Genomic DNA, 72,089 nt, shown 5'->3' with positions numbered 1-72,089 from the left:
TTTGGCTAATTTTATTCAGAAATTATATTTTTTGAAACAATTGTATATGAGACATTTTAAAAATCTCTGACAGCTGTTTTTTTAAATTAATATAAAGCAATGCCAACATACTTCAATACATTAATTTTCTGTCCTGTGTCTTTACAGAATTTATTTATTCTAACAGTTTTCAGGTAGAATATTTAGGGTTTACTACATATAATGTCATCTGCAAATAATTATAGTCTTACTTCTTCATTTCCAGTTTGAATGCTTTTTAATTTTTTTCTTTCTTTCCTGTTTACTTAAGCTAATAGTTCCAATAATATTTTGAATATGCGACAAGAGTGTACATCTTTGTCCTATTCCTGATCTTAGAGGAAAAGCTTTAAGCTTTTCATTACTGAGTATGAGATTATCTGTAGGTTTGTCATATATGGTCTTTATTATCTCGGGGTACAAAGTCTGTATACATTTAAGACTAAAATTTCCTTGTTGATATTCTGTCTAGATAATATATCCAGTATTGTAAGTGAGATGTTAAAGTTCCTTACTATTATTGTGTTGCTGTCAATTTCCCATTTCTATCTTTTAATATGTGTTTATGCATTTGGGTGCTCCTATGTATGGCAACCCACTCTGGTACTCTTGCCTGGAAAATCCCATGAATGGAGAAGCCTATAGGCTACAGTCAATGGTAAGCTACAGTCTATGGTAGGCTACAGTCTGTGGGGTCACAAAGAGTTGGACACAACTGAGTGACTTCACTCACTCATGTTAGGCACATAAATATTTACAAAAGTTGTATCCTCTTGTTGACTTGACCCCTTAATTATTTTGTAATGATCTTTGTTATCTTTTGTTACAGTCTTTGCTTTAAAGCATATTTTGTCTGATGTACGTACTTTCGGCTTATCATTCTTTCTTTTTATTTCTAGCTTTCTCTTCATTTCCAATAACAGGAAATATCATTTTTAAGCTTTCACTTTCAGTCTGTTTCTGAAGTGAGTCTTGTAGACACTATTTAAATGAGTTCTTGTATTTTTATTCAATTAGCCACCCTATGTCTTTTCATTAGAGAATTTAGTCTATTTATATTTAAAATAATTACTGATAGGTAGGTACTTTTTGCCATCTTATTGCTTTCTGTGAGGTATTTTGCTGCTCTTTTTCATTCCTTTCTTCTTTTTTAGTCTCTTCCCTTGTGTTTTTATTGCTGTCTTTAATGTTGTTTAGATCACTTTCTCATTATATATATATATATATATATATATATATATATATATGACAGGATTTTGATGTGTAGTAGCCATGAGGTTCATAATAACAACCTATGTAGTAACAGTCTATTCTAAGTTAAAAGTTACTTAAGTTCATGGGGAACACATGTAAATCCATGGCTGATTCATGTCAATGTAAGGCAAAAACCACTACAATATTGTAAAGTAATTAGCCTCCAACTAATAAAAATAAATGAAAAAAAAAAGTTACTTAAGTTCAATAGCATTCACCCCCTTCGCCTGTATTTCATGCTTTTTTTTTACTTCTACATCTTTTATTTTATGTAAGTTTGAAATAATATTGTAGTTATAGTTGATTTTTACTACTTTTGTCTTTCAACCTTTACACTATTAACCTTTATACTAAGCTTTTACCTTTATACTCATTTACTAATCTTGCTGGATAGAGTATTCTTGATTGGGAGGTTTTCTTGTCTGTCTGTCTATTTTTCTTTTAGCACTTTGAACACATCATGGCACTGCTTTCTTGACTGCAAAGTTTCTGCTGAAAAGTCAGCCAGTATTCTTATGGGGGCTCCCTTGTATGAAATCAGTTTACTTTTGTTGCTGTAAGCTTTCTTTATTTTGTAATATTTTAATTGCAATATGTTTCATTTTAGATCTCTTTGGGGTCATCCTGGACCTGGATGTCACTTTTCTCCCACAGATTAGGGAAATTTTTATCCATCCTTTCTTCAAGAGTTTTACACTTCTTTTGTTTTGTTTGTGTTTGTCTCCTTCTGGGACCCCGATAGTATGGAGAGAAGTGTACTTGATGTTGCCTCATATGTCCCCTAAGTTACCCTCATTTTTTTAAGTTTCTTTTTGGTGTTATTTTATGTGATTTCCATTACTCTGTCCTTTAGGTCACTGGTCTGTTCTTCCATGTCATCTAAACTGCTATTCTTCCTGCTAGTAAAATTTTCAATTAAGTTATTCTATTTTAAGATCTGTGAGTTGTTTTTTGGTACTTTCTCATATTTTCCATCTGTTCTTTAAAGTTATTACTGTGTTCGTTGTTTCTTCTTGTGAGTTCACTGAACATCTTTAGGACCATTTGTCTGAACTCTTTATCAGGTAAGCTACTATATCCATTTCTTTAATAGTTTTTTCTGTTTCTTTATTTTGAAAATTATTCACTCTTTCATCATTTTAGTTGACTCTCAGTATTTGTGTGTATGTATTATGTGAAACAGTTTATCTCTCCCTTTCTGAAATGAATGGGTTTGTGTAGGAGTTGAAACTTATGATTTAATCTTACCCGAGTTCTTCTTGTTCGTCTCTATGATTGTTTAAGATTAGTGGGGTCTGGAAATGCAACCCTCCCTAGGAACTTGAGCCTACTGCTCTCTGGACATCCCCTGTGTAGGCTGCATAAGCCTGTTGTCTCTGGAAGAGGGGGGTTGAGAGAGTGACATGGAGATGATGAGGCTGCTTGCGTAGCAGGGAGGGATGGTGCTGCTTGCTTGCTGCTGTTAGCAGGTTATATTGAGATGTGCAGAAATAGTAACTTCCAGCTCTGTCACCAGCAATGTAGAGGCAGCCTGTGAGAACAGCATCCACCAGTGCTTCATCCCCAGAGAAAGACCCAGCAGACTTCTGCCCCTCTTGTAGATGTTTAGGATTGGCAGTGAATCTTTTTCACATATTGTTCCAGTTCTTTTCAAATGGCTGCTAGGTCCTGGAGCAAGTGTCTCTGTGTGTGAGCATTTAAGAGTCAAATCTTTGTTCCCTGTAACCCTATGTTTCTCCTGAACATAAACCTTGTTAATTTTCAAAGCCAGGCGTTTTGGATGCTCTTTTCTCTGATGCACGCCCCCAGATTTGGTGTACTTAGTATGGGGTATAAGCATCTTGCTTCTCAAGGGGAAGCTCCAATTATGTATGAAATTGATAGATATATCATACATATATATACTCCTCTTCTCCTTTTTGGGTTACTATGCTGCATGGGGGTTTCTTGCCAAAAGCATGTCTCTGACTTCCCTACCCATCTCGTTGTGACCCTTTCAACTTTTGTTGTGGTCAGCCAGGTCTTCAGCTATTTTCTCAGGTTTGTTTCAGAGGAAATTGTTCCCTACTGGGCTGTATATTTTTGGTATCTTTGTGAGAAGGTGAAATCAGGATCTTTCTACACCATCATCTTATGTGGTTAGATATTTTAATGATTATCTCAACTGCCATCTCCATAAAGTTATACTGAGAGAGAGGAATTTGGGTAAGGAGCAGGAGTTTAGGCCAGAATCTGAGATTATCAATGGGACATTTGGTGGAGAATCCCTTCACTCCTCAGAGTGGCACAAGGGAAGAGAGTAAAAAAAGAAGAAAGGAATGAAAAGTTTGGAATAGGCCTCTTAAAGTTCTTTCCTGCTAAAGGACTGCTAGTATAATGGTCAGTGTAACGTCTTATGGTGACTGGAAGGAATTTCTATAGGTTCTAAAGTTTTCCCATGCAAACTCTAGGCTAAAATGAATTTGCCTAAGGTTTCCAGTCTTATTTGGGAACCTTATGTATATATTTAAACACAAATTTAATTACACTAATAATTCTGTTCTACATGATGTGTGTTAATGTCTGTAAAGCAACTGTAAAGCAACTTACCAGACACTGGTAAGCACTCAATAAATGTTGGACATCAGTATTGGTATATTTGAATTTTACTGAACTCCCTGTAAGTAAAATTGAGGAAATGATGACTTATAGTGATTAAAAGGACTTGTCTGGATCACACATTTAGAATATGGCAGTACTAGATTGCCAGCCTAGGGTTTTTTCCACTCTGATACCAAACTTTTTCACACTCATAAATGTTTATAAGTTGAGGGAGAAGTTAATGAATGGAGAAATTCATTAATGTGTAATTGAATTTAAGCATTTCCTTTATTTATGAGGGTGGACAGCAAATCATTAGTGTTAGCTATTCCTATAAATTTATCTCCAGTAGAAATAAAAATAATACCATATTAAAGATTTAATATACCTTGAGGTATCATTTATGATCACAAGCATTTTCAAATTAGCCAGTTAACAGACTTGCTGATTGAATTCCTTATTCAGTTCAGTTCAGATCAGTCGCTCAGTCGTGTCTGACTCTTTGCGACCCCATGGACCACAGGATGCCAGGCCTCCCTGTCCATCAGGGAGGAATTTATGAACGAAAGGCAAATTTATAAAAACATTAACACATAAATAAAACTCTACTTTTCCATTTTTAACCTAATTTCCAGGGGGAGAAATCAGAAATATCAGACCAGAGGGCTTCATAAAAATACAAAGGCCTAGGATTTGCATTGATCTTAATATGCATTGATCCTGTATCAAGGACTTTACATATATTAATTCATTTAATTCTCACAAGAACCAAGAGATTGGTGTAATTTTCATTCCCATCTTCAGTTCAGTAGAGTCGCTCAATTGTGTCCAGCTCTCTGTGACCCCATGAACCACAGCACACCAGGCCTCCCTGACCATCACCAACTCCCAGAGTCCACCCAAACCCATGTCCATCGAGTTGGTAATGCCATCCAACCATCTCATGCTCTGTCGTCCCCTTCTCCTCCTGCCCCCAATCTTTCCCAGCATCAGGGTCTTTTCAGATGAGTCAGTTCTTCACGTCAGGTGGCCAAATTATAGGAGTTTCACTTTCAACATCAGTCCTTCCAATGAACACCCAGGACTGATCTCCTTTAGGATGGACTGGTTCGATCTCCTTGCAGTCCAAGGGACTCTCATGAGTCTTCTCTAACACCATAGTTCAAAAGCATCAATTCTTTGGTGCTCAGCTTTCTTTATGGTCCAACTCTCACATCCATACATGACCACTGGAAAAACCATAGCCTTGACTAGAAGGACCTTTGTTGGCAAAGTAATGTCTCTGCTTTTTAATATGCTGTCTAGGTTGGTCATAACTTTCCTTCCAAGGAGTAAGTGTCTTTTAATTTCATGGCTGCAATCACCATCTGCAGGGATTTTGGAGCCGAAAAAAAATAATGTCAGCCATTGTTTCCACTGTTTCCTCATCTATTTGCCATGAAGTGATGGGACCGGATACCATGATCTTAGTTTTCTGAATGTTGAGCTTTAAGCAAAAACTTTCACTCTCCTGTTTCACTTTCATCAAGAGGCTCTTTAGTTCTTCTTCACTTTCTGCCATAAGGGTGGTGTCATCTACATATCTGAGGTTACTGATATTTCTCCCGGCAATCTTGATCCCAGCTTGTGCTTCCTCCAGCCCACTGTTTCTTATGATGTACCCTGCATATAAGTTAAATAAGCAGGGTGACAATATACAGCCTTGACGTACTCCTTTTCCTATTTGGAACCAGTCTGTTGTTCCATGACCAGTTCTAACTGTTGCTTCCTGACCTGCATACAGGTTTCTCAAGAGGCAGGTCAGGTGGTCTGGTATTCCCTTCTCTTTCAGAATTTTCCACAGTTTATTGTGATCCACACAGTCAAAGGCTTTGGCATAGTCAATAAAGCAGAAATAGATGTTTTTCTGGAACTCTCTTGCTTTTTTGATGATCCACAGGATGTTGGCAATTTGATCTCTGGTTCCTCTGCCTTTTCTAAAACCAGCTTGAACATCTGGAAGTTCACAATTCACATATTAGTGAAGCTTGGCTGGAGAATTTTGAGCATTACTTTACTAGCATGTGAGATGAGTTCAATTGTTTGGTCGTTTGAGCATTCTTTGGCATTGCCTTTCTTTGGGATTGTATTGAAAACTGACCTTTTCCAGTCCTGTGGCCACTGCTGAGTTTTCCAAATTTGCTGACATATTGAGTGCAGCACTTCACAGCATCATCTTTTAGGATTTGAAATAGCTCAACTGGAATTCCATCACCTCCACTAGTTTTGTTCATAGTGATACTTCCTAAGGCCCTCTTGTCTTCACATTCCAGGATGTCTGGCTCTAGGTGAGTGATCACACCATCGTGATTATCTGGGTTGTGAAGATCTTTTTTTTATAGTTCTTCTGTGTATTGTTGCCACCTCTTCTTAATATCTTCTGCTTTTGTTAGGTCCCTACCATTTCTGTCCTTTATTGAGCCCATCTTTGCATGAAATGTTCCCTTGGTATCTCTAATTTTCTTGAAGAGATCTCTAGTCTTTCCCTTCTATTGTTGTCCTCTATTTCTTTGCATTGATTGCTGAGGAAGGCTTTCTTATCTCTCCTTGCTATTCTTTGGAACTCTGCATTCAAATGGGACTATCTTTCTTTTTCTCGTTTGCTTTTCACTTCTTTTCACAGCTATTTGTAAGGCCTCCTCAGACAGCCATTTTGCTTTTTTGCATTTCTTTTTCTTGGGGATGGCCCTGATCCCTGTCTCCTGTACAATGTCACAAACCTCTGTCCATAGTTCATCAGTCACTCTGTCTATCAGATCTAGTCCCTTAAATCTATTTCTCACTTCCACTGTATAGTCATAAGGGATTTGATTAGGTCATACCTGAATGGTCTAGTGGTTTTCCCTACTTTCTTCAATTTAAGTCTGAATTTGGCAATAAGGAGTTCATGATCTGAGCCATAGTCGGCTCCTGGTCTTGTTTTTGCTGACTGTATAGAGCTTCTCCATCTTTGGCTGCAAATGAATGAATGAAATGAATGAAAGAAAACTCAGTGAAACTTAAGCCATGCTGTGTGGGGCCACCCAAGATGGAGGGGTCACGGTGGAGAGGTCTGACAATGTGGTCCACTGGAGAAGGGAATGCAAACCACTTCAGTATTCTTGCCTTGAGAACTTCATGAACAGTATGAAAAGGCAGAAAGATAGGACACTGAAAGATGAACTCCCCAGGTCGATAGATGCCCAATATGCTACTGGAGATCAGTGGAGAAGTAACTCCAGAAAGAATGAAGGAATGGAGCCAAAGCAAAATCAACACCCAGTTGTTGATGTGACTGGTAGTAGAAGCAAGATCCAATGCTGTAAAGAGCAATATTGCATAGGGACCTGAAATGTTAGGTCCATGAATCAGGGAAAGTTGGAAGTGGTGAAACAGGAGATGGCAAGAGTGAAAGTTGATATTCTAGGAATCAGCGAACTAAGATGGACTAGAATGGGTGAATTTAACTCAGATGACCATTTTATCTAGTACTGTGGGCAGGAATCCATGAGAAGAAATGGAGTAGCCATCATAGTCAACAAAAAAGTCCAGAATGCAGTACTTGGATGCAATCTCAAAAATGAGAGAATGACTCTGTTCATTTCCAAGGCAAGCCATTCAATATCACAGTAATCCAAGTCTATGCCCTGAACAGTAATGCTGAAGAAGCTGAAGTTGAATGGTTCTGTGAAGACCTACAAGACCTTTTAGAACTAACACCCAAAAAAAAGATGTCTTTTTCATTATAGGGGACTGGAATGCAAAAGTAGGAAGTCAAGAAACACCTGGAGTAACAAGCAAATTTGGCCTTGGAGTACAGAATGAAGCAGGGCAAAGGCTAATAGAGTTTTGCCAAGAGAACGCACTGGTCATGGCAAACATCCTCTTCCAGCAACACAAGAGAAGACTCTACACATGAACTTATTATTAAAACATTAATAAACATTTATAAATTTATTCCAATATAATTTGTTCTCTGCATTCCTGTGTATTTATCTTATGCACTTAAAATTTTATTTTGAGAAAGGAGACCATGGACTTTACCAGACAGTCAGAGAGGCTAATAGTACACAAACAGTAAATGACACCTAATAAATTGGTCTGTGATTATATGACCCTCTCATCCTATTCTGTATTTTTAACTTCATTTCACAAGGGACGTATTCTGGGATGAATGTTCCCAACATCTCATTCAAAGGAAATTTGAGGCATCCACACCTGATAGTAACTGGCACTGAATTCAGCGGATTCTTCAGCTGGCAGAATAACCAGATGGATTTTAATTGCCCGGTGAAGGCATAATTTTCCCCAAGAAATCCCATACATGCCAGTGTAGTCCTGTGAGCTAGTCACAAGGCCTCTTCCTTTGCCAACCTTTTCAGCCTCCTGCAAATAGTGCTTTTTAAAGGGATCCTGTGACAGCAGCAAGAGAAATTTAGTAAATGTCTGCTGGATTGGGGTAGAAGTGAAATGAATAGCCAGCACTCTAGGGAAAAGTCACAGACAATGCTCTCCTGCTGCTCTCTGTGCTTATCAGGACACAAACAGCCCTTCTGCAGAATGCATTGTGCTAAATCTCTTCTGACGCCTCCCCCTGGGGGATGGGGAAAATGGCCAGATATCAGAGGGCTGATGGATTGGGATACAGTCCATCTTCCTTTAGAATGCCCACATTTCCCTTCAATATAGCCCTGGTATTCCTTACGTTCCTTGCACTTGGGATGGCTTTTGATATCCCGACAATAAAATCCTTGCTTTTCACCTTCTTCAAACTTTAGGATATGTGAAGAGTACTGGTACATAGAAAACATTTCTAAACATTGAATCACATCATATCAAACGGAAAGAGACCAATCTTTTTCATCATCCAAGTTTAATCTTCTTGACCACTCATTATTTCCCATGTTGTCTCTTAAGAAACTGAGTCTCAGAATGGTTAAATATCTTGATCAAGGCCGCACAGATATTGAGAAATAGAGATAGACCTTCAACTCAGTTACTCATTTCTAAATTTTCAGCTTTCCATTATCTGCCTCTAAAGATTCTACCCACAGGAGATTTTCAGCAAGAGGAAACATATATTTTAGGTGAAATCTTGGGATGTTTCTTGAAGTAGACTTTAAGAAGAGTAGTCAGAGTAACATTAGTAATTGGACATGGAACAACACACTGGTTCCAAATAGGAAAAGGAGTATGTCAAGGCTGTATATTGTCACCCTGCTTATTTAACTTATATGCAGGGTACATCATAAGAAATGGTGGGCTGGAGGAAGCACAAGCTGGGATCAAGATTGCCGGGAGAAATATCAATAACCTCAGATATGCAGATGACACCACCCATATGGCGGAAAGTGAAGAAGAACTAAAGAGCCTCTTGATGAAAGTGAAACAGGAGAGTGAAAAAGTTGGCTTAAAGCTCAACATTCAGAAAACTAAGATCATGGTATCCAGTCCCATCACTTCATGGCAAATAAATGGGGAAAGAGTGGAAACAGTGGCTGACTATTTTTCTGGGCTCCAAAATCCCTGCAGATGGTGACTGCAGCCATGAAATTAAAAGACACTTACTCCTTGGAAGGAAAGTTATGACCAACCTAGATAGCATATTAAAAAGCAGAGACATTACTTTGCCAACAAAGGTCCTTCTAGTCAAGGCTATGGTTTTTCCAGTGGTCATGTATGGATGTGAGAGTTGGACCATAAAGAAAGCTGAGCGCCGAAAAATTGATGCTTTTGAACTGTGGTGTTAGAGAAGACTCTTGAGAGTCCCTTGGACTGCAAGGAGATCCAACCAGTCCATCCTAAAGGAGATCAGTCCTGGGTGTTCATTGGAAGGACTGATGTTGAAACTGAAACTCCTATGTTTTGGCCACCTGATGTGAAGATCTGACTCATTGGAAAAAACCCTGATGCTGGGAAAGATTGGGGGCAGGAGGAGAAGGGGACGACAGAGGATGAGATGGTTGGATGGCATCACCGACTCAATGGACATGCGTTTGGGTAGACTCCGGGAGCTGGTGATGGTCAGGGAGGCCTGGCGTGCTGCAGTTCATGGGGTCACAAAGAGTTGGACATGACTGAGTGACTGAACTGAACTAAGTATTAAGTAAAGAAGGTAGGTTTTTAAAAAGAGAATATTCCTAGAAGCATTTCTCAGTAATCACAACACAAAGTTTCCCATTTCAAAGTATTCTACTTTGCTTTTAAGTTTCTGTTCATACCTCAATCAAATTAAATTGGTTTTTCCACAGAGCAGTTTGGAGAAATATCGGGCCCATTGGGGTCAAGTGAAAAACAGATATGATATAATATGCATTTTTCATGTGCCCCCAAGGGTTGTGACATCTCCAATTTTTGACCCTCTAGGGTAAAGAAAATATATCTCTTAGCATGAAACTGAAGCTCTCAGTCCTCCAGTTTGGTTGCTAGAGTGAGCTTACTTAGGTAGATGGAGAACTTCAGTGAATATCTTGTGTGAAAATTTGCAAAGCTTGGACCTTTTTATATAATTGATCATTTACGACAGCCAAGTTACTTTCCTGCTTGGGGAACAGCTGGGCTTTTCAAAATGCTGCAACATTAACTCACTTACTTACCCATACCTACCAGTATAAATAATGTTATGCTGTCAGAGAGTCTGGCGTAACAAATACTATTTCAGCTTTTCCTCAGATATAGGTATTGATAAAATATAATGGCACTAAGATATCCAGATCACCTCTCCCACGGGCCTGGTGTAAGTTTAATTGAGTCGTTCATTTAAAATAAAATTACTAAGTGACCCCTGAATATGGTACCTAGATATTTTGAAGGGCAGAGAGAGATTTTGATAAAGCTTTTAATGAAAACTACTTATCATTCAGTTTTGTTTTTGCTGTGTTGTATGTGTTTTGTTTGCTTGTTTGTTAGCTTATTTTAGCCAAGTAGTAAACAATAAACATACTCACCCTATACTGACATCTTGTCCTTTGGTGACCTGTCTGTAGTTTAGATACTAATTAACATGGAGATGCAGCTCTAAGTAAGGCATGAAGAACAGGGTATTTAAAACAATTATATATATTCTTTCACTACTCACATTGATGACAATGGAAGTCATAATTGCTTTTTTATAATTAATATTGTCCTTGGTTCCTGTTAGGAAGTATATTTTTCTACCCCAGCCAAATACCAGAATAGCCATATCATCTATTCTCCACTCATGAGAAACTATCTGAGTGGCACAGTGATTGATCCAAGAGGAGTTTAAGGAAATATCATTCAGGTTCACCTTTAGGCTGGAGAAGAAAATGGCAAACCACTCCAGTATTCTTGCCTGGAGAATTCCATGCACAGAGGAGCCTGGAAGGCCACAGTCCTGCCGTTGTGGTCTCACATGGGGTCGCAAAGAGTCGGACACGACTGAGTGAGTATCACTCATTATCTCACTCACCTTTAGGCAGATAATTCTATGCCTCAGTGACAGAACTGAGTGTACACTTGTGTAATTATTTGAAGGTGACCTTGGGAAGGAGCCAAGCTGTCAGGCGGGAAATGAAGGATTCATATATATATTTTTTTTCCCTAGAAAAGAAATGTGGACAGAGATTGCCCTTTTACTGCATCTGAGCCTACCTTGAGAGAAATCTAACTGCCCCATGTATTCAGTACATTGTAATAGCGCAGCCATTGCTTCTCAACTATCTTATTGAACTCTCTGATAATTGTCAAAATTGACCATTTTATTTTAAAAAGTCACACAAAAAATTAAATGTCTAAAATTGAATCCTTTCTACTTATCATTTTATCTGTGCCAGGTAAGGTGAAAGGTTGGTACTTAATATAAATTACCTAATTTAATTCTCATAATAGTGCCATCAAAGAGCTATCAATTTGATTTCCGTATTATGAATGAAGAAACTAATGTTTTTTGAAGTCATGTGACTTGTTCAAACATATTAACTTTAACTCCAGTTTTGGTGGTCCTATATTAATATTAGGGTTTCACAGGCAGAGTTAATATTCTTGCCTGGTGAATCCCATGGACCGAGGAGCCCGGGGGGCAATAATCCATAGGGTTGCAAAGAGTCAGACACAGCTGAAGCAACTTGGCATGCATGCACATGCTAATATTAACAGAACCTTAATATGACCCTTTAATTGAGGAAATGTCTCCTAAACTTAGGAAACATTTCATGCTGAATTTTCTTTGCTTAGCCTGTAAGCCTCTCTGACAGTCACAAGGTCCCTTTAATCTCTGCATTCCAGTCTCCTAGCAGCTCTAACCACTCCTGATTGTCTCATTTCAGATATAGTTACAGGTTGACTCCTCAAGTCCCAACTCCTCCATCTGGCAAATGTCCCATCTCTCTTTCAAAGGATAACTTAAAATCCAAATACTTAGAAGAATTTAAAAGGGTCTTCTTTGCCCTTCATTTAGAATAAGAATTAGGAAACAAGTTCTTTAAAGGGCCAGATAGTAAATATTTTAAGATTTGCCTGTAAGTCTTTCCTTGTTTGTTGTTGTTCTTTTTGTCTTTACAATCCTTGTAAAACTGTACAAATCTTTTCTAAGATCATAGGTCATATAAAATTGAGTCATAGTTTGACAAATGCTGGTCTAGAACTTAATAATCTCAAATGCGTCTACATGTATTTGTGTAAGTACTTTTAGTTGTTTATCTACTTTAGCCCAAAATAAAGCCACAGGTGTTATTGCAAGGTCAAATTTATTGAAGCAGTTCTAACAGGTTTAACAATCATAATGACAATAACAAAATTTCACTTGTAGTAATCATCATCTCTTGGTAGATTAAAAAGGAGACTTAAGCCATAACCTCATATGTCTTCTCGTCTTTAAATCTCTTGCATTCAGTAAGCACCCTTTGATGGCTCACCTGAAATCTCCCTATCCTCACCCTCCACCACCAAAAGTCTCTCTGCCAAAAGACATCTCATAGCCTCTGCTATCTCTCTCTCTCTCTCTAGATTCTTACAGAATAGCATAGTTATGTTTTCTTTTTTTCTTTTTTTATTTTTTCTTAATACTTATTTTCACCTCTGTTTCTATGTCTGTCCTTCCAAACCTATTATGTAAATGCATATCACAAAGTTCCCCAAGAACCTGGCAGATAGAGAAAAGTTCTTCTTAGGCTAGTAGGAAAGGCTCAAGGAGAGATCACCGTGTGCCAGGTAAGGCTAAAGGGAATGAGGTAGGGGGCATGGGAAATGTGGTAAAAACGTGATTTGGGATCTTATTTTGCCACAAAAGCAGTTGGAAAATATTTATCTGTATCTATCTATCTTTATATACCTATATATAGGTATGTGGGCTTCCCACGTAGCACTACTGGTAAAGACCCTGCTTGCCAATGCAGGAGACACAGGAAACCTAAGAGGTGTGGGTTCGATCCCAGGGTTGGGAAGATCACCTGGAGGAGGGCATGACAACCCACTTCAGTATTCTTGTGTGGAGAATCCCATGGATGGGGGAGTCTGGCGGGCTACAGGCCACAGAGTTTCAAAGAGTTGAACATGACTGAAATGACCTTGTATGCATACATACATATACTTCTTTAACATGGACACCATACAATATAAAAGAAACAAAAACCTAGATGAAATTTTGCCCAGATAAAGCTCTTAGAGGAGATGGTACAGTGGGGTGAGCCAAGAGATGGAAGGGATCTAGATTCAAGTTTTGGCTCACCCACTTAACAGCCAGTTCAGCTTGAGTGAGTTATTTTCTTCCCTGACCTAACTTCACTTGCCCCATCTGTGAAACAATGATGTTGGATTAGATTAATTTTTAGTTCCTCCACAGTCTTGTTATTGTATCAAAAGCAAAAAGAAATGCCTTATTTCCTTGTCATTTAGAATATGGGAGTCCTACTTCAAAAGGTCTTAACTTTATCAGCAAGAGTACCACAGCAAGTTGTTGCTGCAATTCTATATACACATGCATTGTTTTGTTTCAGTTGCTAAAAAAAATTTACAATTGTTAATGGAACAACTTGTGATAGGAAATGAAGGGTTTTCTATTACTGAAACTATCCAAGGCAAGTCTAGACATGGCTATAATAGAGTCTGTAGAATGATGTGAATTCACCTCTGAGAGCTCCATGTGGGATGATTCAGACATTCCAAGGCATGTCCGCCTGTCTGTCTCATATCTAAGAGCACCCTGCAGTCTTCAGATGCTGATAATCTTCTTAGGTAGTTTAACCTGGAGATGGAATTGAATTCCTTTGCTGTCTGGCTTTTGAAATACTGGTCTAAAAAAACAAAGCCAATTAGATTGGTTTTTTAAAAAATGAGACTGAATTCTCTTTATGGTGGATACCGTATCCATTTATTTAGTGGGATTATTTACCTGTTTGTTCATTTAACAAACATATCTTGGTACTTTCTCTGTCTTACAGTAACTAAGATGAGTAAAACAGTCACTACCCTATCATGCCAAGAAAGGTAGGGCTTTTACCTGTCTAGTTATTGTACCTCCCTATTTCAATAACTGGTATATAGCAGTTCTCAGAACAATCTTTCAATTTTGTTTGCCTTGAAGAATTATAATATTGAAAAATTAGACTAATAATTACAAATAATTCTAATGCCATGAGTTATTGGGAGATATGTGTAAGTAGACGATTGCATTCAAGAAATATAAGTAGTTCAGAGAAAGAGATGGCTAATTCAGTCTGAAAAAAGAGAAGTAAGGAAAACTTAAAAGATGAAGGAATGTTTAACAAAGTGAAGTGAAGTTGCTCGGTCGTGTCCGACTCTTGGTGACCCCGTGGACTGTAGTCCCCCAGGCTCCTCCATCCATGGAATTTTCTAGGCTAGAGTACTGGAGTGGGTTGCCATTTTCTTCGGCAGGGGATCTTCCCAACCCAAGGATCAATCCCGGGTCCCCGGCATTGCAGGCAGACACTTTATCCTCTGAGCCACTAGGGAGTCCCTGATAGCAAAGGTTAGCAAAGGACTTTGAAAAATCAATAGATGTTTTTTATGATGAACAAGCAGAGATTATTCTACACATCTGAAGGAGCAGTAAGGATGGTTATCAGGTTGACTGATGAGAGGATTTGGCAGAGCAGGAGCTTGGGAGCGAAGGAGAAATGGTGTAAGAGGCAGGAGGTACAAAGAGGTAAGTGTTCTAGTTTCATTCTTTTACAAGTGGTTGACCAGTTTTCCCAGCACCACTTGTTAAAGAGGTTGTCTTTTTTCCATTGTATATCCTTGCCTCCTTTGTCAAAGATAAGGTGTCCATAGGTTCGTGGATTTATCTCTGGGCTTTCTATTCTGTTCCATTGATCTATATTTCTGTCTTTGTGCCAGTACCATACTGTCTTGATGACTGTGGCTTTGTAGTAGAGTCTGAAGTCAGGCAGGTTGATTCCTCCAGTTCCATTCTTCTTTCTCAAGATTACTTTGGCTGTTCGAGGTTTTTTGTATTTCCATACAAATTGTGAAATTCTTTGGTCTAGTTCTGTGAAAAATACCGTTGGTAGCTTGATAGGGATTGCATTGAATCTATAGACTGCTTTGGGTAGAATAGCCATTTTGACAATATTAATTCTTCCAATCCATGAACACGGTATGTTTCTCCATCTGTTTGTGTCCTCTTTGATTTCTTTCATCAGTGTTTTATAGTTTTCTATGTATAGGTCTTTTGTTTCTTTAGGTAGATATACTCCTAAGTATTTTATTCTTTTTGTTGCAATGGTGAATGGTATTGTTTCCTTAATTTCTCTTTCTGTTTTTTCATTGTTAGTATATAGGAATGCAAGGGATTTCTGTGTGTTAATTTTATATCCTGCAACTTTACTATATTCATTGATTAGCTCTAGTAATTTTCTGGTAGAGTCTTTAGAATGAAACTAGAACACTTTCTGACACCATACACAAAAATAAACTCAAAATGGATTAAAGATCTAAATGTAAGACCAGAAACTATAAAACTCCTAGAGGAGAACATAGGCAAAACACTCTCCGACATAAATCACAGCAAGATCCTCTATGACCCACCTCCCAGAATATTGGAAATAAAAGCAAAACTAAACAAATGGGACCTAATGAAACTTAAAAGCTTTTGCACTACAAAGGAAACTATAAGTAAGGTGAAAAGACAGCCCTCAGATTGGGAGAAAATAATAGCAAATGAAGAAACAGACAAAGGATTAATCTCAAAAATATACAAGCAACTCCTGCAGCTCAATTCCAGAAAAATAAATGACCCAATCAAAAAATGGGCCAAAGAACTAAACAGACATTTCTCCAAAGAAGACATACAGATGGCTAACAAACACATGAAAAGATGCTCAACATCACTCATTATTAGAGAAATGCAAATCAAAACCACAATGAGGTACCATTACACGCCAGTCAGGATGGCTGCTATCCAAAAGTCTACAAGCAATAAATGCTGGAGAGGGTGTGGAGAAAAGGGAACCCTCTTACACTGTTGGTGGGAATGCAAACTAGTACAGCCGCTATGGAAAACAGTGTGGAGATTTCTTAAAAAACTGGAAATAGAACTGCCATATGACCCAGCAATCCCACTTCTGGGCATACACACTGAGGAAACCAGATCTGAAAGAGACACGTGCACCCCAATGTTCATCGCAGCACTGTTTATAATAGCCAGGACATGGAAGCAACCTAGATGCCCATCAGCAGACGAATGGATAAGGAAGCTGTGGTACATATACACCATGGAATATTACTCAGCCATTAAAAAGAATTCATTTGAACCAGTCCTAATGAGATGGATGAAGCTGGAGCCCATTATACAGAGTGAAGTAAGCCAGAAAGATAAAGAACATTACAGCATACTGACACATGTATATGGAATTTAGAAAGGTGATAACGATAACCCTATATGCAGAACAGAAAAAGAGACACAGAAATACAGAACAGACTTTTGAACTTTGTGGGAGAATGTGAGGGTGGGATATTTCAAAAGAACAGCATGTATACTATCTATGGTGAAACAGATCACCAGCCCAGGTGGGATGCACGAGACAAGTGCTCGGGCCTGGTGCACTGGGAAGACCCAGAGGAATCGGGTGGAGAGGGAGGTGGGAGGGGGGATCGGGATTGGGAATACATGTAAATCCATGGCTGATTCATATCAATGTATGACAAAACCCACTGGGAAAAAAAAATAATAATAATAAAAATTAAAAAACAAAAACAAAGAGGTAAGTGCCAGGTCTTAGGCTAATAGGCAGAATAGGAGGGGAAGGTCATGATCAGATTTTCTGCTAAAAGGATCCTGTTGGCTATACAGTGAGAGGTGGGCTGGTGCTAGAGCAGTAAGATCCAGGTGAGTGAGTTAGGATGGTACTGAAATAGCCCAAATGAGATAGGATTAGGTCGTGAATTAAGACAGCGGAAGGGGTAATAGAGACAGAAGAGAGAAGTAAAATACTTAGAAATACACAATTTCTGTATTTCTAGAATTATTTGATAGATTATATACAGATGTGAAGAAAAATGCATACTCCTATCTTGATGAATTAATAAAAAAGTTTCACCCTTAAATTTCCTGTATGGGATTTTGGTGACCACTTGGTGGGGGGTTTGGGGATCGTGGAATGTGCTGTAAGCATCTGGTTCTCTTAGTACTATGGGGCCATGAGAAGTTTGAGAGCACATTAGTATTGGGATCCGAACTGTATTTTCAAAAGAGAAGTTACTAGTAGCATTAGGTTCAGGTGGGGGAATGGGATTCGAGTTATTCTCATCAAGTCCATCTCCATTAAGTTAGACCAGGTTAATGGAAATCCATAAATATTTAACGCAAGGTAAAATTCAAGTGTATGCTGTCTAATCACTTATTCAGTCATGACATATTTAAAGAATCTTTAGCCTAAAAATAGGAAGCCCCAGGGCTCACTCTGCAGGAAAATTTCCTTCTCTTCCATAGATACACTAAAATTCCAGGAACGCTAGTATGGGGAGGATTGCTTTCTGCAGATTCATACAGGATTGATGGAAGAAGAGAGGAAGTTAATTTAAAACTTAAGGTAAAGGATATATTATTGTGTAAATAAGGAAAAAAGGAACAAAAAGAGGCAGAAACAGATTTGAAGCTGTCTGCTAAATGTAGAGGGGGTTAATGATAGTTCCTTCTCTGGAGTGATAAACAAGAAAAAGCAAATGAGGAGAACTTATGCCAATTACGATTGTGTTCATTCAGCTCAGTGATATGCATTTAAACATAGAGGAGGTAAAAGATAATTTTCTAACATATAAAGTATTGCACTCAGAAAGTAGTAAAGTTTAAAATCTTTCAGAAAATTTAAGGAAAACTTTGAGGGGATGATTGCTAATACTGTCTGTAAAACATTGACATCTATTCTAGGATCCTATATTCTTTATCAATTACACAGTTGCACCATTCAGTCCAGAGAAGTTTATTTATAATAAAAATATATTGCAATTCCTTTGATACTGAACTAATTGTTCACCATCTGTGAGTTTCATAGGTTTACACTTGGTGAATTTGTTATCAGAAGTAGAAGGGTTGCAAAATGAAACATAACTGAAATTCAAATGATGAGTCTTTGGACTGCCTACATACTTTGGAATCAAAAAGTCTTATTAAACATTAAAAAGAAAAGAAAGTTAATAGAAATGTATACTTTGGAGTTTTTTTTTTTTTTTAAATAAAATAATACCTGGGAGAGTTACCTAGATAAAGAATAAATGTTGCAAGGATGATGGTCACAATGCTTTTAAAATATTAATTCAATTCAGTGAACAAAAGAAATGCAATAATAAATTGACAACTACACTACAAATATTGAACCCCAAACAAATTTGAACATATGGCATTAGAATTATTATTCATAATTGAAAATAGGAGTATTTGTAAATATATCCCAAATATTTAACTATTATTAAGATCAGTTCAGTTCAGTTGTTTAGTCATGGCTGACTCTTTGAGACCCCATGGACTGCAGCACACCAGGCTTCCCTGTTCATCACCAGCTCCCAGAGCTTGCTCAAATTCATGTCCACTGGGTCAGTGATGCTGTCCAAACATCTCATCCTCTGTCGTCCCCTTCTCCTCCTGCCTTCAATCTTTCCCAGCGTCAGGGTCTTTGCCAATGAGTCAGCTCTTCGCATCAAATAGTCAAAGTTCTGGAACTTCAGCATCAGTGCTTCCAATAAATATTCAGGACTGATTTCCTTTAGCATTGACTGGTTGGATCTCCATTCAGTACAAGGGCCTCTCAAGAGTCTTCTCCAGCACTGGAGCTCAAAAGCATTAATCTTTCAGGGCTCAGCTTTCTCTATGGTCCAACTCTCACATCCATACATGACTACTGGAAAAAACCATAGCTTTGACTAGATGGACCTTTGTTGGTAAAGTAATGTCTTTGCTTTTCAGTATGCTGTCTAGGTTGGTCATAGCTTTTCTTCCAAGAAGCAAGCATCTTTTGATTTCATGGCTGCAGTCACCATTTGCAGTGATTTTGGAGCCCAAGAAAATAAAGTCTGTCACTATTTCCATTGTTTCCCCATCTATATGCCATGAAGTGATGAGACTGGATGCCATGAGCTTCATTTTTGAATGTTAAGTTTTAAGTGAGCTTTTTCACTCTCCTCTTTTACTTTCATCAAGAGTTTCTTTAGTTGCTCTTCTCTTTTTGCCATAAGGGTGGCGTCATCTACATATCTGAGGTTATTGATATTTCTCCTGGTAATCTTGATTCCAGCTTGTGCTTCATCCAGCCCAGCATTTTGTATGATGTACTCTGCATATAAGTTAAATAAGCAGGGTGACAATATACAGCCTTGACGTACTTCTTTCCCAATTTGGAACCAGTCCATTGTTCCATGTCCGGTTCTAACTGTTGCTTCTTGACTTGCGTACAGCTTTCTCAGGATGCAGGGAAGGTGGACTGATATTCCCATCTCTTGAAGAATTTTCCACCATTTGTTGTGATCTATACAGTCAAAGGGGCATCCCTGGTGGCCCAGCTGGTAAAGAATCCACCTACAATGCAGGAGGCCTAGGTTCGATCCCTGGGTTGGGAAAATCCCCTGGAGAAGAAAATGGTCACCCACTCCAGTATTCTGGCCTGGAGAATTCCATGGACTGTATAGTCCATGGGGTCACAAAGAGTCAGACATAACCAAGTGATTTTCACTACTACACAGTCAAAGGCTTTGGTGTAGCCAATAAAGAAGAAATTTTTGGAACTGTCTTGCTTTTTCTAGTATTAAGATAGTCTATCATTTTTAAAGGTAAGTTTGTGATTGATGAGAAGGGAGTTATGGAGAATATTTAACACTGCTAAATTTAAAGCATTTCTTCTAAAAATTCTTTTCTTATTAAGTTAAAAGAAGATTCTAATTCCTATAGGTCAAAAATTTGTTAACCCTCGACACTCTTTTAATACAAGTCTCTTCAATTCATGGGTCTTATCATCTCAGATGTAATCATCTCCCTTATATCTTCTAGTAAATTATAAAACACAGTGTGATATGGCAAATACTAATCCACTGTCCTCCAGAAGCACAAAAATATAATTTTATTTTCATCTTGGTATATGGAAAGAGTGGGTTATCCAAGAGCAATTTTTTAACACACACACACACAAATCCCAATTCCTCATCTAATGTAATGTAACCGTTACATTAAGACATTCAGAATATTTTAAATTTATATATTTATTTTCTATTTGTTTCAACAAAAAATTGCTATCAAATATATGTCAGATTTTCTTTAACTTTCATTTTCCCAACAGTCATATATTGTAGAAGTAGATAGGTATCTGTTAAATCAGCAAAATGAAAATAAAAGAAACATTTTGTGTATGTCTTAGCATGAGTTCTAGATGAAACAAAAAAATTACCTCCCATGAGAAACTGACCTAATTCAGATTTAGGGTTCAAATTTACACTACTTCTGAAACCCCCAAATTATAATCTGGCTAAATCAAATAAGAGTTGTCCATACTGGAAGCATATGGGGGCAATTGACAAATCAAAAGTAAAATTTACCCAGAGGGCAATAATTTTCTTATTATTTCTACAGATTTTTTTTTTTTTTTTACAAATGAAACACAGATGTCAATAGAAACTTATGATATGAATCACAGAACACACATGGAAATTAAAAAAAGCAAAAGTCAGCATAAACAATAAACAGAAGAAAAGATCACCATATTTAATGAATGGGTAAAATAACAGAATACAAAATGCTAACATGACAATTAGAAAATATAGAAAGTGAAAGTGGCTCCATTGTGTCTGACCCTTTGACAGCCCATGGACTATACAGTCCATGGAATTCTCCAGGCCAGAACACTGGAGTGGGTAGCCTTTTCCCTGCACTGGAAGCGGATTCTTTACCAGCTGAGCTATAAGGGAAGCCCAGAAAAGACAGGAGATAGGTTGAAACGAATTACACAGAGTGCAACACAATGGGCACATGTATAGAAACTAAGAAAGACGGGTTAAGAGACAAGACAAAGGGCTAAGTTGTATTTTGCTGTAGTTCCAGAAGTCAAGAATAGAGAGAATGGGGAGAGGCAATAACTAAGGTGATAATGGTGGATTAATTGTCATTATAAATTAAAGACATGAATTCTGACTTCTCAGAAATCCAACATGTCACAAGCAGAATAAAAAGAAATGTACAATAGGCAGATCATAGGAAAACTACAATAAACATAAATGGGATATCTGGCAAGGATTCAAGAGAAAAGTCAGACGACTTGGGATAAAATAATAGTGTTAAATTTGACCTCTCACTTCTTGCTAAAACAAAAAAATGATATCCCTAAAGTGCTCCAAGAAAATGTGTTCACAAACTAAATTATTATTCAACAATAAGTAAAATCAAAATAATTTTTGACAAGCAAAACAGAATATTTCTTACCTATAGCACTTCAACACATGTGTTTTTTAAGGAGGTATTATAAAATGTGATTTAATGAATGAATTATAGGTAAATAATCCCAGGAAATGATACAAAATGCAGGTAGAAAATATAAGCGAAGAAACTAGACAAGCAAGTTAATAGGAATTAACTGATAATATAAAGCTAATACAAATATTTCACTGGATGGCAACTAAAAGTTAGAACAAACAGTCAGGAAATGAAGAATATCTGAAGTGGGTGATGTAGTAATAATTAGACTGATGTATTGTAACATCCTTCAGTGTTTCCAGGGGATGGCAGCTATGTAGTTTTAAGCTCAAAAATGCATATTAAAACGTATATCAGTTAACCTCAAAGAGAATAGGAATAAAATGTCTTGTTTCCCAACTAAAAGAGAGAAATGACATTTTATAAACAGAATCGTTTCAAAGAAAGCAACAAAAAAAGGAAACACAGAGAAAGAAGAATTAATGAAAAGCAAAATACAGTGTGGGAAACACAATTCTGTATATGCCAATAAAGAAAAGCGAGAACAGAAAGCATCTTGTGTGCTTAGCTCAAGAGTTATGAAAGTTTTCCACGGAAAGTAAGGAGGTAGTGAACCCTGTAATTTTACCTCTGTCTCCCTATGTGACCATAAGTTATTTTCTAGACCGTTCTTGCCCATGCCTCTGTGGATGAACATGGACAGCCTGTGGGGATGTGCCTCAGTCTGCCTGTGTGCAAAGTTCAGTTGTGTTCAGCTATCCGTGACTCCATGGACTAGCCTGCCAGGCTCCTCTGTCCATGGGATTCTCCAGGCAAGAATATTGAAGTATTCTTGTATTGCGGGTTGCCATGTCCTCCTCCAGAGGCTCTTTCCTACCCAGAGATTGAACTTGCACCTCTTAGCTGTCCTGCATTGGCAGGTGGGTTCTTTACCACCAGTGTCACCTGCATCAGTCATTCTAGAGAATGAAAATTAAATGGGCCTTTGCATGATCAAGATGATTAAATCACACCTGCAGCTTCTTGAAGGCAAATGCAATCTTTTTGTCCTTAATTTTGGAAACTGCCATGTGACTAGTCAGTTCAGTTCAATTCAGTCGCTCAGTCGTGTCCAACTCCTTGCGGCCCCATGAATCACAGCACACCAGGCCTCCCTGTCCATCACCAACTCCTGGAGTTTACTCAAACTCATGCCCATCGAGTCGGTGATGCCATCCAGCCATCTTATCCTCTGTCGTCCCCTTCTCCTCCTGCCCCTAATCCCTCCCAGCATCAGGGTCTTTTCCAGTGAGTCAACTCTTTGCATGATGTGGCCAAAGTATTGGAGTTTCAGCTTCCGCATCAGTCCTTCCAATGAACACCCAGGACTTATCTCCTAGGTGTTAGCAAAAGTGTGATCTCATCTCTTTTCTAAAATTGTTTATATTTTATCTTAGTGAGTTAATAAGAGTTTCTAATGAACTTATACCAAGATTTTATGACCAACAATTATAGATGTCATACTAAAAATGAGAGTAATACAATATGAATACATAAATTTAACCTTTATTGAATGTTTGCTATATCTAAGGCACTATATTAGACATACAGCATCTTTGTGAATCCCCACATCTGTTTCATTTGTAACATATACTTATTAATTCCATTTTATGGCTGAGGGGCTACAGACCTTGGGAGGCTGACTGCCTTTTTACAGTTATACCTAAGCAGTGGCTAAGTAGAAATGGAAACTCGAGCATTTTGACTTCAGAGTTTATCCATCATGCCATCCTATTTCTCAGTCCTATCCTTCAAGTTCAGTAAAAGTCCATTTGGCTGTTTTTATGTTGATGAATAAAAGAACGTTCAGACAATCAAAGAGAAATGACATTTTATTTGCATAGTCGATAAGAACAGCACCAACAAAAATCTAAGATCTATTTGTTTAAAATGCACATATTCTGTTGTTTACTTTAGATAGATTCTTGATTGTCATTAAGACTGCTCCCTTTTTTTTTTCAGTCCTCAGTCCTCTTTGAATCTGACTTTTCCTAGGAGATAAAAATGACTTTAAAAAGAAGCTCACTATGAAAGATCAAAAGTGACATTTAATCATTTAATCAGTAGTTATTTATTAGCAGCCTCTTTTGTATGTATAATTATATAGGCTCTGGAGAAAGGAATGATAAAGTTTCTCTCCTGAAGGGTTGTATTGATTAGCAGAGGAGTTAGAAGAAAGCAAGCAAGTATACTTCCTGGCATATAGTCAGCATTTAGTAAAATTTGCTGGATGAATGAGGAAGAAAGTGTCAGAGGGTGTTATTGGTTTCTTAGGGCTGTCTAATCAAAGTACCATGAACTGGGTAACCTAAAACAATAGGCATTTATTTTCTCCAGTCCTGGAGTCTAGAATCTTGAAATCAAGGTATAAGCAAGGCCATGCTCCTTCTGAAGACTCTAGTGGTGTATCATTTCTTGCCTCCTTCTATCTTCCTATAGTTGCCAGTAGTCCTTGGTGTTCACTGGAGTTTAGATGTGGTAATTCTACCTCTTCTGTTATCACAGAGCCAGCTTTCTGCGTGTCTGTCAGGGTCCAATTTCTCTCATTCTATGTGGATGCTAGTCATTGGATTAGGGCCCTTTCTAATCGTTATAACTTCATCTTAACTTCATTACATCTGCAAAGATGCTATTTCCAAATGAGGTCACATTCACAGATGCCAGGCATTAAGAATTGTACATATTTTTTGAGGTGGGGTGGGGGGCATGATTCAACCTATAACAGGGAGTGATGACAAAGTGGGATAGAAGACAAGAGCTCACAGTATGTGTGTGTGTGTGTGTGTGTGTGTGTGTGTGTGTATGTGTAGGGGATGGTGAGGGGTGACTTTCTAGAAAAGGTGAAGCTTAGATGACATTGGAAAAATAAAGTTTTCCTAGGGCTTGGTGAGAGATGAGGCAGGCATTGCCGGTAGAGAGAAGCACCTAAGAAGCTGTAAGTATCTAATAACATAATTGTGGATCCTGAGTCTCAGGCCAAGAAGTCAGCACTGTGTGAAAAGGAGTAAACCATATTTTGTTTTTATTCTTTATTATTTCAGCTGACCCCTTTATCATGCACATATTAACAATATCAAGGATATATGTATCAGGACTAGCAATCTGTATGTAAGATATATGGTAATGCTTTGGTTTCAACTTTGAAAAGTCTTCTGTCCCAGTGAGAAGCCCTTTGTACTATCTCAAGTTCTGATTCTCATAAATGGGGATGCTTGCATCATGTTAATAAGGAAGAAGCTTTCCTTGTTGAAAGTATCAACATCATTTTCACATCCACTATTGTTGATAACTGTGCCAACGTAAAACGATTTGTCTCTTGTTGGTTTTAATTGAGAAAACCCTAAAAATGAGTCAAAAGTATGAAAATTACAGATAAAGTTCAAAGTACTGCAGCATCACCAAAGCAGTTAAGCTCTTAATATAGCTCATCGTTCTTGTGAATTATTGTGATTTTCCCTCATTGCTCAGTTGGTAAAGAATCCGCCTGCAATGCAGGAGATCCCAGTTCAATTCCTGGGTCGGGAAGATCCGCTGGAGAAGGGACAGACTACCCACTCCAGTATTCTTGGGCTTCCCTTGTGGCTCAGCTGGCAAAGAATCTGCCTGCAACACAGGAGACCTGGGTTTGATCCCTGGGTTGGGAAAATCCCCTGGAGAAGGGGAAGGCTACCCACTCCAGTATTCTGGCCTGGAGAACTCCATGGACTGTAAAGTCCATGAGGTCACAAAGAGTCAACACAACTGAGCGACCTTCACTCACTCACTTCACTGTGAATGAGCCTCAGTATATAACTTTCAAACATCTTTGATGTGAATGGTCATGTCATTGATTAATAAAAGAGATTATAATTATTGCCATAAAATTTACAGTTTAAAATTTATGTTATCTGTCCAACAACATGGATTTGAAATTGGTCAAAATAAATTAAGAGTAAAACTATATTATGGTCCTCTATTAAATCATGTTTTAAACGTATATTTTATAACACAGGGAACCTCCCATGATACATTATTGAAATTCAAAATCCTATTCACAGTTCATTTTAATTTTAAGGTAATTTGTATGTAAAAGGAAAAACCCCAAATAATGGTCTCTTACAAATAATTTTTATTGTATTTGCACTGTTTTATATTTTTCAAATTCACTGCAAGAATGAGTATGGAAAAATGAAATAACACCTCTGTGGGAACCTCATTCATTTATTAATAACAGTGGGGAACTTCTCTGTAATTTAATAACATTTCAAATAATGGAAGAATATTTCCTCCATTTACTAGTGTTATCCATGATGTAAAGGCTACAGACATGACACAGTTTTAAATTTAATCTGCTTCATTAACATTTTCTTCAGCATTTTCTTAAATTTATACAATTAGCAAAATAATAAACCACACCCCAAGTCGTAGGCTTCTTTGATGGTTTAGATGGTAAATAATCTGCCTGTGATACCGGAGACCTGGTTTTGATCCCTAGGTCAGGAAGATCTCCTGGAGAAGGGAATGGCCTTCACCAGTATTCTTGTCTGGAGAACTGCGTGAACAGAGGGTAGAGTCCCTGAAGTTGCAAAGAGTCTGACAGGTCTGAGCCACTCACACTTTCACTTTCACTTTGGTGAAAACACCCCCATTGGTTTTTAAGCTATTACCACAATAGTACCAAACTTGTAATTAGGAAAAGATGCTCATGTAGAGATACAATAAATATAAATAACCACTACAATATTGTAAAGTAATTAGCCTCCAACTAATAAAAATAAATGGAAAAAAAAATATATATATATAAATAAACTCCAGGATACAGAGAATAGTGAATTGCACTCAAATTCTTTATAAAGTGATGAGTTAGGAGTACTTACCATCATATTTTGGAGAAGGAAATGGCAACCCACGCCAATATTCTTGCCTGGAGAATCCCATTGATGGAGGAGCCTGGAGGGCTATAGTCCATGGGGTCGCAAGAGTCAGACACGACTGAGCAACTAAACCGCCACCACCACCATTGTATTTAATTAAGTGTATATAACTAATGTTAAAAATAGCTCATCATTTAAGAAAACTGTCACATGTTAGTACTAGCTAGCTCCAGCACCCTATTATTGAGTTAAAAAATATATGTATATTAATATATGTGCACATATATGCATGTGTATGTAAGAGAATTAGTATATATATTTACTGTATATAAATGTATTATATAATATATAAACACAATATATATCCTTATATTATATAAATAGTATATTTATAAACATATAGTATATGCTTATTTATAAATATACAATATTTATATTTTATATCAATATATTTATATTAATATAAATCCCTGGGTCTGGAAGATCCCCTGGAGAAGGAAATGGCAACCCACTCCAGTTTTCTTGCCTGGAAAATCCCATGAACAGAGGGTCCTGGTAGGTTACAGTCCATGGGGTCACAAAAGAGGTGGACACAACTTAGCAACTAAACAACAGGAAGGAACAAAAGATTAAGGAACCTAGAATATACATGTATTCATATATACATATATATGTGTGTGTGTGTATATATATATATATATATATATATATATATATATATGTTGTATTAAAATTCCCTAGTCTTTCTTATAGGGTTTTATATAAACTCTATAAAAACTCCAGAAACTCTAAAATCACTAAATAAAGTTTGATTATACTACCCTCCGTTACCATTCACACATGTAAATAAGTTGAGGAGGGAATGGAGGAAACCATTTTATTTTAACTTATCTGCCCTGATTTTTTACTCTGCCCAACTTCACCTCACACTAAGATGGGAAATCTGATGGGGTGCCACATCTGGAGCAGAATTTCATTCTGGTAACTGATTCAGTTTTCATCTGAATGATTATTGATGGCATAGAAGTACTCTTGAAGTCAAAAGAACTTGATGTAGTGAATCAGTCATTTCACAGGATCAGAATAGTGTAAGGTTTTAAAGTTGTGCTACTGATAAAATTTATACATATATACATACATACACAGAACACATGTGCAACACATTATAAGATGAAAAGGAACATTTTCAAAATTGAAACAGGAAAATGCATTTATTATTGTTACAAGTTATATATATAATAAATTATTAAAAAATAAATCAAAAATAAAATTTTAAAATATGATTACTATCACTGATTAACTGAGGATATTATTTTTGTCTCATTTGTTCTGCTGTAAATTAAGAAGGAAAATATCTTCTACATAAAATGATTATAGGAGTTGAATGAAACAACATGTATAAAACTCTAGCCATGGGTTTTGGCACAGAAGAATGGTGTTTCTTACTTTATTCTTGCAACTTTTTTTTACAGAACATTTCAAAGGTACGTAAAAGAGACCTAAAAGGATAATGACCCCCATGTGACACTCAACAAGTGTCGTCATTTTGTCCCCTGTTCATTTAGCATTATTTTGAAGCAAATCCCAAAAGTCATAACAATTTATCTGTAAATCTTTAAATATATCTCTGAACAATAAGTCTTCTTTATATGTAAACAACCCAAATAATATCATCACACCCAGTTAGTAGCAATTTATTAACAATTGATTCAGTCAGATGCAAACCCAATTCTACACCTCACAGGAGAAAGTAAGAGCAGAAGGTGATGATAAGAAATAAATTATACTTTCATATTAGGTGTATATGTTCTTTCTGTTTTATTTTATTTTATTTTTTTAAATTTCCCAGAGGGTTTGCCTTTTGATTTTCTGTAAGTTCTTTATTTTTTTTTTAATTTTTATTAGTTGGAGGCTAATTACTTTACAATATTGTAGTGGTTTTTGCCATACATTGACATGAATCAGCCATGGATTTACATGTGTTCCCCATCCCGATCCCCCCTCCCACCTCCCTCCCTATCCCATCCCTCTGGGTCTTCCCAGTGCGCCAGCCCTGAGCACTTGTCTCATGCATCCAACCTGGGCCAGTGATCTGTTTCACCCTTGATAGTATACTTGTTTCAATGCTATTCTCACAGAACATCCCAACCCTCGCCTTCTCCCACAGAGTCTAAAAGTCTGTTCTGTCCATCTGTGTCTCTTTTTCTGTTTTGCATATAGGGTTATTGTTACCATCTTTTTAAATTCCATATATATGCGTTAGTATACTGTATTGGTCTTTATCTTTCTGGCTTACTTCACTCTGTATAATGGGCTCCAGTTTCATCCATCTCATTAGAACTGATTCAAATGAATTCTTTTGTATGGAAATACAAAAAACCTCAAATAGCCAAAGCAATCTTGAGAAAGAAGAATGGAACTGGAGGAAACAACCTGCCTGACTTCAGGCTCTACTACAAAGCCACAGTCATCAAGACAGTATGGTACTGGCACAAAGACAGATATATAGATCAATGGAACACAATAGAAAGCCCAGAGATGAATCCACGTACCTATGGACACCTTATCTTCGACAAAGGAGGCAAGGATATACAATGGAAAAAAGACAACCTCTTTAACAAGTGGTGCTGGGAAAACTGGTCAACCACTTGTAAAAGAATGAAACTAGAACACCTTCTAACACCACACACAAAAATAAACTCAAAATGGATTAAAGATCTAAATGTTAAGACCAGAAACTATAAAACTCCTAGAGGAGAAGATAGGCAAAACACTCTCCGACCTAAATCACAGTAGGATCCTCTATGACCCACCTCCCGGAATATTGGAAATAAAAGAGAAAATAAACAAATGGGACCTAATTAAACTTATTTTATTTTTTTAATGGGATGTGGTGTCTGAATCCGAGAGCAGTCAAGGTATTAGGTCAATTATGAGCCTAGAGCAAAATCAGTCACTTTGTAACACTCAGGTCATTCCCTTCCCTCTTTTGTTCTAACATCTACATTTTAGGAAATGATCAATTTCCCACTGTAAGTAAATACAGTGGATTCACACTATTTGTGGTAGTTTAATTTTGTAAAGTAGTCATAAACACTGAATTTGTGAATCCTGAACCATTGTTCCTAAAGGACATGAGGGATTACTTTTCTGTACGCCTCAGGTCACAGCGTACCTTGCTAACTGATCAATACTTAAGCTTGTTTTATGTATGTTTCTGTTTAAAGACATCTTATCTAATATACTTTGTTGATTAACATTTACCTAATGGCTGATAGCCACCCTTATTGCAGTAAGTGAAGAGGAACTAAAGACTCTCTTGATGAAGGTGAAAGAGAAGAGTGAAAGAGTTGGCTTAAAGCTCAATATTCAAAAAACAAAGATCATGACATCTGGTCCCACTGCTTCATGGCAAAGAGATTGGGAAACAGTGGCAGACTTTATTTTCTTGGGCTCTGAAATCACTGCAGACAGTGACTGCAGCCATGAAAGATGCTTGCTCCTTGGAAATAAAGCTATGACCAACCTAGACACCATTATTAAAAAGCAGAGACATTACTTTGCTGACAAAGGTCTGTCTAGTCAAAGCTATGGTTTTTTCAGCAGCCATGTATGGACGTGAGAGTCGGGCCTTAAAAAAAGTTGAGTGCTGAAGAATTGATGCTTTTGAACTGTGGTGTTGGAGAAGACTCTTGAGAATCCCTTGGACTGCAAGGAGATCAAACCAGTCGATCCCAAAGGAAATCAGTCCTGAATATTCATGGGAAGGACCGATGCTGAAGCTGAAACTCCAATACTTTGGCCACCTGATGGGAAGTACTGACTCGTTGGAAAAGACCCTGATGCTGGGAAAGATTGAAGGCAGGAGGAGAAGGGAATGACAGAGGATGAGATGGTTGATTGGCGTCACCAACTCAATGGACATGAGTCTTAGCAAAATTTGCGAGTTGGTGATGGCCAAGGAAGCCTGGTGTGCTGCAGCCCATGGGGTCGCAGAGTCGGACATGACTGAGTGACTGAAATGAACTGAACTGAACTGAATGGCCAATAGCACTGAAATGCATGTCTGAATAAAGCTTCTCTACTTCGTGTATTTCCTCCACAAGGCCCATCACAGCCCTTAGGACACTAGATAGCACTTCAGCACTGCCCTTGGGGTCCAACTTAGACAATGAAATCACCTACAAAAAAGCACACAGTTGCCAAAAATGTAGCACTAACTGTACCGGGGAAAGGATTCTTGTGTATAGTGGGAGAACTGAAATGACAGAGGACCAGCTTGTTTGAGATTAGCTGGGAAGTTGTGTGCCATTTAATTAAAATGTTTGACCCTTCTGCACATGTATATAATAACCCAAAAATGTTGATTTGGGGGCTGCAAATATATTTTAGTAAGCAGGCAAATTGCAGGTATAGAATCCTTGAATAATGAAGATTAGTTGTACATACATTTTTATATAAAATACATTTAGAACTTAAAAAATAATCTTAGAGAATAATTGTAAATAATATCGAATTATTGAGTTTAGGGGGCAAAGTAGGGGAAAGTATATGGCAGAAGGACGGTAGATACTTGTTTTTGTTTTTTCACAATTGAGCACTGAGGGAAATAAAGTATGTTGAGATAAAGCACATTCAGAATTTTTAAGTGGTGCCCCTGGGTCTGTTGATGAGGAAGGAGTTGGGCTATCTGGAGAACTCTGCTATGTGGCTGTGTCCTGACTTGCCCTGGCGTGTATCAATATTACTGTTTATGCCTGTGGCTTGCACACTGAAATTGCTCCTTCAGTTCCACCAAATGAATATTTCCTAAAGACTATTCACCAGCTTGACTATCCAAGCTTTTATCCCAAGGATCAGAGAGAACAAGTAATTTTCAATGGGACCAAGAGAATTTACGTGGTAATTCAAAAATTGCTTAGCAGTCAGCAAACTGTAGAGAATTAAACAGTCAGTGCAGTAAGGATTCTTTTTTTCATGGAGACATATTTTTTCTGTTTTTTTGATTTATTTATCTTTAATTGAAGAGTAGTTGCTTTACAGTATTGTGTTGGTTTCTACCAAACATCAACACGAATCAGCCATAGGTTTACCCACGTCCTCTCCCACTTGAGCATCCCTCCCCATTCCCACCCTTCTTGGTTGTTATCAAGCCCTGGTTTGAATTCCCTGAGTCATATAGCATGTTGCCATTGGCTATCTCTTTTACATATGGTCATGTATGTTTCCATGTTACTCTCGCCATACCTCCTACCGTCTCCTTTTCCCCCTACCAATCCAACCGTGTCCATAAGCGATATTATATCTTCACACACACAGTTGAAGATAAATAGGAAACAACCTTTAAAGAGAACAGACTAATTTCTGACACATAACATCTGGACTCCTCTATGACAGAGCCAAACCCACAGGGACAATAGCCCTTGAAGGACCACGGATATAATTCACTTGACTTATCTTACAAAGCCATTGGGCTTAGTTTTATCTATCATGTTATTTGGAAGAGAGAGCAGTGGCTATTGAAACTGCCCCAACCCTTAAACAAGCTAGCTTTTGAACAGAGCAAAATTTTGAGGCTGAGACCTGATAACATGGAGGAGGTGATCATTAGATTAATTCCAAAGGATCTAACCCTGAAGCTTCTGTTTTATGGGGTGATGACTCAAAAATGTTGAGGATGTCTTTCCTGGAGATCGTCAAAGGCTCTTTGCTTCATTAATCTAATTTTTTGGTCAAGCCATTAATTTTGCCTGTAAGAATAAGGGTGTTTTAGCTTATAAGAAACTCCACAGTCATGAAGCAGCAACTTGATGTGATTAAAACAGCTCTTCCCATGATAGGCTCAACTAAGGAATTTGTATAAATGCTAATTCTGTGATTTTCATATTTCAGTGATTTGGCTCCCTTATCAGTTCCCATCATGCTGACTTTTTTCATGGAAATGAAAAGAAAATGAGGCATTGCAGTTCAAGATTCCTCTTAATGTGATGGCTGCCTTCTATGAGAGTCATCAGGAAGTCAGCTCATTCAAATTTTGAAAACTGACTGGAATTCATAATTATTCATGTTTGAGGCCCATGCTCTTCTGACTACCAGAGCATGCCCCTGGGCTTACACTTAGTCATCAGGAATCCATGCTTCATTTCTTCTATGTCTAATCACTCCCATTAGGGGGAGCTAGTGAACTACCAAGGTTATTTATGCTTGTTTCTAGAGTGTTCTGAGCATGTAAGAGCACTAGAACCATCCCAGTGTGATGATATCAGGAGATGGAGACTTAAAGAACTGATTAGGTTTAGTTGAGGTCATGAAGTTAGAGTCCTGATGATGAGACTAGCTCCCTTATGAAAAAAGAAAGACATCAGAGCTTTCTCCCTGCCACATGTGGAAATGGTGGGAAGGCAGACATCTGAAAGTCGAGAAGAGAGCCATCACCAAGAAGTGAATCTGTTGACAGCTTGAGTCCTCACCAAGACTTCCAGAACTGTGAGAAATAAATGTCTGTTGTTTGAGTCACCCAGTCAGTGGTACTATGTGATAGCTGTCCAAGCTAAGACAAACAATAATAACAAATTCCCAAGAATAATATACACCATTTGGGAGACTTTCTCTCTGATTCCACCACCCAAGTCACTATTGATTTGAACCTCTACATTCCATAGACTATGGAAAATTAAGTATTTTACCCTAAGTTTTTTTTTTCCCCTTCAAATTCTATATTCATTTATCCTCATGATCTTTCTGCCTCCTATTTCTACATACCATCTCTGTAACGCTATTCCTTGTTCTGGAGATGCAACTTGGCATATCCACTTGAATAAAACATTTGAAGGCACAATTGACTTTGCAGATTTGTTTATTTTTTTCTTTTCGAGGGAGAGGGATGCTAAAATGGCATTAATAGTGAAGCAATGTAAACAATGTTAGAATTCATATTAAACCTCTTATTTCTAAAATATTTTTTATGAAAGACTAAGTAGTTTCACTGTTTATGTTAGTTTTCTGTGGCCCTGATAACAAAATGACACAAACTTAGTGGCTTAAGGCAACAAATTCTAAATCAGTGTCACTAGGCTACAGTCAGGGTCATGTTTCCCCGGTAAGCTCCAAGGGGAATCCGTTCCTTGTCTGTTCCATCTTCTGGGGACTGCTGACATTCCTTCGATTATGGTCACATTATCCCAATCCCTGCTTCCATCTCCACGTCACCTTCCCATCACTGTCAGTCTAATCTTCCCTCCGTCTCTCTCAAATAAGGACACTTGTGATAATTTTAGGACCCATTCATATAATCCAGGGCAGTTACCCAATGCTAAAGCCTTAACTTAATGACATGTGTGTGCCAAGAACTTTTATAAAAGAATCTACAGGTTCCAGGGATTTGGGACAGAGATCTTTGAGTGGCCATTTTTCAAGCTGTTCTCATTAATTCCAGCCCATCTCTAGTTTACTGGCTGCCCTTCTCTCTCTTCCCTCCGTTTCTCTCTGCATTGCAACCTCTTCCAGGAACTATCTGAGGAAAGCTGAATTCTGTTATACAAAACAGGCGAACTCTCCTCAGTCCTCAGTGTCAAATACTCATCAAAAAGTCCACACAAAACAAAGCAAGAATAATAGATAAACAAAAATCTATTTATCAGAAAGCGTGATCTCTACAAAGCGAGAATTATTCTTTTTTGTTTTGTTTTTTTTTTGAGAATTATTCTTTCATGACAAAAGAATTATATTATTTTACTTATATTATCACTTAGAAATTCATGGTGATTTAAAAATAATTGCATTATCTTAATATTCTCCTGATAGCTTTGAATAAAATGTATTAGTTTCACTGTTTTAAAAACAGGGGAACTGGCCTCAAAATAGCAGGTGACTACAGGATGGCAGAACCAGGTGGGGGCAGACCTGAAGCATTGCTACCTGACTCCAAGGCCTTGTTTTATACCTAAGCCTTAACACCCCTTAAGGTTCAGTTTGCTAGTCTATAAGAAGAGATAAAATTATCATTAACTAAATATTCCTTGCAATGTTACATGGAGTAATCCAGATAAAAGGAAACTAAATTATAAAACTGTATGCAGAAGTGACTGAGGTTACCTTCATGATCACCACCAATGTCACCCCCCCTGCCACTCCCACCACTCTTGTCGGTACCATTTTATCACCATCCTTGCCACCATCACCATCCTCGCCACCGTCTTACCACGCTTGTCACCGGCTCCACCATCACTCACATCACTGCTCTCACTGTTGTGCCCACTACCAGTAAAACTGCGGGTGCCATGAACACTGGTACCACTAACGTGAGCACTGCCATTATCTCTAGTGGTGAGTTGGGACTGGCTCATACCAGCTCATGAGATGTGATCGTTATCCTGTCTTCTGAACTCTGCATTCACTGATAACACATTGATAGCTCAAAATAGACCATGGTGGGGTACTTATCCCTGTGACATTTGTCTTCTTGTGCACCAAGAATCTCCACAACCACCACCATTACCACTGTGATCAATACCGCCATCATTACTGCCATGATTGATCATCTCCCCCCAACCCCAACTACGACCATCATTTCATTCTCAGTGTCATCCCTGCCTTGCTCTTATTACCATCTAAAAGATTACAATTTTAGAATGTATTTTTTCCTCAAATGAATCAGTGTGTGATAGTGGTATTAATAATTATTTAGGTGCTTGTGCATGAGAAAATAATGTAAATGTTGGCTTTGCTTTATGACCCTTATGTGAGAACACAATGGAACATGAGATGTGGGTGGGGATGAGGGGGCAAACTCCAAGCTCTGCATTCTTCTTGGCTGTGAAACATGCTGTGAGTTTGCTGGATTTATTGAATAGGCCAAGTCTATCCACACCAGATCCATTAAAACAATCCTGCTGGCACTCTATTATTTTCACATGAGTTAAGCTGCAGATTGCTTGAAATACATTCTTCTCTGGGCATAGGAAAGAATGATGAGTAAAGCTGACAAATCCAGGGGAGGACTGAGGCTGTGAATAAAGAAACTCTTCTTTTCTTACAGCATTATAAGAAGTGAGTTGACTGTGGCTTTAGGATGCTGCAAATGAAAATTCTTCCATCTTTCCTTTGAGACAAAAGGGAATAGAAAGCAAACAGGATGGTGCATAATAATATTTGCTGAACACTTATGAACTCTGTCTTTATAACAACACTGTATGATCGATATTATTTACATCTTACTAATAAATGTACTGAAGCTAAGAGCAGTAAAGTTATTACACATGGCATGATGGGATTTTTCTGGTTGCAAACTGTTTTCCTACTGCATCTGAAACCTCATAGACAAAAGGGAAGAAGTTATTTAATAAGACTTAACAACTACAAAAAACAAACAGATATTTTCATGCGTATCTCTTTGTATTATCAAAGCAAACTTGTAAATTATATATTATCCTTTATATTTTACAGTTCAGAAAATGCAGATTTAAATAAACTAAGCTACTTGTTTGAAGAAAATCAGCTGATAAGAGTCAGAACCTGGATTCAAATGCATAGTGCAGAGTTCTAAACGTCCTATTCTTGTTCTTCCCACAGACTTTGGGGACATTAATGCATGTACATTTAGTGGGAATTGAGTCAGAGTCTTTTGTGAGATGATGTAAAACTTCCTTTATTCAGTAGCCACATGATGTTTCTGTTTTCATGTTATTGACCATTTTCTTTAGGTTTGTTTTGTTTGTTTCATTAACTGCATGAACTAATGTCAATTTCTGTTGTGAGGATGGCTTTCACATTGAATAGCACCTTCTTTGCTGATTGCCCTTAATCCAATATGCCTGAAATCTGGAGCTTTATTCATTATTGTGTGCATTAAGATAAATTAATTAGTTGACCTTTTGGGGCTCTTTTTCGACAACGTCATTAATTGTCCTAATTATTTAGATCTGCCTCACCCTCTTTCAAAGCTGTGTATTGATTTTAATTACTGTTCCTTATGTGGCTATCCTATAATGTCTTGGTAAATGCAATCTCGGTCATTTATCTTGAATTTTCTCTGTTTACCGAAAGCAGGATTTTTAAAGTGACTCATCTTCCCTTGAATCAGTTGTCACCTTTTGCAATGCCGGTAAGAGAAATAAACTGACAGTAATCTCATGAGATTACTGAGAGGCAATAATAGAAACAATTTAATCCTAAAACTAAGGAATTCCAAGCTGCTTCTAATGTGTATGCAAGATGACGCTCAACAAGAACTGTTTTTTTCTGTATCCTTAGTATTTCTTCAGTTTATTCCTTTTCATCCAACTTTACTGCCACTGGCTTTGAAAGACTCTTTGCTTTCCTTCGCGTAGAGTCCACATTATTGCTTAATGGTGTCTTCATATGTGTTTGTATTTGGTCAGATGTACAGCATGACCCAGCTGGATGTTCAGTCTTGAATCTTCTCTGGAGGAGAGGAGGAGATGGGGTATAACTGTGGTGAATCTTGAGTTTCCTCTTCCTGTAACATTTAGTTACTTAGATGCCAGCTGTTCCGACTTGGGCACTGTCCTCTGTGCTGAAGATACAGCCAATACCGTCACGGAATATGACAGATACGTAAACAGTAATTCATTACAGTATAACCAGCACTAAAATCATTCAGATTAGCTATTTCATAAACACAGAGGTCAAGTGAGGGCTAATTTACTTAGTCTATTTATGGAATGTGGTGCATATGGGAGGGTTTAGGAGGCTATTAAGCCAAATTTTCAGATCCTTTCTGATTCTTAAATGATACAGTCATTAACCAGGTAGGAAAAGGTAAGAAAGAAAGGAGAATTAATTCTAGAGCACTTTATGTACACGATATAATTTAATTTTCACACTGACCCTATTAAATAGACATCAATTATTACAACTTGAAACTAAAAAACAAGGGTCAGAGAAGCTGAGTAATTTGCCCACAGTTGCCACTTAGTAATCAAAGCAGTAATTCAAAGCTATATTAGTTTGCTAAAAACAAGACAGTAGAACCAAATTTGCATCAACAGGGATGGATCTGGAGATCATTGCGCTAAGGGAAGTAAGGCATACGGAGAACGACAAATAAGATGTGATTTTGCTTAACTGTTGTTGTTCAGTCACTAAGTCATATCCTACTCTTTGCGACCCCATGAATGGCAGCACGCCAGGCTTCCCTGTCCTTCAACATCTCCCTGAGCTTGCTCAAACTCATGTCCATTGAGTCAGTGATGCCATCCAACCATCTCATCCTCTGTCACCCCCTTCTCCTCCTGCCCTCAATCTTTCTCAGCATTAGGGTCTTTTCCAATGAGTCGGCCCTTCGCATCATGGGGTCAAAGTATTGGAGCTTCAACTTCAGCATCAGTCCTTCCAATGAATATTCAGAGTTGATTTCCTTTAGGATTGTCTGGTTTGACCTTCTTGCTATCCAATTACTTTCAAGAGGCTTCTCCAACACCGCAGTTCAAAAGCATCAATTCTTTGGTGCTCAGCTTTCTTTATGGTCCAACTCTCACATCTGTACATGACTACCAGAGAAACCATAGCTTTACTATATGGACCTTTGTCGGCAAAGTGACATCTCTGCTTTTTAATATGCTGTTTAGGTTTGTCATAGCTTTTCTTAGAAGGAGCAAGTGTCTTTTAGTTTCATATTGCTTATATATGGAATCTTTAACAGATGATACAAAAGAACTTATTTATAAGACAGACTCACAAACTAAGAGAATAGATTTATGATTACCGAGGGAAAGGGTGGGGATAGATTATGATTGACAGGTACATACCACCACATTTAAAATGGATAACCAACAAGCACCTACTGTATATCACAGAAAACTCTGCTTAATACCCTGAAATAACCTAAATGGGAAAAGAATTTGAAAAACAATAGATACATGTATAGTTCAATTAACTGAATTACTTTACTGTATACCTGAAATTAACACCACATTATTAATCAACTAGACTCCAATATGGAATAACTTTTTTAAAAAAAGAAAATAGACCCCAAATGGAGAAGCTTATGCCAAGCACCATGTCACCAATCTGAGACTTAACCATTACAATTTTTTCTGCCTCAGAAATGCCATCTTTAACCAGTCAGTGAGGAATCACCTGATCAGCATTACTTAGCTAATCTGGCTGGTAGACCTCTGCCACTTCCTAAAGGGAAGTAACCTTGCAGTAATCAGCACTCTTTTTGCCCATATCTCTTCCTGGATCCTGCTCCCTCCTGCCCTATGACAGGCTTCATTTTGTGAAGCTCCTTGGACCTTTTTACTGATGGACTGGATGCTGTCCAGTTCATGGATTCTTTTAAAGAGCCAATAAGACCTTGAAAATTTACTCAGTTGAATTTTGTTTTCTAACAGATTAGATTCTCAAGCCCACTTTTTTTTTTTTTTTTTTATCATAAAGTTTAATTATGGTTCAGAAAAAATTGAGTGAATAACCTTCTCTGAAAAAATATATTGACTCTGTAGACTGCAGTTACTGGGGGCGGGGAGGGTAGACGGCAGCTGGTAAGTTAAATTACCCTATTTTCTATTCTTAAAATGACAAGAAGTCCCACATCCAGTCTGATTATAGAGATGCATGTGCCCCAAATGGCTGAGAATAAATACAACAAGAAAGGCAGAAGCTGTAAAGCTAAGGGCATGCAACAGGCTCTAAGAGAAAGTCTCAGAAATACCCAGAGTGGCAACAAGGAACGTTTGGCTGGAGTTTGAAGTTCTTTTTAGTCGTCTTTGTCTTTCGCTCCATGCTTAAGGATGCGCGTGAACTCGATGTAATTGAAATTCCCCTTTTTGTCAATAGGTGCTTCTCTGTACAGCTCGTCCACTTCCTCATCTGTAAACCGGTCTCCCATTGTGGTCAGCAGTTCTCTCAGGTAATCCTCCTGAATGGTGCCAGTTGCTTCTTCATCAAAGCAAGCAAAAGCATTTCTGATGACATCTTCTGGATCTGTTCCATTTAACTTTTCACCAAACATCGTGAGAAACATGGTAAAATTTATGGGACCTGGAGCCTCATTCATCATAGCATCCAGATACTCATCAGTTGGATTTTTTCCCAGGGAAGCAAGCATGTCATGCAAATCTTCCTTGTCGATGAACCCGTCCCTGTTCTGGTCGATCATGTTGAAGGCCTCCTTGAACTCCTGAATCTGGGACTGGTCAAACATGGCGAACACGTTGGAGGTCGCGCGCTGGGGGCGCTTCTTGGTGGTCTTGGTCTTTGCTCTTTTGCTTGACATGGTGGCAGTTAAATCCCTAACTCTGCCGCGAGAATCCGAGAGTTTCTGGAACCTCCTCGCTGCTCCAGCTGCCGCTACCAACTCCCTTCCACACCCAGAGACTGTACCCTCAAGCCCACTTTTTATGCAGCACCAGTGCTAATTTTTTGGATTTCACGAATGGGGAAAGTATTTTTTTACTGGAGATTTATCGTATTTCCAACATTGTATTAGAGAAAGTAATGATATTTTTAAAGTAGTTCAGTTCAGTTCAGTTGCTCAGTCGTGTCTGACTCTTTGTGACCCCATGAACCTCAGCACGCCAGGCCTTCTTGTCCATCACCAACTGCCAGAGCTTACTCAAACTCATGTCCAGTGAGTCGGTGATGCCATCCAAGCATCTCATCCTCTGTCGTCCCCTAGTCCTCCTGCCTTCAATCTTTCCCAGGATCAGGGTCTTTTCAAATGAGTCAGCTTTTCACATCAAATGGCCAAAGTATTGGAGTTTCAGCTTCAACATCAGTCCTTCCAATGAATATTCAGGACTGATCTCCTTTAGGATGGACTGATTGGAGCTCCTTGCAGTCCAAGGGACTTTCAAGGGTCTTCTCCAACACCACAGTTCAAAAGCATCAATTCTTCAACACTCAGCTTTCTTTATAGCCCAATTCTCACATCCATACATGACTACTGGAACAACCATAGCCTTGACTAGATGGACCTTTTTTGGCAAGGTAATGTCTCTGCTTTTTAATATGCTGTCTAGGTTGGTCATAACTTTTCTTCCAAGGAGTAAGAGTCTTTTAATTTCATGGCTCCAATCACCAATTGCAGTGATTTTGGAGCCCAAAAAGATAAAGTCAGCCACTCTTTCCACTATTTCCTCATTTATTTGTCATGAAGTGATGGGACCAGATGCCATGATCTTATTTTTCTGAATGTTGAGCTTCAAGCCAACTTTTTCACTCTCCTCTTTCACTTTCATCAAGAGGTTATTTAGTTCCTCTTCACTTTCTGCCGTAAGAGTGGTGTCATCTGCATATCTGAGGTTATTGATATTTCTCCAGGCAGTCTTAATTCCAGCTTGTACTTGTTCCAGCCCAGCGTTTCTCATGATGTTCTCTGAATATAAGTTAAATAAGCAGGGTGACAATATACAGCTTTGGCATACTCCTTTCCCAATTTGGAACCAGTCTGTTGTTCCATGTCCAGTTATAACTGTTGCTTCCTGACCCTGCGTACAGGTTTCTCAAAAGGCAGGTCAGGTGGTCTGGCATCCCCATCTCTTTCAGAATATTGCGCAGTTTATTGGAATCCACACAGTCAAAGGCTTTGGAATAGTCAATAAAGCAGAAATAGATGTTTTTCTGGAAATATCTTGCTTTTTCAATGATCAATCGGATGTTGGAGATTTGATCTCTGGTTCCTCTGCCTTTTCTAAAACCAGCTTCAACATGTGGAAGTTCACGGTCACGTACTGTTGAAGCCTGGCTTGGAGAATTTTGAGCATTCCTTTACTAGCGTGTGAGATGAGTTCAACTGTGCAGTATTGCACTCACAATTTTTTTTTTATTATTCATTTTTTTCCATTTGTTTTTATTAGTTGGAAGCTAATTACTTTACAATATTGTAGCAGTTTTTGCCATACATTGACATGAATCAGCCATGGATTTACAATTGAGCATTCTTTGGCATTACCTTTCTTAGGGATTGGAATGAAAACTGACCTTTTCCAGTCCTGTGGCCAGTGCTGAGTTTTCCAAATTTGCTGACATATTGAGTGCAGTACTTTCACAGCATCCTGTTTTAGGATTTGAAATAGCTCAACTGGAATTCCATTACCTCCTCTAGCTTTGTTCATAGTGATGCTTTCTAAGGCCCACTTGACTTCACATTCCAGTATGTCTGACTCTAGTTGAGTAATCACACCATCACAACTATCCGGGTCGTGATCTTTTTTGTATAGTTCTTCTGTGTATTGTTGCTACCTCTTCTTAATATCTTCTGCTTCTGTTAGGTCCATACCATGTCTGTCCTTTATTGTGCCCATCTTTGCATGAAATGTTCCCTTGGTATCTCTAATTTTCTTGAAGAGATCTCTAGTCTTTCCCATTCTATTGTTTTCCTCTATTTCTTTGCATTGATTGCTGAGGAAGGCTTTCTTATCTCTCCTTGCTATTCTTTGGAACTCTGCATTCAAATGGGAATATCTTTCCTTTTCTCGTTTGCTTTTCACTTCTCTTCTTTTCACAGCTATTTGTAAGGCCTCCTCAGACAGCCATTTTGCTTTTTTGCATTTCTCTTTCTTGGGGATGGTCTTGATTACTGCCTCCTGTACAATGTCACGAACCTCCGTCCATAGTTCATCAAGCACTCTGTCTGTCAGTTCTAGTCCCTTAAATCTATTTCTCAATTCTACTCTATGGTCATTAGGGATTTTATTTAGGTCATACCTGAATGGTTTAGTGGTTTTCCCTACTTTCTTCAATTTAAGTCTGAATTTGACACTCTATTAGTCTAAAATTCATTTCCTTCAGATTTGTGCAAACTTGCTTGTACATCAGCATTTGGAAGCCGCTGCAGTAGACTAATGATTGATTTGGGATAATTAGCCAGGTCTTGTGCTTTTTAGGTTCCAGCCTTTCTTATGGGGAGAGCCACCACTTGGCGGGTGCCCATGTACTGGCCCAAAAGGTGACTCCCTGGGCACTGGCTGTATTGTGATGCTCTGTGCTTGTTTATACATAGGTCAACTCTGCTTCTAACTAGTGTTTATTTCTTGTGCAGGTGGGAGAAATCATGAAAGGGGGAAGTGAGGAGCCAGGCTCTTTTCCACCTCGTTAAGAATGGCTGGTCAGGGTAAGAGTGGAGCTCTTAACAATTAGAGTAAGAAATGCCAGCCTTGCCCTCTCATTTATTGAGAGGAGGAACTAAAACTTGCCAAGTGCCCTCCCGAGTCTCCCAATATGAAGTCCTATTTCAAATACTTATTGCCTGCTGCTATCTGAATTTCCATTTAAACATAATTATCAAAACCATATGGGTTAAAAGGGTTGGGGGGAGTCTCGAAATGGAAATATGTAAATTGCAGCAACTTTGGCCTTTCACATTTGGCTACGTCTCCCCTAAGCCGGGGCTTCCCTCTGTGCTCTGTGCAGTGTGCTTTCCCATGCTGCTGCGCCCAGGACTCAGGCCCCCTCGCCGCTCCCTGCCCTCCTGCACTCTTAGCTCAGAGCAGCAGAACAGAGTGAACTTCGTTCCCTAAGTCCTAGTGGCTCTCCACTCACATCTCAGAATCATTTTAAGCTCTTCTCCTCTGTGAGAAATCTTTTCTTATTTCTTTCCCCACAACCAGGTAAAATTATCACTGACCTCTCTGTGTCCCCAGTGTGTATTGGGCTAACTTCAGTTAAAAGAGAATCTCTCTGACATCCCAAATCCATTAGCCATTTACTCGACTAACCAGTGACCTGCTTGAAGGCAAGGAGTAACTACTCACCTCTGCATCCCTAACACCAACCTGTTACCTTACAGATTCAGAACATGGCTGTTGAATGACCAGATGCTAAGAGAAATTTGATTTAAGCTATGGTGTGAAGTCACGCAATAATTAACTGGCTTTCTAACACAGATTGAAAAGGGTTTATTGAATGTGAATGTATGTGAAGTCGCTCAGTTGTGTCCAACTCTTTGCAACCCCATGGACTGGAGCCTACCAGGCTCCTCCGTACATGGGATTTTCCAAACAAGAGTACTGGAGTGTGTTACCATTTCCTTCTCCAGGGGATCTTCCTGACCCAGGGATTGAACCCAGTTCTCCCACATTGCAGGCAGATGCTTTACCATCTGAGCCACTAGGGAAACCCAAGGGGTCCTCAATCCCACTATTAGAAATCATATGTGGAAGTTTTCTTACAGGCCATTCAAATTTATGTAAGATAATTAATTGAGATTATTCCTAACTAGAATCATGTATGCCATGAAATTGCCTTGAGTTAGGAGTACTGTAAAATTTTAAGATAAATTCCTGACTGTTTTTCACATGAAATTCTATTATAATTTAGCTCTTGGAGCTTTATTTTTATATAATGTCATAGACATAGATAATATCTGAACTGTCCAATATAAGTCATTATATTAACATATCAGTATGTGGCCACTAATGACTTGAAATGTAGGTGGTCTGGACTAAGAAGTATTTTAAGGATGAGGTATACATATCTGTTTTTGAAGACTTGGTACAAACAATATGTAAAATGTCTCATTATTTTTTGTTGATTATATTTTACATGATAATATTTAGGGCATAATGGGTTAATTTTAAATTCACCAATTTACTTTTTTAACTTGACTTTAGAATATTTAAAATTACATGCATGCCTCACACATGTGACTTATGTTGTATTTCTCTTGGACAGTGTGTTTCTAGATAGACTATGTATATGAGCCAAGTTATGACTTCATGTTGAGTTGAACCTCAGGGGCAAGATAGAGGGTGGCACTATTTACCATCATTAACAGATGTTTATTTAGGCTCCACCATGTATCAAACACTGTGAAAAGTACTGACAATATCGAACTGAAGCAGGCAGTCATGGTCCCTGCTATCAAGATATATAACCTGGTAAGGAAGACAGATATCAAACAAAGAATTATTTGAGTACCTAATATAGTAATAGTGTCCTTGGCACAGTGAGGGGTATGAAGGCATATGTAAGTCGAAGCAACCAGCTTTACACACTTTTCAAAATAGTCAAGTTCATTTCATGACAAAAAGTGAAAACATGATTACAAAGTGTATTTTTTTTCTCCTTTGCTGCTTTTCTCCTTGAGTATTTAAAACAATTGTATTTAACCACAGTTCTTTGAGAAATGATACATTCTAAGTAATCAAGAAATCTTAGTCTTTACTCAGTCTTTGTGCGGCCTTGGCATGTCAGTTTGCTGCATTGGAAAGATCACTAGACTGAGCATAAAGACTCCTGAATTCTAGGCTTAACTTCATCTTGAGTGAGCCCATGCCATCTTGGACAACTGCCTTCTTTCTTTCAGCTTGATCACCCTATCTCTGGCAAAAGGAAGCTGGTCTAGGTGATGTCTGTAGCAGTTAGGATGTTGTTACAAGTGGAATCCTCAAATGTGGTTAAATGTTGGGGATTAATTATGGACCCAACGACTTGAAATGTCTCCAACCTCCCCAACATCTACAAGGTGTGGCCCGCAGACTAACCAGTGTCCCCACTTGCCTCCATCTCTCTACCTGCTCACTTCACTTTGAAGCTATTTGATCCTAAAGTGGCTACCAATGTCTTTCCATTCATACAGCCAGTCTAAGAGAATGACATCTGTTTCCACCATCTCAGCACAAGTTCCAGGTTCTCGGATGGAGGAGCTTAGATGGCATGCCCATCCCAAAACCAAACTCTGTGAGTAACATGACACCCTGATGGTTTTAGTTTCTGTTTCACTTGGGAAACCAGGACTGAGTTCAGTTCTTCTGAAACCGTATCAATCACTAAGTAGAAATTGTAGCTACTGTAATAGGGAAGGAGAGAAATGGTTGACGTGAAGGCAACTCATAAATGCTCTACATGGCACCTTGATCAGATTATTTTAACGTGTTGCACTATCTCACCCACAAGATGACAAGAATAACATTGTACTCTGTGCACAGTATTATTGTGAGGAAGAAACAAAAAACAAAAGTTCCTAGCACCGTATCGGGTTTATAGCGGGCATTTCTATAAGACTTCTCAGGCACCTTCTAGTCCTCGAGTCTCAGAGTCTCTCATTTCCCCCTTCCTCACTAGAGTTGTTTATACCACATGAATATGAAATCTTCTTTTATCTCATTCTGAGAACTCTAATAAGAATTCATAGGTAACAAATATGAACTGTGTGAAACTTTTTATATATCAATATAATTTCATTTTTTTCTCTTGGAAGCTTAACTGCATTGGCCTGGATGTGTGTGTTAGTGTGATTTGATGTCTAAAACTATATCAGTTTCCCTGCATTGACTAATTGCCATTTCCAACGACACATCCTGAGAAAACTGTTTTCACAATATTCTGCAAACATGTACTGATTTATCCTTCTGAACTTCCTTGTAAACAACTTATCAAGCCTTCCAAATTCAGACTGTCATTAATAGAGTAGAAACAACATAGTAATTTTTTAAAACTGCTGATGTAGGGTAAACACCAAACATAAACATGCCCGCCTTTCTCTATATCAGTGTACACACAGTAGATGCACAAACATGTGGTCCAAATTATATTGTTATAAAAATAACCAGAAAGTGCAAGTTAGTTTTCTCTGAATTCTGTAAATGAGCTTCAATTACATGTATTACTACCCATGGTGATTCTATTTCAAAATGTCTTTGAATTCATTTACACTGAGATGACCTAAGAACTCATCAATTCAATATGTGCAAAAGAAAAATCAATTTTGTTCCTCTCTTGTTTGATTTTTCTTTCACATTGCTTATTTCTGTTAATGAAACCTCTATTCTTCCAGGTTTTGAGGTCTCAGAATTATCAGTAACACTTTTCTTTTTCTCTTATAATAATATCTTATCACCTTAACCACTATGATATAGATAACAAACCTATTTCCATTTCCTCACCCCAAGTGCTACTTTCCTGGCATTCATATTGTCCATGGATCCAGGTTTATTAAGCCTCTAGGTCTAATGTCTATTTGCTGATCTGTCTCCCTGACTGACTTCTTTGAAAACCATGACTGATTCAGCTTTAACCCCCATCATTTAGTGTAATTTCTAACTATATGTTAATTAAAAAGTCGTTAAACTGAAGCAACATCTGATTTATCCAAGTGTCCCAGTATCTCCCCATTAAAAAATCAAACTGCGTCTTATTTTGTGATTAATTTTTTTCAAAGCACATCTCTGCTTATTTTACTATTTTGATAAGCACAGTAAAAGCTATTGTTTGTTTAACGTCTACTTTGTTTCATGATTGAGTTCCAAATAACCCCGCAGCAACATGGAAAACTTATCTTTATTCTCCCCAAATTATTTACATTTTCACTGATGAAGAAATTGAGGTGCTATGTGAGAAGGACACAGGCTGAGGTCACATAATTGTCAAGGTGCAGGTCTGTGTATAAATTCACATGTGTCTGATTCTAAAGCTGTTGTTTCTCTAGGCTGTTTGCCTTTCTCTGCTCAAAATATGTCTGTAATTCTTCTCTGAAAGGACATGCCCTTCCAGGACAGGAAATAATGATTAAAAAATCTGGACTGTGAGCATCTGGTAAGGTCTTGTTATTAGGAATGAGGTGGGTAGAGCAGCAGTGTACCGTTTCTTAGAGCTTGTTAACTGTGCTCAATCCCTGGCTCCAACTGAATCAAAATCTACATTTTAACGTGATCCTCCAAGTTATATGTAAGCTCACTGAAGAAAGGTTCTGATTCATGTTTCAGAGAAACACTGATCACTCGGCACCAGCACTGATTTACCAAGAACAAATCACATTCGTCTATCCTCAGCTCCTTCTTTTATGGGGTTGTCAAAGACACTGTTAAGGAGTCAAGGGAGATGTTAGTGATACATTCCACATATATGTCTTGACACACTCTAATAATTCAAGGCAATTTTATTTATAACATCACAGCTTGTAATCACGTATTTTGGGGATGATTGCTTGTTTACTACAGTACCTCGGCTGACTGTTCTAACAGGCTGAATCTCTGTGTACCCTTTTTACCACTGTCTCCCCAGCACCAAGCCCAGGATGTAATAGAGATTCAATATACATGTGCATTATTGAATAATAACCCTGGAAAAAAGGTTTTTCAAAATATGGGGGTTTCAGACAAGAATATTTTAACTAAGGAATGGGAGTTCAAAACAGGGGATTCTGGTGCTATGCTTTATGGCTCTCTCTACATTTATGTAATCATTTCATCAAAAATATCACAATCATTGTTTTTTAAGTTTGTGGATAAGTCCAACCTGGAGAACGGTCAAACATGCTGGATGACAGAATAAATACCCAACAAGATGTTTAAAGATCAGAATAAAAAAATAATACCTAGGAATAAACCTACTTAAGGATGCAAAAGACCTGTACTCTGAAAACTGTAAGACTCCAATGGAAAAAAAAAATTGAAGGTGACAGAAACAAATGGAAAGATATATCATGTTCTTTGATTGGAAGAACCAATATTGTCAAGATGATTCTGCTACTCAAGGCAATCTATAGATTCAGTGAAATCCCTATTAAATTACCAATGGTATTTTAATATTTTAATAGAATTAGAACAAAATTTTAAGAATTTGTATCAAAACACAAAAGACCCTGAATAGCCTATTCAATCTTGTGAAAAAAAAACAGATCTGACGGAATTAGGCTCCCTGACTTCAAATTATACTACAAAGATACAGTACAATATGGTATTGGAATAAAAACAGAAATAAAGATAAATGAAACAAAATAGAAAGCCCAGAAATAAGCCACACACCTACAGTCAGTTAATCTATAACCTACAGGGCAATAATATGCAATGGAGAAAAGGCAGTCTCTTCAGTAGTGGACTTCCCTGATAGCTCTGTTGGTAAAGAATCTACCTGCAATGCAGGAGACCCTAGTTCAATTCCTGGATCGGGAAGATCCACTGGAGAAGGGATAGGCTACCCATTCCAGTATTCTTGGGCTTCCCTTGTGACTCAGCTGGTACAGAATCTGCCTGCAATGTGGGAGACCTGGGTTTGATCCATGGATTGGAAAGATCCCCTGGAGAAGGGATATCTGTATTTCTCCAGGCCACTCCAGCACTCCAGTATTCTGGCCTGGAGAATTCCATGGCATACAGTGCATAAGGTCTCAAAGAGTCTGACACGACTGAGAGCCTTTCACTTTCACTGAAAAAACTGGACAGGTATATGTAAAAGAATGAAAATTAGAACATTCTTGAACACAATATTCAAAAATAAACTCAAAATGGATTAAGGACCTAAACTTAAGACCAGATACTGTAAAACTATTAGAGGAAAACACAAGTGCAATGCTCTTTGACATAAACTACAGCAATATCTTTTAGGATCCACCTCCTAGAGTAATGAAAATTAAAAAAAGTAAATAAACAAATGAGACCTAATTTAACTTAAATCCTTTTTTATAGCAAAGGAAACCATAAACAAACAAACAAAGACATCCTATGGCATAGAAGAAAATATTTGCAAATGAAGCAACTGACAACGGATTAATTTTCAAAATATACAAACAGCTCATGTAGCTCAATTTGTGTGTGTGTGTGTGTGTGTGTGCGTGTGTGTGTGCAGAAGATCTAAATAGACATTTCTGTAAAGGAGACATACAAATGGCCAAAAAAGCACATGAAAAGATGCTCAACATCGCTCATTATTAGAGACACACAAATCAAAACTAATATGAGGTATCACCTCATGCCAGTTGGAATGATCATCATCAAAATGTCTACAAACAATAAATGCTGAAGAGGATGTGGCGAACAGGGAACCCTCCTACACTATTGATGGGAATGTAAACTGGTCTAACTTCTAGGGAGAACAGTGTAGAAATTCCTTAAAAAATTAAAATTAGAACTACCATATGATCAAGCAATCACACTCCTGGACATGTATCTAGAGAAAATCAAAAAGATACATGCACCCCAATATTCAATTGAAGCACTGTTTACAGTGGCCAAGATATGGAAGTATTGTAAATGTCCACCAACAGAGGAATGTACAAAGAAGATGTGCTGTATGCATACAATGGAATATTACTCAGCCATAAAAAAGAATAAAAATGCCTTCTGCAGCAACATGTATAAACCCAGAGATTACTGTACTAAGTGAAGTAAGTCAGACAGAGAGGGACAAATGTATGATATCACTTATATGTGGAATCTAAAAAAAGAATACAAATGAGCTTATTTATAAAACAGAAACACACTCACAGACATCAAAAACAAATTTAAGGTTACCAAAGGGAAATGGTGATGAGCGGGTGGGATGAATTAGGAGTTTGTAATTAACATATACACACTGCTATATATAAAATAGATAATCGGCAAAGACCGATTGAATAGCACAAGGAACTCTAGTCAATATTCTGTAATAAACTACATGGGAAAAGAAACTGAAAAAATGGATATATATATATATGCATAATTGAATTACTTTTCTGTAAACCTGAAACTAATACAGCATTGTAAGTAAACTATATATCCTGATATAAAATAAAAATTAAAATAAAAAAAGACAGAATGTGGTTTGAATCACATAAAATGCAATTTGATGAAACTAAATATAATAACATGCCTTTGGGTTCAAAAGGTTAATGAAAGAAATGGAATTGTGGCTAAAGGAAAATGAGTGAAAAGATAGTTGTATTTGGTTCAGTATCATTCAAGAGTGACATTAATACCCATAAAATTATATAAGTTAAGGATGAAATAACAGCAGTGGAATATCCAAAGTGAAGAAGGTTGTAGTTGTCTTATTTCAAGGCTCAGTAAACTTTTCTGGAAAGAATCAGTTAGTAAATATTCTTAGATTTGTGGGCCATGAATTCTGCTACCACTACTTAATTATGCTTTTGTAGTGAAAAAGCTGTCATAAGGAATATGTAAACAAATGAGTGCCTGTGTTCTAATATTTTATGGACACTCAAATTTAAATTTCATATAATTTTCATAAAATATTATTTTCCTATTGTTTTTCAACCACTGAGAATGCAAAAACTATTTTTGACTCATCAGCCATATTCAAAGAGGTGGTTGGCCAAAGCTTGTCCACAGACCAAATTTTGGCAAACCCTGCTGTATGCTATTTTCGTCTGATCCTGCTAAGTTAGTGTGGTACTGCCCTTTTAGACAGAGGTGCGTACATGGTTGGACCTTCTAACGGAAATTAATACCATGCAGATAAGACTGAAAGACATTGTTGCATGAAGAAACGTAAAATGAAAATAGATTGCATAGTCTGGAAAAGGACGTTGGACAGCATGGTTGCTACCTTCCAATGTTTGCAAGTAAATTCCTGAAAAATATGAAATATATGTAAAGAGACAATGTATCATTGCATCTTCAGGTATGGATGTGAGAGTCATAAAGGTATGGAGTCACGTTCTAGCTCTGCCACATAACAAGTATAATATTTTGGACAATATCATAGACATTGCCCTGCCTCATTCATCCATTTATAAAATAAAGATAATTATGATACCTATTGACTGAATTAAGCTTTGTTATGTGAAAATTTGGAGAAAGAATTGGCAATCCACTCCAGTATCCTTGCCTGGGAAATCCCATGGACAGAGGAGCCTGGCAGACTACAGCCCAGGGGGCCGCAGAATAGTCGGACATGACTTAGTGACCTAACAAACAGCAAATGTAAGAACTACAACAAAACTTGGTGGCTTCAAGAAACAATGTTTTATTCCTCTCCAGTCTATGGGTTAACCTCACAATCCTTCTGCTGGCTTTGCCTGAGTTCATTCACACGACTGCATTTGGCCAAAGCATCAGCTGGGCTGGAAGCTCTCAAGCGTGCTCACTCACAGGTCTAACAAGTGCTAATGATCAGCAGAGGTGGTTTGGATCTTCATTCAGCCTCTCATCCCTCAGGGAATCTCAATTGGCTTCCTAGTTTGATAGCCTCGGGGCAACATTCCAAGAGAACAAAGGAAGATCCGTCTGTTACTTTTGAGACCTGGAATACAAAACATGTGCAGTGTCATTCCCACTATGTTTTTCAATATAAGGTATGAGGTTCATTCATATTCAAGAAGATGAGGAAAAAGCCTTCACCTCTGCATGGGTAGGACAGAAAAGTCAAATTGCAAGGGGTGTGGTCATCAGGATTGGTTATTAAATGTGGTCATTGAACAACCTGTTAATACTATACCTACTTAAGGGCATACTGTGAGGGTTAAACAAGTTAACAATTGGAAACCACTAAGCATAAACCCCAACCTACAGTAATTGCTCAATACATTACAGCTTTATCATTCTGGATCAGGTAGATTTTTAGATGAAGAGGGGAAAGAAGAACACAGAGTCAGAGGTATCTCAGGTTGGAATGAGTTGCCTCAGAGTGAAATAGAAACTGGCATCATAGAGTTGAAACAATCCATCATGGCAAGTATTGAAAATGGATGGATTAAAGAAGACAAACCCACACTGGATGTGTAGCTAGATTAGGGAGTATCTAAGATTCATTCAGTCTTTGAAATTCTTAATTGAATTTCTTATCCATTCATTGTATGATCTCTACCAGCAGGGTGCAGTTTAAGGCAAACCTCGTGATATATATGAGGAAATACATATTAATTGTGTTGCCAAATTTTAAATTGTTTATAAGATGATCATGGGGAACAATTATGAATTAATTAATTATAGCTTAATCTGAAGCTAATTGTGAGACTTTTCAGCCTTTAAAAAATATTAAGTATTGTATTGAGTTCCTTTGGTTTGTGTTATCTATTATACTTTATAAATTTCCAGAGGGAATAAGAGATGATACTATTCATACAGTTTGTTCCACCATCATTTGGATTAAAAGGCAAATCTGAGAAATGTTTTGGAAAATATCTGGCACTTGAGAGAAAAGCAACTTTATCTAAAATATGAGAATGGCAAAGAGAGAGAAAAAAAGTACTCTTCATCCTCTCTAGAAGTTGAGATGAGGATAGGCAGAATTTTCCGACAAACAAGACAATTACAAAGAAACATCTGAATCATCCAACCCCATAATTATAAGGAAGAGTGAAGAAAGCAGGCCAGATGGATGTCTTAGTAGTGTAGCCCTGCCTACTTTAAAGGGTTTGGGTAGATAGCTTCCTTAGCAATTTTTTTTTGTTACATTTGTTTTTCCTAATAGGAAAACATTCTAATAGCCTAATAGGAAAACATTATTTATTAAAGAGTAGATAGAAGTCAGCGTTAGCCTTTTACTAAAGAAGTAAGTAAACAAAATTATGTTCTTTCAGGTTTAATTGACTTTGCGTAATGTACTGGATACTTTTGTTTGCTCCTTTAGATATGTTCTCCACTTTTCTTTTGCAGAAGGAAGGTAGTCTGAGCAAACTGAATAATAGAGTCCCCTTTCCTCTGGCTTCCAGGTAGGTTTAGCCAAGGAGGAAAAGAGGCAGGAAATTGAAGGGAAGGAGAGTGACAGTCTGTTTTCCACTCCCCCTGCTGACACTAACCTGGAAGCGCTCCTGTACCTCTTGTTATTTCCTATATCCGTATCATACCTTGGCAAATCATTTCTTATTAAGTGTTCTTCAAATTACTTAATTTTAACATGTCATCTCTTTTCTGCTGATATGCACAGAGATCCTAAAGTATCTTCTGGTCTATCCAAAACTTATCTGTGGCAACAGACATAAACTATAAGGGAATCAACTGCTATAGCTAACATTGAACCCTATAAATATTCCATTCAGATATCTTTAAAAAATACCTTGAGTGCCTCCTCACTGCTCAAAAGGCTGAGCCAAAATAGGGTCTATGCAAGCATTTTATTATCTAGATGTATATGTAGTCATCAGTCAATTAACCACACAAAAATATACGATTTATATTGGTAACTGGCATGTGGAAAAGGCATGCTGTATTATGAAAGTATGTAAGGAGGGGTTCCTAATACTCTATGAGGGAGGGAAATTTAGCCTGCATTAAATCCTATTTAAATAGAGATACAGTGGGAGTGTAGACATTCAATGTGTGTGTAGGACTGGGAAGAAAATATCTGATGATAGATTTTTGAGGTATTTAGAAGTAAATCTGGTAAGCAGTGATGATGAACTGGATTAGAAACAGTAAGAGAAAGGTAGGTGCCAAAACAATGTCCTAAAATACCTGGTTGGCTGATCCAAAAGGATGGCTGTGCCATGTCGGACCGCCAGAACAGGCCTGAGTTTAGAAATCGGAAGATGAGTTTTAGGTATTGATGAATTTGGAGTGCTTTTAAAATATCCGAGTGAGATGGTAAGAAGCTAGTGCTGGATAGAGGCCTGAAGCTCTGTATGTGGGGATGTCATCATATCCAGGTGCATAACTTAGATAATCTAGGACAAAATTAGAATGTGAGAAGAGGACAAAACCCTGAGGAGGAGTTCCAACATAGCATGGCCCAGTAAACAAATATAAACATTTAAATAATACTAAAAAGGGAAATCCAGAAGTGTAGCAGGAAAAAAAAAAAAAACAGCAGTAGCATCATTGAGGCTAAGACAATTATCAGTGATTAGTGTGGAATAGAGCCAAGAAAAATGATATGTAAATAAATAAATAAATTTTATCTAACTATTAGGTAATTGATAATGGGAGAGAAACCAGATTGAAATGAATGAAGGGTGAGACTTTGTGGACTATAAATATAGGAAATTTGTTCAACATAAAAGGAAGAGATCAGGGTTAGATGAAGCATGTGGTTGAAGGAGAATTATTTTTCAAGATGAAAAAACTTTAGCATCTTTAAATGTGAGTGAGAAGAACATAGGTAAAGAAAAAAAGGTTGAAAACACAAGAAACCAAACTGGTAACAAAAGATTCATAGAAGGCAAATGTGACAATATCCAAAATAGAAGTATTATCAGATCTATAATGAAGAAGTCAAATCTATATTAGAAGAATTAGACATGAAAAATAGGTAGTGATGGAACAAAACAAATGGAGACTTTGGAAATGAGAAATACCACAGCTCTGAAAAAGAAAATAAATGTCTAAAAAGTGGACTTGATTCAACCAAGGAGTGAATCAATGATCTGAAAGATGGAGTTAAGGATTCTCCTAGAAAGCCATACAAAGGAAAGAAGTGGAAAGTATAGAAGAAAAGAGGAATTATGGAGGATAGATCTAGAATTCCTTCACATCTATTTGGAGTTCCAAAATGAGAAGACAGAAAATATGGAGGAGAATCAATATTTGAAGAGATAATGGCTGAGAATTTTTAAGAATTTATGAAAGACATGAGTCTACAGGCTGAAAGGGCTTAGTATATTAAATAGTGCAAACCAAACACACACACACCACACACACTTCACAATGAAATTTTGAAGTGTAAAGGGTGCTTAGTTACTTTTTTAAAATCTACCAGAAGGAAAAGATAGATTATCAACAACAAAAAAATTAAAGTCATAATCATCTATCACTGAGTAGGATTCTGAGGGACAAAAGAAGCAAATGAAACTCCTATCCTCTTAGCCTTTACTAGATATAGGAAATGCTGACAAATTCATAAAAAAAAAACAGTGCATTAATCTGTGATAGGTGATGGTCAAAAGATATGAGCCAAGAATATGGAAGTATAGTTTATGCAGCACTCTAAATTTTAGACAGTGGTTTTCACACATTCGTAAATAGCTACTGAGGGCTTCTCATGTTCAAAGTGTTGTGTGTGACCCTCCAGGATAAATGACAAGAATAAAGAACAATGCTTTCTGCCCTCGTGGAACTATAGTTTAGCAGGTTTTTATTATACAGGACCAGGCCAGCTATAGGATGTCTGTAAAAACATAGTTAATGACTTTGCCATAGAGAAAATCAAGCCACCACTCAATGTTTATTATCCAGCTAAAGGAGGAAACGAAAAAAAGGCTCAGCTTGGATCGCTGCCACCTTTGAACATCTTTGGCACTGAGATTGGTCTACCATGTAGCCCAAGACATTCTAAACATCTTTAATTCACTTTCCTACTAGCTCATGTGAAAGGTACCTTCCCAGATAAATATAGCAAATATTATTCTTGTGCATTCATTGCATGCAAATAACCCTATGCACATCAGATGTGTTGAGTCATATATATCATATGGGTCATATATAATATTGCATACTATATGCATCAATAGTTGATTTAATCATCACTGCTCAATTTTGGCAGAAATAGAATCCAATCCAACTTGGTCCTCAAGAGTCCTGTTTTTTTATATATTGTATTGTGTTCCCAAGTTTCTACATTTTGAAGTTCTTTTGTACTCAGTGTCTAATAGTATGTGTGAAAATATTATTAATTTTGCTTTACCAAGAGCCAAAGTAGTCATACATTTGAGAATTAGCATCTAATACCAGTTGGTTCCTGTTTTGATTTTCTCTTTCATTTTTGTTTGATATTTTTTCAAGGCCATTTAATTCTTGTACTCTTCACTTTCTTGGATATTATGGAGATAAAAATTAGGTGATGTTCCCATTTATAATTATTTAAACAAGTATTAGGTATACAAGTTGTAAACAAATATTTTACACCTATTTTGTTGGGAAAAGATGGAAATATCTGTCTACATATCCATCCAGATCCATCTATTACATAGATGCTGTATATTTGAGGTCATCCAAAAATATGCATTCTTTGAGAGACTGAATTTGGGAGTCAACTCTTTTCACTGTAGTTAGCAATGTTATAAACAGTTACAGAAAAATTTAAAACCCTGGGCTCTGAGAGGGCTTACATATGACTCAAAATTGTTAGTTTTATTCCAGGTTTCTTTGATAAGTTTAGCATCATTGTGTTTGACGCCATGACGTTTTGGTTCTTTCCACCGTCTGGAAGAGCTTCTGTCCTAAGGCCCAGAAAATAGCAACCTGGGAAAGGAATCATAGCTGCCCACTATGGACAGGCACTGTGCTTTTCTTCTTTCCAGAAGAGCTTCCTTCCTCTGTATCCTTTGACAGTGATTGATGGCTACAACAAGTTGTTGTGTCAAAGCTCTTGCAAGTCAATTATGAAAATCATGTGCACTTGCTTCAGGATGATTGTAAATTGCCTCTGGCTGATCAGAATAATGAGTTGTGGTGATGCTAATCAACATTGGGCATATATAGTACCTTGTTTCTGCCGTCATATCTGCAGCTGCAACTAGTTCAGTCAAAAAAGAGTGTTTTCGTATTTCTCATGTGTTGAGGCTGGATGCTCACAATAGAGACTGCTGGAGGACGAAGAGGTGGCCTCAAAGCAACACTTGTTTATACATCAGTTGTATAAGTCATTATGTTTACCAGTCCCTTATGACTGGTTTTTGGAAGCAAAGAGGAAGGCGACATCCGTTAGAGATGGATCTTTTGTATTATTGCATCTTCATGGAAGCACTGTGAAGGGGCTGATTCTAGTCCCATGTAGTAGACGAACATACTGACAGTAGGAAATTACCCAGCCCTGCACAGGCAGCGGTAGGATTCTAATTTTCCTTAATTAATTTTAAGGCTCAGTCTGTAACAGTGTTGCCAAAATATTGTCTAGAGACCTCCTGCTCTAGGCTTTCCCTTGTGTACCTGTTTATGGCTCAGCTGCCCAGGCCCCACCACGCACATGCTTAGTAAGAATCCCTGGGGAGTGGAATCGGTGTCAAAGATGTAAAGTTTTAACCATTATTTCCAGGTTGTACTCATGCACACAGAAGCTTGATAGCAGCAACTTCTTCTTCAGTCATTCAATCTTGTCTCTTTTCGACTCCAAAGACTGCAGAATGCCAGGCTTCCCTGTCCTTCACTATCTCCCAGAATTTGCTTAAACTCATGTTCATTGAGTCAATGATGCCATTGAACCATTTCATCCTCTGTCGCCCCCTTCTCCTCTTGCCCTCAATCTTTCCCAGCATCAGGATCTTTTTCAATGAGTCAGCTCTTCACACCATGTGGCCAAAGTATTGGAGCTTCAGTTTCAGCATCAGTCCTTCCAATGAACATGCAGGGTCTATTTCCTTTAGGATTAATTGCACCTTACCTTGACTATTCCTCCTTCCTCTTGAAATTCTGTAAGACACACCATAGGTATTTAAATTTATCACAAAAAGCTACAAATTTGACTTTCATTCACTGTATCTCAGAAGTTCTGTTTTGCTTTTCTCTCAGATGGAATTTGAGAGAAATACCATTTCAGTTTATTGCTTCATAACTGGGAACTTCATTATCCTGTCCTCTTTCCTACATAATTGCTTTGTATATCAGGCTGATTTCTTTTATTCACATAGTTTAGGTGGGGCTCTGGACAAGGAGAAGATGAAATGGCAAAGGCCACAATATCACATAGTGCAGCGTAACTTGTCCAGAGAAGTATGGGGGCAAGAATGTCAGACTAGAGGTCACAGAATGGATTCTAACCTTGGACACGGTTTCCTCACTAACTCATGCTGTGACTTTGCTGTCGCTTGATCCCCCTGAGCCATTTTTCCTAATAACAATAGAATATATAATTAATTGAGACCATAAAACTAATTTCTTTTCCTATCAAAAATAAAGTATTGGCTTGCAAAAACAATTCAAAAATAGTTTTGCTGTTCCTCAAAATGTTCAACATAGAGGTACTAGACAATTAAACTCCAAAGTACATACTCAGGAGAAATAAAACATGTCCACTCAAACACTTAGACACATTATTTGCTATATCAAAAAGAATGGAAACAATCTCAGCTGTTCTTCAACTGATTAAGGGATAAATGAAATGTGGTATATCAATACAATAGGATATTTGTCAACAAAAATAATGTAATGCAGATATATAATACAATGGGATGTACCTTGACAATATTATGCTAAGTGAAATAAGTCAGTTTAAAAAGACTGAATATTATATGATTCCTTTTCTGTGAAAAGTACGTAATAGGTAAATTCATAGACAGAAAGTAGATTAGTGGTTGCCTAGTGGGGGATTGGAAGACAGAGTAACGGCTAATGGGCATTTTTATGGGAAGGAAGAGGGTGAAGTAAATATTCTAGATTGATGATGGTGATGGTTGCACAATTCTGTGAACGAACTAACACTATTTAATTATACCCTTTAGGGGAGTGAATTGTATGTTAACTGTACCTCAATGAAGCCACTAAAATGTGAGGTATTGGAAAATAATAAAATATATTATTTTATTTTGGAGATTGTCCCTATGTTGTGTTTACTAAAAGCAGTTGCTCACAGCATTACTAAACCCTTATATAAATTTTTGGGTTTCCCTGATAGCTCAGTCGGTAAAGAATTCAAGTGCAATGCAGGAGACCCTGGATCGATTCCTGGGTCGGGACAATCCGCTGGAGAAGGGATAGGCTAACCACTCCAGTATTCTTGAGCTTCCCTTGTGACTCAGCTGGTAATGAATTCAACTGCAATGCAGGAGACCTGGGTTCGATTCCTGGGTTGGGAAGATCCCTTGGAGAAGGGAAAGGCTACCCACTCCAGTATTCTGGCCTGGAGAATTCCATGGACTGAATAGTCCATGAGGTGCCAAATTGAACAACTTTCACTTATATTATTTTCAGTAAAAGGGGATTAGGATGCATGTGCTAATAAAAAGATTGGCGCTATTAGAGAGGGTGTTGTAATATAGATCCATCAGTACTGATCTGATGGAAATCAGTTGTTAAATGTCACAATAAAGGAAAGGAAGAAGGAAAACCTAGCAAGGTACCCGCGGATGGCTGGAAAAAGTAGGCACTTAGCATTAAGGGGAAAGCTTCCATGTGAATTGCAATGTTCCAGTCATTGTCTGTGTCCCTGAAATGTATTTTATCCCAGAAATCTCTTTTGGGATTTGGAACAAACCAGACATCATAATAGTCTCATCTCCAGTGCAAGTATAGAGTTTAAGTACAAAGGGAAAGAACTAAATACCATCGTTGACTTAATTCCAGGTTTTAGACTCTAATTCTATGGCATTGATATCTCACAAATTCTCTGTTCCTCTGCCAAACTCAACAGGGATTAACAGCCTTACTCTGGGAATATGTTTGATGGTTGGGTTGCCTGAACCCTGGAATCCTGGAATGTTTTGTCTGTTTCTGTTTGTGAGTTCTTTATTGCCTTCTGACTCTGTAACACTGTCCAAATCCATATGGCAGAGCTAAAATCATTCCCAGTAAATCTCATCAACTTCTGGGACATCCCTGTAAATTTCCTTAAGTTCAATTTCTAGCATTAAACTTAAGAAAGATTTTCTTATGTAGCATCTACTCTCGTTATAAAATTATGCTGTTTTTGAAAGCTATAAAATGACAGAGATTAACAATTTTAGACATTTCTTTGTTTGCTATTTCATTTAATGCCTGAAGTAAACTTAAATGGTAAGTGTTATACTACCTATTTTAGAGATAAGAGGGCTTCCCTGGTGGCTCAGAGGTTAAAGCATCTGCCTGCAATGTGGGAGACCTGGGTTTGATCCCTGGGTCAGGAAGATCCCCTGGAGAAGGAAATGGTAACCCACTCCAGTATTCTTGCCTGGAGAATCCCATGGATGGAGGAGCCTGGTGGGCTACAGTCCACTGGGTCGCAAAGAGTCGGACATGACTGAACGACTTCACTTTCAAGATGAGAAAGCTAAACTTTTGAAAGGCTAAAAAGCATGTTAACAGTCATATAGTTTAGAAATGGAGAGAGGGCACAGTGCTCATCTAGATTTGTCTGTGAATCTATGTTTTTTCCCTACTGTTTCACATTATTTGGTTTTATTGGCAAATTCTATAGACAAGCTCCTAACATCCTTAAATTTATTTTAGAGACCTTAGCAAATCGAGGTTCAGATAGTAGAAAAATATAAGTTTTAGTACAGAAATGAAAGCTAACATTAAATAAGCAATGATTAGGCAGCAGGTAAGTTAACATACATAACAATATATGTGGACAGTATCCTTTTCATTAGATTTTGATGTTCAGTTGCTAAGTTGTGTCCGACTCTTTGCAATCTCACAGACTGCAGCACGCCAGCCTTCACTATCCTTCACTGTCTCCTGGAGTTTGCTCAAACTCATGTCTGTTGAGTGTGACACATCCATCTCATCCTCTGTCATCCCCTTCTCCTCCTGCCTCAATCTTTCCCAGCATCAGAGTCTTTTCCAATGATGGAAAAGTCAGCTCTTCCCATCAGGTGGCCGAAGTATTGGAGTTTCAGCTTCAGCATCAGTCCTTCCAATGAATATTCAGGACTGATTTCCTTTGGGATGGACTGGTTTGATCTCCTTGCTGTCCAAGGGACTCTCAAGATACTTTTCCAACACCACAATTTGAAAGCATCAGTTCTTCGGCACTCAGACTTCTTGAGGTTACAGGTAGGGAAAGTGAGGCACAAATTAGAAAACTAAGTTGGTAGTGTTTATTTAGCTACTCAATGGTAATGTGTCTGTACCTAGAACCTATACTCTTTCCAATATTCTTGTGGCATAGTTAGAAAAAGAATGAAAATAAAGAATCTTAAGCTGGAGAAGAAGGAATTAATAAGCCTATATAAAGGCCACAGCAATAGAGTTCATATTTCCAAGGTCTTAATGGCTAATTTTAAAGAACTCACATATAAATTTGTAATTCTCCCTTTCAAGAAATAGAGAGTTTTAATTTGCTGGAATATGAGATTTGTTTGTAAATGAGCTTGTGTTGAACTCATTGCATCCAGAAAGTCTATGAATTTTGTTTTTTTGTTGCTTGTATAGATTTTTTTTTTTTTTTTTGACAGCAGGTACTAGAGTACTCCCAAGCTGAATGTATGTTCAGAGCTATGTAAGATTTGAACTTATATACCACAGTACCATAGAGAGAAGAGATGAAAGTCTCATTCAATCTGAAGAGTAGTATATCTGGGGGTGGGGGTGGGGGTTGTGGTGTAGGCCTGGCCGTGCCTATATGCTCCAACTTCAGGATGAGACAGGCTTAGACAGCTCCAGAGATGCTGAGATGGTAATGCTGGTTTTGCTGTTATTGCAGAACTCAGTGTAATTGGTGAATAAACATTCAGATAATTGAAATGTATTTTAATCAAGAACACAGTAAATGCCGGATTCCATGGCTCTAAGATGTCATTTCCAAAGGTTGAAAAGCATTAGCTTACAGAAAGGGTAACAGGAATCTCAGTTCCAGTCCTCCCCAGTAGTCTCTTTCTTCTAACTCAACAGAGTTTGTGTTTTTTTTTTCTTTTTTTTTGCTCACTTATATTGGTTAGCATTAAAAATAGGCCTTTATGCCAGGGAGATGACTTTTTAATGTTATTAATTATTTGTGTTTTTGAAAAAAAAAGGGAGCTTGATACAGCAAAGAGAAATAATGATGGCTTTATATACACAATAAACATTTTTCTGCAAATTCTAGACTCACTGCTTTTACAGTTTTATACACTAAAATTCAATGTTTTATCTTTCTTATGTATTGGCTATTAACTGGAGAATTAGAGTGTTCTAGTCTATACAGCATTTGACCATGGGAAACTATTGTCTGTTTAAAATTACTATTCATTGGTTCTCTAGTTTTTTTCTAACTTCTCAAATTTGTTCTTTGATTTTTTTTTTCTTTTATTCACCTTCATTCTTTCAGTTGAATGTCACTGAATTAGCAGACAATCTTCCAAGGACATACTAAGCACATTTCTAATTCTATGAGAGCTCATGTGATGATACTACAATATGGACAAGAGCTCTTTCAAACCAGAGGACATAGTTTTTTTTGGTATTTGAATAAGTTCTAGGATCTACCGTATCTATATGCCAACCATCATCAATGATAAGTACCTCTTGGATTCCTGCTTACATGTTTTCATTTTTCTATGTTTAGTTACCATAGTTTCCTTTTTATTAATGAAGATCACTTTGCCTTGGAAGCTTTCCTGAGACAGATACACTGTAGATTAAAATCCACTCATTCTGTTTGTTAACTTAAAAAGATACCAAGTTCTTAGCCATAGTTTGAGCACTGAAAGTGCCTCATCTTTGAGGGGATCACTAAAAGTGGGGTCTGCTGTGGCTCCATGATGTAGTGGGACTAGGAGCCCAAACTGCTTCATAGCTGTTCTAGTACAATCAGAAACTGAAAATCTCTCTTCCTTCCTTTCCCTAATTGTTTGGAAAGCAGTGACATTTTTACTAATGCCTCTTCGTGTGATGGTTTTACATTTACTCATGTCAGTCTTGGAAACTGAAAAGGAGAATCAGCGTATTTCTGTATTTCCTATAAGCAGTCAACTTTTAAGCCATGCCTCCTTTTATAGCCATACAGTTTAAGAATTCTGGAATTCATATACTTCAACTTCCTTATTTTCTCTGCTCATCACCAAGATAATATTTAGAACTTTAGTTTGACAGGCCAGTTTATTTGTAGCCTCTCACCTGCTTTCAATCTCTGTTCCTGTTGCATAAAGAGAAATGGGATTCTCCATACCATGAGTGCGTATCCTTCAGGATAGCGTGCCTTGGCATCTGTCATTTTTGTCTGAAATAATCATACATTCTCCTTCCTTCTGTCTGACAAGATCCTACTAAACCACCACGATTGAGCTTTTGTGTAAAGTCTCCTCCAAGTGAACTCAATTGTTGCACCTTCTATTTAATTTCCATTTCATTGCAATATATCTTTCTATGAGTTAAACTCTTCAGCTAGTCTGTGTTTTTATTTGAAAATAAAAATCTTGTCCTGTTCATTTTTCACCATTAGTACTTAGTTCTAGAGTGGAAATGAAATAGTCCTAGATTTAAATCATATTCTAACACTTGCTCTATGTGATCTTGGAAAAGCCTGCCAAACTTGCCTTCTCACCTGTAAAACTAAGATAACATTCAACTTGTCTGGGTTTTGTTAGAATCCATTATAATCTTGGTGCAATGTCTGAAACATAGTAAACATCCAGTTAACTCTTGCTAAATAATTGTGGGTGAATGAATTAGATGTTCATTTTAACTCCCTGACAGTATTGTGTTTCTGTATTTTTTTTCCCCAAAGCAGATTCATTTCTGTTTGAAGTATACATTGAGTGTTTATCTGCATTTGATTTGATTCATTTATGCATGAAGTCCTTTCTATGCCGTGTGTGTGTGTGTGTGTGTGTGTGTGTGTGTATTTATAGATATATGTGTGTCTGTGTATGTGTGTGTATATATGTGTGTCTGTGTATACACAACAGACACACATATAAGACAAATACTCAATGTATGCCTCAAACAGAAATATCTATACATATATAGATATGTATATATATGTGACATCTGTCTAGAAAGAAGTAGTTCTAGATAGCTAAAAGATTTGCCATGGTCCCCTTTAGAAAAGCAGAATTTCTAGTTCTTTCAGATTAAGGGAGCCTGACAATGGCCTTCATAAATGTATCATCTGACATGTAAATCTGATCTTCTCAGTGCATGAGAAGACAGGTCTAACCAGGTTGATACCATACTTTCCATCCTTATGTGGGGATGTCAAGCGTTTTTATTCTATAATCTTCTCTTGTCTTATACTCCACAACCTTACAAAAGCTTCTTTCCTGGTTCAGATCCTTGCAGAACCAAGTCATGACTATTTAGGGGCTTAATTGTTGAAAAAAATGAGCTGATCCTCATGGGGATTGAATGGGGAAATATGGGCTGTTCAGTAGAGATTAACCTCTGTGATTAGCAAAACTCCCACTAGTAAAGCAGTAACTAATGTGTTTACACTAATTTACAACATCACTATATATCCTTATCCAGTTTGTTACTTACCGTGGCACATTAAGCTGGTTACAATCAATGCCATTTGTTCAGGCTGGTTTGGAGACAGTGCCATGTAGCAGATAAAATAATGGGTGTTGAAATAACTTCCAGGCTTGAATTCTTGCTGTTCACAGAGTAGCTTCATGATTCCAGAGGTTACTTAAGCCTCAGTAACCTCGATTTTCTCATTTGGGAAATGAAAATTATAATTTTCATGACAGAGCTTGTGGTGAGGATTATATAAGAACAAGTATAGAATTTGGACGGGTGTGAACACTCACTCCACTCTTAAGAGTTGCTCTAGTGATTATTGATGCGGTTAACTTCCTTCTCTAACTCCACATTCATCTACTAAAGTTTCCTTGGTCCCAAACTGAAGATTTTCTTCTTGAAAATCATCACTTCTTTTTTTGTTTTTGTTTTTGTTTTTTTCCTCTTTATTTCTGTGAAGGACATTAGCAAGCTCTCTGTTACCCAGGTGATGAAAGCACGAATGAGACTATATTTAGTCTCTTCCCTTCCCAGACCATAGCTCTGTAGTTGCCAAGATCTGCTGGCCCCGCTTCAACTAGCGCCCTTTCAGCTTGGTGTGCGGTTCCCATATCATGTCTGCCTTGTCACTCCTCACTTGGATTATTCTCACATCACCAACCTGACACTCGGAATCATAACCCCTTTCTTTCTGATCAGTTTACATCCTCCTGTCAATTATATACTTCTCCAAAAATGTATCCCTCCCATGTTTTCTGCCCCCTCATCTCTGAAGACTTAAAATCTTCTCTCTCATTCTATATGCTGTTTATCAAAAAAACTAATTCTTTCATTTTAAATTTTAGTTTTTATTGAGTGCATACATTGTTGAGAGCATACAGGAGATGTGCTCAGTTAATATATACTATCTAAGGAATCTGCTTATCACAACAACAGAACCCTCCGATTAGGTGGAAGTAAATATTATTATTATCCCCTCCTGAAGTTGAGGAAACCAAGGCTGCCAGTGGTCAAAAGTGTTGCTGATGGTCATTATATCTTTGTGTTTGTTGGTAGAACTAAAATTTGAATTCAGGACTCCTCTATTAATAATCCAAGAACTCTTGTCTGTAAAACTTTAAGATAAACCACCTTTTTTTGGGAATGTCTTGCCCAAATTCTCTTTCTTCCTCTTTCTTCCTGTAAAAAATTTCTCTTTCTCTTCTGTTTCTATCACCATTTCTGTATGTCTGTTTCACAGGACCTGTCCTATCTTATTTTGTAGTGAAGATCTGTGTGTGTGTGTGTGTGTGTGTGTGTGTGTGTGTGATCTCCTCTTTCACCTTCTCAATTCAATGAGAACTTAAACCATTTCATTTTCAACTTTTTTTCTATGCAGAGCCTTGTATGAAGCAGGTATTTAGGAAATGCACAACTGAACTAAAATGAATTAAATCAATTGTACTGACCCAGTGCCTTCAAGAAAGCAACAACAGAACCTGCAGCTGGACTCAGGTTTTTCCTTAAACAATAATACTGTCCTTAAAATCTCACAGAGTCAAATAAAATGGACTCTTAGATAACAGATGTGTATTTTGACTCTGTCTCTTAGACACTTAGCAGGACTGTGTTTTGGGGTAAGTTACTTCAAGTATCTGACTCTTCCCTTACACAGAAAAAGAGGAAAATACTCACACAGCAGGTGTGTTAGGAGAACATAACATTTAGGGACCATTTATAAACATTTTGGCTCCTCATAGCTGCTTCAGTAGGTAAACAATCTGCCTGCAATGCTGGAGACCCGAGTTCAATTCCTGGGTCAAGAAGATCCCCTGGAGAAGGAAATGGCAACCCACTCCAGCATTCTTGCCTAGGAAGTCCTGTGGACAGAGGAGCCTTGTGGACCTCAGTCCATGGGGTCACAGAGTTGGACATGACTGAGAGACTAAACCACCTAAACCACCATGGTATTAATAAATGAGGGTTTTAGTCAGTAGGACACTTCCTATTATATAAAAGTATAAAAAATAGGAACCACAAACTTGTTCCCAGTTTTATTTTCTTGTTTATTTGTTTTTCTTTTTCCAAGCAGACATTGAAATGAGAATAAGAAACAAGTGAAAAAACAGAATTGCTTCTAACTAGAGTAACTGTCAAGTCTTCTGTGAGGCCTTTGCAACCTTAGGAAATGCTCCAGGCATATGGGAAGGAGAGAGAACCCGTGTTAGGTTAGAACCATGGCTAATAATCCCTACTTCAGTTTCATTCCAATTAGACTTTAGATAGTTGGTAGATGGAGGATGGTTAAGAAAATAAAATTGAAAAAGCTTGACCCAGAGCAGGATGTAAGAGTGGAGTCCATGCAAATTGTGTTTTGGATGCACGGCATTACCTATTAAGTGTCCAGTTTGAGAAGGAAAAGGTGCAGAAACTATCACCATCATAAACAAAGCAGTGATAAGAACAGAAAATAATATTCAGAACAGGCCATTTCAGAGAAACCATCCACTTTGAGTCTTTTCTTGGCACTTGGGGGATTTTAGTCTGGTCTATGAAGCAAGGATTCCTGTATTATGTCTCCCAAATTTCAAAAGCAAGAAAAGTGAGCCCAGGAAGACAATAGAATGGTAAATTTACCCAATGTCTGCTAGTATGATATTTCTTAGATGATTTCTGATAGGGACAGTAATGGGCTTTACTTTTTTTTTTTTTTTTTTTTAATGAACGTCATGCTGTGGAACAGAGTAATATAAATCATATTTCAGAGGGGACTTAGAAATCTCCTAAAGATTCATTTATTCAACATGTATTTGCTAACTATATACCACGTGTCAAGAACAATGCTATAAAGTTAGATGTGATGTTAAAGAAAAGGCTTTGTTTTTCCTGTGTGATGCTAAGTCAAGCCACTTCAGTCGTGTCTGACTCTTTGCAACACTTTGGACTGTAGCCCTCCAGGCTCCTCTGTCCGTGGGATTTTCCAGGTAAGAATACTGAAGTGGGTTGCCATTTTCTCCTGCAGGGGATCTTCCCGACCCAGGAGTTGAACCCGCATCTCTTATGTCTCCTGCATTGGCAGGTGGGTTCTTTACCACTGCTGCCAGCTGGGAAGCCCCATTTTGTTCTCAAATATCTCTTAGTCTGTAAGAAAGAAAGATGAATAGACAATTACAGTTTGATGCTAGAAGTCCTCTGCTAGTAAGTTATATTTTTTTAACTCATTTACTTTTCTCCAAAGGTTTGCAGATAGGTACAATTATTATCTCTAATTTATTAAATATGAAACTCAGAGAGGCAAACCTGCTTTTTTATAAGCAAGAAAGTATCAGAGCTGGAATGTGACCCTGCCTTCAAAGTTGATACTTTAAAATTTTAAATATGCTAACAAGCCTAAGATATTGTTGGAAATAGAATTGCCAGGATATCCAATTAAATTTGACCTCAGATAAATCATACATAATTTTAAGCATGAAAGTGTCCCATGAAATAATTGGTACATATACTAAAAAAAGAGGCATTGCTAATCTGAAATTTAAATTTAACTGGACACCCTGCATTTTTATTTGCTAAATCTGGGAACCATAGCTGGAGTACTAAGGAGTGTCACCTAGTCTGTCTTTGCATGGGAGAGATCAAAGACAGAGATGATACATTATTTAAACTACTCTATTTGATTTGAAAGTCATATTTTCTCCTAGCTTCATTTTCCTGTATACTTTTTTCTCTTTTTTTTAAATTGAACTATAGTTGATTTACAATATTATATTAGCTTCAGGTGCACAACATAGTGATTCAATATTTGTATAGGTTATTTTCCATTCAAAGTTATTATAAACCATTGAGCATAATGCCTGTGTTTCACAACAAATCCCTAAGTTTATTTTATGCTTGCATAGTATAAAATGCACAGTTTGTACCTCCTAATCTCCTACCCCTATCTCCTGCCTCTCCCATTGGTAACTGTTAATTTATTCCCTGTATCTTTGAGTCTTTTTCTCTTTTCTTACATTTGTTTGTTTTATTTTTTAGGTTCTACATATAAGTGATAACATACAATATCTGTCTTTCTCTGTCTGATTTATTTCACAAATCTTAGTACCCTCCAGGTCTATTCATATTGGTGCAGATGGAAATAAATTATCCTTTTTGTGAGTGAGTAATATTCCATTGTATGTATAATACCATATCTTCTTTTCCATTTATCTTTTGATGGACATTTAAATTTCTTCCTTATTTCAGCAATTGTAAATAATGCTGCTATGAACATTGGGTGCGTGTATCTTTTTGAATTTCTGTTTTCATTCCTCAGGTATATATTCCCAAGAGAGGAATTGTTGGATCATTTGGTATATCTGTTTTTAGTTTTTGGAAGAAACTTCATTATTTTTCCATAGTGGCTACACCAATTTATGTTCCCGCCAACAATATACTGAGATTCCCTTTTCTCCAAATTCTCACTAACATGTATTTGCAGATTTTTTGATGGCACCCACCCTGACAGGTATGAGGTGATATTTCAGTGTGGTCTTGATTTGCATTTTTCTGATGTTTAGTAATGTTGAGCATCTTTTCATTTGCCTGTTGGCCATCTGTATGTATTCTTTGCAAAGATGACTATTCAGGTCTTCTTAACCATTTTTAACTGGGTTCTTTTTTTTTTTTAATATTAAGTTGTATGACCTATTTACATATTTTGGTATTAACTGCTCATCATTCATATAATTTTCAAAAATTTTCCTTCATTCACTGGGTTATCTTTCTGTGTTGTCAATGGCTTCCTTTGCTGGGCAGAAAATTTAAAGTTTAATTAGGTCTTATTTTTAAAATTTGTGTTTTTGTTTCCTTTGCCTTAGGAGAGAGAGTCAAAAACAAATATTGCTACGATTTATGTCAGAGAATTCTGCCTAGGTTTTCTTCTGGGAGTTCCATGGTTTCTGGTCTTATATTCAGGTCTTTAATCCACTTTGAGTTTATTTTTGCATACGGTGTGAGAAAATGTTTTAATTTTATTATTTTACATATAGTGAAAAGCATCAGTTGCTCAGTCATGTCCGACTCTTTGTGACTCCATGGGCTGTAGCTTCCAGGCTCCTCTGTCCATGGAATAACTCAGACAAGAATATGAGAGTGCATAGCCATTCCCTTCTCCAGGGCATCTTCCCAATCCAAGGATCAAATATAGGTCTCCTGCATTACAGGCAGATTCTTTCCTGTCTGAGCCACCAAGGAAGTCAGTTTTGCATATACGTGTCCAGTTTTCCCAGCACCACTTATTGAAGAGACTATCTTTTCTCCATAGTATATCCTCACCTCCTTCATTGTAGATTAACTGAGTGTTGCATTTTCAATTTATGTGACAAAGACCATGCTAACACCATGTATTGCTTCCTGCTTAACTTAATTAATTTTATGTCAAAAGTGTATTATTATGCCAGGAAAAACCTTTGTAAAGAAGAATGATAATATGTCTCATCCTGTAAATTAAATGAGATATGTATATAAAAGCAGACACTAGTGCCTAACATCTAGCAAACTCTCAGTAAAGGTCAATTGGAAGAAGTGATGTCATTATGTTGGTGATAAATATTACTATTTTTGCTACTGCTGCTACTTCTGTACTTGTTATTTAAATAATAAAGTGGTAATATTGATCGTCACAAGACAGTTCCAGTATAGCTGTGGCAGGGAAAATAATGGCATCTGAGCGATGAATAACCTTTCGGTGGGACAAAGGTCATGGCTATGATTCAGGTCTTCCTCATGCTAATTTAGAAATCTTTTAGCCAATTTTGCCTTCAGAATTTCTTTACAATAGTAGACTGAGGTCAACCATTTGGTTGGAATTAAGAATCAGGTACTTGAATAAAGTTGTGTTTGTTTATCAGGCAATATTTATATGGAAATTGTATGTTGTAGAATGATAAATATAATAAAGCATGTTGCATATACTTTATTCACGTTTATGCACTACTGATAAAACATTGCTTGTATCTAAAATATCTTTGCTGTTGGTAGTGGTTTTATTTGAGATCACTTTTTAAATTTTTTGAGTTGATGAATACTGGCACTGTGTTTGGATACTCTTATTTTCCAAATTCACGGATCTCAGTACACGGGTTTTTAGTCCATCAGAGCGGCTATGACACAATATCATACCCTGTGAGGCTTGTAAACAGGAACATTTCTCACAGTTCTAGAGGTTGGAATGTCTTAAGATCAGGGCACCAGCAGTTTGGGTGTCTGATGAGAGTCTGCTTTTTGCTTCACAAGTAGCCATCTTCTCGCTATATCCGCACATGGTGGAAAGGTCTAGAGAGCTCTGCGGGGTCTCTCAAAGGGCGTTGGTTTTATTCATTAGGACACCTTCCTTATGACCTAATCACCTCTCAAAGTCCCTCCATCCTAGTACCACCGCCTTGCCGTTTAGGATTTCAGAATATGAATTTTGGAAGGATACAAACATTCAGTCTGTAGCAGCGAGTTGGTTGTTGGGCTGGACCTTTTACCCCTATGCACAATCTCAGTTTAGTCCTCATGACTCTCCTGCAAAGTAGATATTATTGGGTGGGTGATATGAGGCCCTGGTGGCCAACGAAGGACCTAAGGCTCAGGGAAAGCCACACGGCTTGGCTCAATCCTAAAGTGTTTTCACTTATTATAAAGCCATCAAAACGATGTTTAATTGAACAATTTTAATAGTACGACTAAATGTTTGTGATGCAGTGATATATATATATATATATATAAGAAGGGGGATATACAATGTTATATAATGTATACACAGTTAAAGAAAATAGAAAAAAGGATAGAAAGGTGGCAAATGTGATTTTTAATCTCATTATGATGTCAACCCCTAGAGTTAGAATATTTGAGTTCTCCCTTTTTCTCATTCATGATTTCTCTTTTCCTTTTAACATTTTCTTGGCTTTATTGAAAATGCTTTTTGATAGATTTTATTACTTTTTAATGAAAACTGTAAGGTATAAATAAAGCAGAAATAGTGACATATTCATCTCTAAGTTGGTGGTGCAAAAGTATGATATCATGCCTCCTAAACTTAGTATTAGAGATCGGTTCTGGCTATTTCATTAATTAAAAGAAGTTCTATGAAATTTATGCTGAGTTCTAGCCACTACAGTAAAAGCTGAGCTTTTAGTTTCCTAATGCTTAAAATTATGTTTAAAAAGGAGAAATAGTTGTTAGAAGATTATTTCTAACTCCCTTTCATGTTGAGACTTCTTGGTCTATATAGGTATAGCTTCCCTCTCACACCTGAACCCAGACATAAACTGTATCTCATGCCAAAGTGCATACAGATATTTTGAAATAAAAAGCAAGTAAAAAGATAAACAAATCAACAAAACCCAAATCATCTATACATGGATTACCCTCTACTTGATATAAACTACCCAGCTATTTATAAAATATTTACTAGGGGAAAATTGGTCAAAGTACAATAAAACTATTACATTAGTACCTGAAATGATTTATTTTCTCACAAATACTTGAAGGAAATGGGAGAGATATTAAGGTACTCTTGGGTGAACTTTTATTAATATTTGGACTTTAAATGACGATTCATTCATTTATAGCACATTTTTTGAAGACCTCTGAACACTTAACACTTCAGTAGAAGTTGGACCTGTACAGAGAAACATCAATGGTGTTTGTTATGACTGAGGAGTTCATAGCTGAAAGAGAGGAAGAACATATGAAAAAATAAATACAGATCATTTGAAAGACTTCAGACCCTCTGGCTTCTCAGATACCCTTTCCTTAATTGTCTCAAAGTATTCCCAATCATTTTAGGAAGTCCATTTGACCCCTCATGTAGTTTCTGAGGATCCAGAG

General features: G+C 37.5%; 1 protein-coding gene across 1 annotated transcript; it reads right to left on the bottom strand.

Annotated features, from left to right (window-relative positions):
- Positions 1–39,006: 39,006 nt before the first annotated feature.
- LOC133074358 (myosin regulatory light polypeptide 9) lies at positions 39,007–39,975 on the bottom strand. The gene has a single exon (XM_061168375.1). It carries the CDS (start codon positions 39,869–39,871, stop codon positions 39,353–39,355), a length of 519 nt encoding a protein of 172 aa, XP_061024358.1. The 5' UTR covers positions 39,872–39,975; the 3' UTR covers positions 39,007–39,352.
- Between the last annotated feature and the right edge of the window lie 32,114 nt (positions 39,976–72,089).

Source organism: Dama dama, chromosome 2 (genome assembly GCF_033118175.1).
Source record: "Dama dama isolate Ldn47 chromosome 2, ASM3311817v1, whole genome shotgun sequence".
In the NCBI taxonomy this organism is placed as follows: Eukaryota; Metazoa; Chordata; class Mammalia; order Artiodactyla; family Cervidae; genus Dama; species Dama dama.
Note: the sequence above shows the minus strand (reverse complement) of the source record. Positions and strands in the feature narration are given on the sequence as shown.

Bases quoted from the DNA above. Each gene is read 5' to 3' on its own strand.
- LOC133074358 (XM_061168375.1), bottom strand. From the start codon at position 39,871: ATGTCAAGCAAAAGAGCAAAGACCAAGACCACCAAGAAGCGCCCCCAG.